The 70600-nt window shown below is 40.4% G+C and overlaps 5 protein-coding genes and 1 long non-coding RNA gene across 8 annotated transcripts; 3 read left to right on the top strand and 3 right to left on the bottom strand.

Annotated features, from left to right (window-relative positions):
• Window positions 1-226: 226 nt before the first annotated feature.
• Window positions 227-10420, bottom strand: msrb3 (methionine sulfoxide reductase B3). Of its 3 annotated transcripts, none has more exons than XM_008401545.3 (7): window positions 10184-10420; window positions 8691-8805; window positions 2181-2289; window positions 1841-1918; window positions 1630-1658; window positions 1245-1342; window positions 227-465 (listed from the first exon to the last, which is right to left on the bottom strand). In XM_008401545.3, the coding sequence occupies exons 2-7, from the start codon at window positions 8791-8793 to the stop codon at window positions 304-306; spliced, it is 579 nt and encodes a 192-aa protein (XP_008399767.1). In that variant the 5' UTR covers window positions 8794-8805; window positions 10184-10420; the 3' UTR covers window positions 227-303. The 3 variants fall into 3 exon arrangements, with proteins under 3 accessions (XP_008399767.1, XP_008399769.1, XP_008399770.1); XM_008401547.3 differs by lacking the exon at window positions 10184-10420 and adding an exon at window positions 7324-7476; XM_008401548.3 differs by lacking the exons at window positions 8691-8805; window positions 10184-10420 and adding an exon at window positions 6400-7275.
• Window positions 10421-15803: 5383 nt separating this feature from the next.
• Window positions 15804-27073, bottom strand: lemd3 (LEM domain containing 3). The gene is made up of 13 exons (XM_008401549.3): window positions 25731-27073; window positions 23452-23492; window positions 22566-22635; window positions 22202-22275; window positions 21984-22063; window positions 20756-20901; window positions 18609-18710; window positions 18435-18537; window positions 18202-18365; window positions 17645-17726; window positions 17376-17481; window positions 17203-17281; window positions 15804-17138 (listed from the first exon to the last, which is right to left on the bottom strand). The coding sequence occupies exons 1-13, from the start codon at window positions 27022-27024 to the stop codon at window positions 16978-16980; spliced, it is 2502 nt and encodes an 833-aa protein (XP_008399771.2). The 5' UTR covers window positions 27025-27073; the 3' UTR covers window positions 15804-16977.
• Window positions 27074-29265: 2192 nt separating this feature from the next.
• On the bottom strand, window positions 29266-41612 carry rint1 (RAD50 interactor 1). The gene is made up of 15 exons (XM_008401550.3): window positions 41349-41612; window positions 41144-41269; window positions 40240-40355; window positions 39697-39870; window positions 39482-39619; window positions 38295-38475; window positions 37567-37677; window positions 36809-37034; window positions 36348-36485; window positions 34898-34992; window positions 34596-34700; window positions 34170-34390; window positions 33829-34009; window positions 32012-32130; window positions 29266-29630 (listed from the first exon to the last, which is right to left on the bottom strand). Exons 1-15 carry the CDS (start codon window positions 41577-41579, stop codon window positions 29426-29428), a joined length of 2367 nt encoding a protein of 788 aa, XP_008399772.2. The 5' UTR covers window positions 41580-41612; the 3' UTR covers window positions 29266-29425.
• A 3455-nt stretch (window positions 41613-45067) lies between these two features.
• prl2 (prolactin 2) lies at window positions 45068-51300 on the top strand. Its single transcript, XM_008401551.2, has 4 exons — window positions 45068-45253; window positions 46735-46842; window positions 47067-47246; window positions 50128-51300. Exons 1-4 carry the CDS (start codon window positions 45122-45124, stop codon window positions 50320-50322), a joined length of 615 nt encoding a protein of 204 aa, XP_008399773.2. The 5' UTR covers window positions 45068-45121; the 3' UTR covers window positions 50323-51300.
• A 7182-nt stretch (window positions 51301-58482) lies between these two features.
• hspa14 (heat shock protein 14) lies at window positions 58483-65752 on the top strand. Its single transcript, XM_008401552.3, has 14 exons — window positions 58483-58642; window positions 60135-60215; window positions 60361-60443; window positions 61002-61050; window positions 61447-61552; window positions 61621-61711; window positions 61896-62000; window positions 62322-62483; window positions 63476-63631; window positions 63712-63814; window positions 64285-64500; window positions 65102-65266; window positions 65448-65515; window positions 65590-65752. The coding sequence occupies exons 1-14, from the start codon at window positions 58574-58576 to the stop codon at window positions 65672-65674; spliced, it is 1539 nt and encodes a 512-aa protein (XP_008399774.2). The 5' UTR covers window positions 58483-58573; the 3' UTR covers window positions 65675-65752.
• Window positions 65753-67368: 1616 nt separating this feature from the next.
• Window positions 67369-69905, top strand: LOC145550235 (uncharacterized). Its single transcript, XR_014086150.1, has 2 exons — window positions 67369-67807; window positions 69144-69905. It is a non-coding gene; the product is annotated as an uncharacterized LOC145550235 (long non-coding RNA).
• Window positions 69906-70600: the final 695 nt, after the last annotated feature.

Below are 70600 nucleotides of genomic sequence, written 5' to 3' on the forward strand. Positions count from 1 at the left end.
GTAAGCACACCAGAGCACTAAAGGATCTTCATTAAAGCATGAAAGGGATTGACTGGTGGCTGCAATTGGTTACTATGGAAACCACGGCCATGTTGTAGAAATCAGCAGATGACTTATTCCTCTAGTGCTCTGGTATAGTACCATTACCTCAGATTACAGTTTCAAAGACGGTCAAAATCTGTCAGTTTAGCTACATTCATTAACTTTTCTGGTGTTTCGCTCTGTCTGCACATCAAAAACAAAGAAGCATCTTTTTAATGAGCTGTACGACTTTCCCTAATCGTTTGCCTGCCAGCTGTGCCCCTACAGGTCAGCCTTCCCGCTAGTGGCAGCGCCGCAGGAGGTCGAGGCTCTGCCCTCATCCGGGCCTGCGGCCTGAAACGCCAGGGAAGCAGAGTTGATGCAGTAACGCTTGCCTGTAGGTTTTGGACCGTCATCAAACAGGTGACCAAGATGAGCTCCACACTGAAACACAGGAACATTCAGCACCTCTGAGCAACCTGTGTGAAACCTCCAGCAGTTTTTGTCTGAAGAAAACATCTGCTGTGAATCAGTACTATATAAACACAACAAACCGAAGAGAAAATTATTTATTTTCAACCAAGAAGTTGTTTTCTGGTGGGACAAAAAAAAAGTTAATTATTACAAAAAATGCTGGAATGCTGGATGAGTCTGTGAGGTTGGAATGCCTCCTTACCATCACCCACATATTTAGTTCAATCCATAGTTCTCTAGTCAGATTCCAGTTAGGATTTACTTTGACTGAGCCACTCCAAAACATTGATATTATTTCCATCGCAAAGAAATTGTTGTGTGCTAAATTAAAAGATTAATTAAAATAGTACTTGTACATAAATCTACCAGGGGTATGAATACTTTTGGACATAACTGTGCATAACTATTGGACAGTCTTCTCATTATAATTGTGATGGTATATATATAGAAGTACTGCAAATTGAGAAATATTGTATTTGATAAGCTATTTTTTTTGTTTATTAATAATAAGTATATATGTTACAACTGTAACATACTGAAGCACTTTCAACCAGAAATTAGAGTAGTCATTGGTATTTATGTTGATGGACAAAATATTTACACAAGAGCGTAGATCTACACACACAGCTTCATCACACACACTCTGCCCCACAAACATGATTTTGAACTGATTTACTTCACGAAGTAAACCAGTTTACTGCAAGAATTTTAAGGAAACTTGATAAATGAAGTGGTGTGTTTCAGCTCACCTGGCTGCAGGTAGTCTCTACTCTGTGTAAGCCGTAGGAGAAATCATCAGCCAGAGAGACGGACTCCTCCTTCAACAAGTCAAAGAAGGACGGCCAGCCTACACAGAGTTTTGTTTAAGAATACAAGAGGAATGTCGGGATAAAAACCTCCACCTCCTTCCACATCACATTTCACACTTCTGTCTTCATCAACGTATGGATTATTAATACCACACATTTAGAATAATGAGTCACATATGACACCTGAGGCTTCAGAACAAGGTTCGATTTGAGCTTCAGTTTGTTTTATATGAATCAGATTCAGTTATTGAGCAGTAAAATAAATAACTGCAGATGGAAATGAGGGAGTTCAGACAGACAGAAATCTGACAGAAGTTCTACTCACCTGATCCCGAGTCAAATTTAGAATCTGAGCTGTAAAAGGAAACAAAATAGCTCATATAAAGCAATGGTATCGTCTTGTCTTACGATCTTTTCTTACAAAAATAATCCTCCAATTTAACTGATTTTTTTATAACTGTACTGTGAGCTTTAATACATCAGTTGGGCAAGCACAGACACATGGGCAGTCAGCTGTGGTGTACAGAGCTCCTCACCTGAAGAGAGGGGCCCCACAGACAACACAGTGATAGGTTCCCTCCTCTTTATGGTATGCAAACTCCCCAGTAAAGGCACTGTGGGAAAGGAAGTATTAATAAATAATAACAGCACAAAATGATTCAGCAGTTAGTAATGTGGTACCATGCACTGTAGGATTATTATCAGTCTAATATAATCAGATTCTACTTCAACCCTGTGCTTCACCCAATTGCAAAATATCTTTGGAATAAAATTCAAGCATGCAGTGAAACCTGAGATCTATTCCAAGACAATTATAACATTTTAAAAAAGACTAATTTGTGATATGGCAGAGAATCAAAGCTCTATCTTCCCGACCTCTCGGTTCCTCTCTCCTGAGTGACATGGAACTGCTTTGGGGTGAGGCGCTTCCTCAGTTCCTCCTGAGGGAAACTCACTGGCCAGGTCTTCTTACTCCTACAGGCTCCTGTGAATGAAGACAGGAAAAAGGTTCACTCCAGATTTCTTCTGAAGCCACAGAAAAAGAATCAATATGCGATTTGCTTATCTAACTATATATAAAGTATTACACACTGAATCGTATCCACTGATCAGCTGCAAACTGAAAACCTTCTGCTGAGAACACCTGCTGGGACGCTGGCAGCAGATATTTATGAGATGAGTTTGTTGTTCACAGTCTTCAACTTTTCCACATTTATCACTTTAGAACTACAAACTTAAAACATATTTTATTTAGAACTTAGGCGATATACTACAAAAAGTAGTATATCCATATGAAGTGGAAGAAAAATGATACTTTGGAATCCCAAATTTTTTACCATTAAAAATCTTAAAAGTGTGATTTGTGTGTGTGATGAGTGTGCGTGATTTCAGTCCCCTTAATGCTAATATCTCAATATAAAACTAAGTGCAACTAATTGTCTTTAGAATGCAGCAGTGTGTCAAAATGTAAAACCTCAGCAGGATGAGGAACGGGTACACCCACACACACACACACACACACACACACACACACACACACACACACACACTAGAGGTGTGCAGATCGATCGGCCACCGATCATAATCGGCCGATTTCCGTGAAAAAGTGTATGATCGGTGATCGCCGATCACGGTCTCTTGTTGCCGATCACACAAACCGATCACCTGCAACTCATTTTGCAGCCTGCCTGTGCAGCTGGTCTCCTCTTTCCTTCACTCTGCGCAAACGCGCAGCAACAAATCCTAAGCGATGTCGTGTGGAACTATATCGCACTGAGTGAATGGGGAAGTTTGCATGTTGCGGCGGAAAATTGAAGCACGTGGGGTGAAGCAGGTCAAAATGCATCAACACGACGAATCTAATATGGCATAAAAACAATGCCATACTTGACGGAGTTTGGCTACATCAAGGCTCACTGCAGTAAAAAAGACATACGGAGGATCAGATAGCAGGTAAAGCAGCGCACAGCTACAAACACTCACCCGGATTAGCATGACGGTCAGAAAGCTAAACAAATAACCCGCAAAATTATCTTAAGTCTTTAAATTAAGTCTTCGAGCTGCGATATAAGACGCTGGTTCTGCTCTCGCTGTTGAACCGCTGCTATGCGCTACAGGTAGTAATATTTCACAGACGGAGCGCCGCTTCTGTTCCACCTGGTAGTGACTCTCACACCGAACCTCTGTTTAAAGCTGCAGCATCTAACCTAAAAAAATGCATTTTACATACGTATTAAAACTTTCACTGTCCTAACATGAGACAGATAATCTCTGAAAAAGTAATCAATCTCCTCCCTGCTCTGCATAATTACTCCGCTCAGTCAGAAACAGCCACTAAGAACTAGCAGCAATCAGCTAGCCGCCATGCTACCAGGAAGTTTTCATTCAGTAACTCAGGATTGTTTATTGTAATGGAACCTGTATTTGCCTTTGAATGTTAAGTTTTATACTTGAATTTTTTGGCAATGTTGAGAGGTTTTATTTTGACTTTTTGCATTATTTAGCCTCTTCAGAGCCTTCATATGTTTTCAGTCTGTTAAAGATAGTATTACCGACAGCAATACAATTTGCACAATGCCCGTTTTGTTTAGTTTTTTTTCCTGGAAAAAGTTATTAAAAACAAGTTTTTGTCTATATTAAGGTGAATTCATGGTTCCTTTTTCCACATAATGTAACCGGTAGTGTTTATGATTTTTAAAAAAATTATAATTATGTGATCGGTATCGGTGATCGGCCGTGATCGGTCCTCATGGGTGATCGGAATCGGCAGGAAAAAACCTGATCGGCACATCTCTAACACACACGCGGTATGGTGTGGTGGTGTGTGTTTCTGTCGGTCTGCAGCAGATTGCAGGCTAACTATGTTTGGATCAAGAATTTCATGTTATTTCTGACATAGTTGCATTAGGATAAAACTATGTTGTTCATTGGTTTTCAGATGTGGCTGATCAGTAAATAAAAAATTGCCATAATGGTACAATTGGTCTTGCACTCCAGATTTTTATCACTTCCTTCAACCTGAACATGGACATTTTTTATAAAAATTGCAGTGCTGTGAACATCCTATGAAAAAAACTAAACAGAAAGGGAAAAAAATGTGCAGCTAGACAATTATTTAAGACGGTGACTTTTTGCATGCAAGCTGCAGCAAAGCCAGGCAGTTCATTATGCAACTGAAAGTTTGGTCTAGTTAAAGGTTGACCTCAACAGTAAATACTGAATTTAAAAGTAAATGAAGACCACATTCTCTGTAGCCACTATTGAAGTGTAATGTTTGGATCCTAGAGCAGACAAGTCAAAAGCAACATCACAAGGTTTAAGAGGACCGCAGGGTAATAAAAGCAACACAGTTTCACAAACAAAATCGATATTTTATTTAACGGGGTGTGCATAAGACTGACGTGACACTGTCATAAACATGACAGGTTCTATGAGTCTTTATGAATGTCTATAACTGTTGTCATGAAGTGTCATTAGGTAAATAATGACACTTTTAATGCAAAGTTTCTTTAAAAGTTGCCTTGAAAGTCCATTAAAAGGCCCAACTTAGCATTAATTTGTAAATAATGACATTTTAATGCAAAGTTGGCACTTTTAATGGACTTTCAAGGTACCTTTTAAAGAAACTTTGCATTAAAAGTGTCATTATTTACCTAATGATACTTCATGACAACATTCATAAGGACTCGATGTTCATGGCAGGTGTTATTTCATGTTTATGACAGTGTTATGTCAGTCTTATGCACACCCCGTCAATAAAGTGTTACCACAAAATCTGCTGTCCATACAAACTGTATGGCTTTACATCATGGATCAGCGTCCAAAATGTTAAATTACATGGTTTATGCAAGAAGTAGTATCTACAATGATGACAATTATACTGCCTTTTGTTCCTGTTTAAAACGGTGTGCTCTAAATGCGACTTACATTCTGCTTCAAGAACTCCCCTCCCCTGGGCCCTCCAGGGCCCTACACAGCACTCAAGCTAGAGCCAGGATACCCAACCCTCAACTCCAAGACCTCCAATGTGAGAGGTTTGAACTGTTCCCTCTGGACAATGTCAAGAAGATGCTAAATCTGCCTCATGTAGTTCCTCTGAATGCACAGGAATCCAGCAGACCTACTCAGTGTTCCTACAGAGTCACACATTCACAGATTTTTCTGCAGAACCCAACTCCAAATTATCTGTGGAAAATCTGCCTGTTCTAAAGAAAATGCTTTATCCAATATTCAGACAAGGTTCATAATTACATCAGTCTTCAAAACTTTTAACAATTTCTCTCTCCATTTGACTTCCCAAAAGATAATGAAAAGTGGGATTCCCTGTAGTTGAAGTACTGCCAATGTTACACAGATGCTAGTATCCAGAACCAGGTGACTCTCTCCGTCCTTTGGGCCCCAACACCAAGCTGAACTACCTCCAAGATGTGACCAACCCCGACTCTTCAGCACAGGGTTGGTCAGGCAGGTGGAGAACATCCTCAAAGCAGTCTTTGTTTCATCATGCAACAAGATCAGGCTGTAAGCTTGTAGAGGTGAAGTGATATTAAAAAGAAGTTTCAAAAAATTCTAAAAACAAAATATCTTATGTGCTGGTACAATCACAAGCGCTATTTGAATGCAAAACGAACATATAATACGATATGTACAAAGTATTTAAATCACGTGAATAAAACCTCTGATATAGATATTTGTGTTACTTTTTCATACTAAGAACAACTAAAACCTCCAATAGGCCAATACTGGATTTTACCCAAACTTTAACTGTCTCGACATGCATCTCTGTCGGAGAAAATACGGAGAAAATACACTGGTTTTATTTTATATTTGTATTATATATGGTTGTCTTTCCTGCAGACTGCATGATGGGCTGCAGGTCCTGCTGCAGTTTGAAGCATGCTGCTTCCTGAGGCTTCTGACTCTCTTTCTGTAGAGCTATGGTCAAGGCCAGAGACTGAAGTACAGCCTGGACTTTCTTCTGCAATTCTCCAGTGTATTTAGCTTTCGACTCCACCAGCAAACCTCACAAATTCTCAAGTCAACCAAGACTCATTCTGCCAATCTTGCAAAAAAATATAGTCTCCAAGGAACAAACCTGACTCAGATAAAACCCTTTCCTTGTTGCTCAGTTTTTCCATGTTTCCTCTGGTGTATTGATGATTCATCCTTGGTAGAGCTCTCCAAGTCTCTGAGGTTGGAAGCCGTCCTTGCCATCGCCCTAATCTTTATTCTTGGATCAGATTCAAGTTGGCCATTTTAAAGGTCTCTGCCTGTACATGCACTCTTCATCAAATTGTAGAATTAGTTAGACAAATATGGAAGATGTTTTACATAGTGAACTCTTAGTCTAGGTGCTGATTAGTGCCGGGTTAGTGTCAGAAACAGTTCAGCATGTGTCAGGGTTGATAGTTTTATGACAATTAGTTAAACATTTTGTCTGAACATTTGGAAGATGCTAGTTTGTGATCAGTTACAGTCAGAACTTGGATCAATATACCCGGTCACTTCTGATTTTAGAGGCTCTTCTTGTGTAGACATTCGTCACTTTCAATTTGTCAGGAGGCCAAAAGACATCAGTTACCGTCTAAATATTTACTGTTACCTCAAATTAAGGCTGAAACTAGACTTTGTCCAAACAATAAATTATAATTGAACTGCTTCCATTACAATTTAACCAAAAACTGCTGAGTGAAATTGCCTTGCGTTCTTATTCAGCTTTTTAGATTCTTAAATTGTTTGATTTTCTTTAATCAGGATCTTTTAATGTTGAAGGATTCAGGACAAAAAAAAAATCCAAATCTAGCAATTAACCTTATCGGTTCATTTAGACTTGGTTTGGTCAACAAACAGGTAAGATCTCTGTTTTCTGAAACGACCAATAAAGAAAAAAGCTAGAAATGGTTAGTTCAGATCAGTCTGATTAGAAAACAAACCAAAACACAGCACACCACTCCAGCAATGTGTTAATGTGTTAATGCAAGGCAGAGCCAGTCAGACACACGGCACGCAGTCAGTGGACCTGAGGGGAGACTGCAGGACCTCAGAGACACAGGCTGACTCTTGGTTATTAGATGCAGCAGATTGAAGCCCGACATGGTTGCTGGAGAAAAGGCAGAGCCCACACAGCACTAGAATCAACCTGCCCTCAGCAGGGCCACAACCCAGGTTTGGACTGGATGAGGGACACAATGACAAGGGAAAACAGGATCATGAACAGCATTAGAAACCAAATCCAGGCTTCCGGATCACAGAAATCCACAGTGTTGATGAAGGTCTGATGAGGATTGGTTAAAAACGACACAGAAAATGTTACAATCACTTATTTGTTCATGGTTTACAATGAAGATTGATTCTGTTTCCAGGCTTTGTTGATCTTACCTTCTTACTTCCAGCTATGGTTTGGTCATTCAGTGGAGTCGTACACAACAACTGGCAGCAGCAGTTTTTGTGCTGACAACGCATTACTGTGCAGACTTATCAGATCCAAGTTCAAAAAGAACTTTTTTAAAGTTTTCTCTAAGAAATCTTCTCGTCATAAAGTGAAAATCCTTGGAGTCCAATAAAATTGTGTTTACATGCTGACAAACACTGATCAGTAGATTCAATCTGCTTTGGTTGTGAATTGGCTCAATATGAATAAGCTGAATTGAATATTGGTTAAAGAAAGTCCTAATCGATAGTTATAATAGCTGTATGTATTATAACTCTTACTTCTGGGAACCGCAATTAAATACTTAATTTTTTGTCAATAGAACTAAATATTGGATTGTAGTTAAATTTGATATTTAAATTCTGTCAACTGTAACTGCACATTTGTGTGTTTTTTTGGGTTTTTTTATGATGATCTAATCCTTGTAGCTGTTAATCAAAACTTTTTTTAAATAATACCAATTCACAAAATGGAATATAATTGTATGTGTTGGGAAAAATCAGAGCAGAAAGCTGGTTACCTTTTGGGTCCTCTAAGGTAAAGTATTTACTTCATCTCCTTATTTTGATGTTTTACTGTAATGTGGTGCAGTACGACCCTCTGCTGAGCTCTGCCTGGGAAAATGATATTTCAGATTGGTGCCAAAATAAAAAAATAAAGTTCGGAAAGAGGAAAATGTAGATATTTACTGAAACTTTTTTTTGTAATCTGTAAACTATAACTATAGGCCTGGTTACAGGCAAAGCAAATGTGGAATCACTTCACTGGTTCCTAATTTAGAAATATTTAGATTCTCCAGGTCTACTACTGATTCTCAGCACCAGCTGGTCAGAACTTCTATTAGGAAAACTATTTCGTGTTTTAATATTGTCATATTAGACTGTTATGTAAAAGTATTACAGTCAACATTGTTGTAAACAAAGTGCATATTTTAACACTTAAATCTATTACTTTACCTAGAACAGCTGCAGGTAGAGCAGAGGGGTAGGCTTTGTTGCTGCCTTGTCCAAGGGTACGAAGAAAGGCCAAGAGGAGCCCACGTCTAAGGAAGACAGCCATAAACCTGTGACGCTACAGACAGAGAGACACTGATCACTTCTGAGACTGTTGCAGAGCAGATTTCTTTTCCCTTCACTGTGTTCATATAAATATATATATATAATATAAATAAAACAATAGCAATAATAACCTAAGCGATCTGGATAAAATATGAGGAGTGGACCAAAACCCCTCCTGCAATTTCTGCATACCTGGTCAAAGATTACAGGAAATATCTGACCTGAAATTATAAACAAAAGTTCTCATTTTCTATTGTATGAAATACTTATTTCATACAAACAAACACCAATTAATAATTAGAAAATCAAATCAATGTTATTTTTCTGGATTTTACTTTTAGGTCCCATCTCTCACAGTTGAGGTGAACCTAAGCTGAAGCTTACAGACAACTCTACTCTTTGTTAGAAGGGAAACTTAGAAAAATCAGTAGGATAAGATGCTTTTTCATTACATCTAAAACAATAATTTAGCCCAATTTTTTAACACTTTGAAGGGAAAAAAATTCAATGACTGTTAAAATTGTCATGTAGGATAAAGCTATGCTATTAGCCAGTTACATTTTTGTGCAAAAATGACTTTTCAGGTTTACTGAGTTTATTTGAATTCTTATCTTATTCCTCTGCAATAGAAGGGTTTTTATTGTTTTCAGCATCACTTTTGGCTAATGGGCAGCAAACTGTGCTTCTCCAGGTTCAGACGGGGCTTAATGTCCATTTGTCTTGGCCTCTAAAGTCACAGCTGTCTTATAAACAGTCATGTTTATTTTGCAACAACCTGCTTGCATTTTTGTATCATCATGCCAGTCTTTAAGCCTCGAGCAGCTACTTGCTGTTTCACAAAACTGCTATATACTCTTTATAAATAAAGGTTTGGGGGGGGGGAGTCGTGTATAATTCGTGTATAAACACTTAGCTTGTAGCCAAGCTACGTGTTTGTACATGTAGCTTGGCTACACGTTATGGCTAACGGTTACGTACTTTAACACCGCAGCCATATTGGAAGGACGGGTCTACTGGAATTGCTGTGTAGTCATACTGGAGACATTTCATTTGTGCTCATGACGATGTCATTTATTGTCTGACAAGTAAAACGGGTCCCTAAAAGTAACGCCTACTAAACAAAAAGCCCTTCTCAGATGAACTGGACTCAAAAGATAATCTGGGCAACCAACAGATCCTGAACACCTGGACAGCCAGGTCCCTGCCTGTATTCAAGTTCCAGATTTCAAAATTTTAAATTATTGTAGCGTTATCACCAATTAAATTGATAACAAAAATGTAAAATACTGATGAAATAGACATTTACAACAAATCTTAATCGTTTAATAAAACGCACCGGTTTGTTGTTTTACAAAGCTAGTTTTCGGCATAAAACAAGATAAAAATCATACCAGAGAAGAGCAGAAGCAGCACGATGTTAGCTGGTAAACGTCCTGTATCTGCCGCTGATGAGCCTTGTTTAAAGCGGTACATCAGGTGGAGTTCAGATGAACAGACAGTTTCTGGCCAACAGGCTGAGTCTGAGTGAGCCGAATGTCAAGGCACCAACACATTACCTTATATGGGCACAAACATGTGTAGCTTCCGTTTTGGTAGAGAGGCATATCTTCACCAAGTACATGTGCTCAAGTGGATTTGTGCACATTTTACATGAGGTGTACTACATGCAGTAGCAACAACAAAAATAGCAGAAATATTAATTTACAGGCACGTTTAAACTCCATGTACATACTGCCACCTACCGTACAAAAGTGAAAAACTCTTCTTCATGTCCTCTGAAAGAACACAGTCCTGGTTGCTCTGTTTTTCATCTCAGCTTGGCAAGTAGAGTTCGTCTTGGGGGACATTCATAAAGATTTTCTTACACGCATGTGTACAAAAAATCTGAATCATATTTGCCAGGTTTCGGCACAACATAAAATTTACAAATGCAGTTTTTGAGTTGTTTTTTTTCACATCTCACGTTGTGTAAAATTTTAATAAAATATTGCTATTTTTTAACTCCCTCATCCCTAATTCTATAGAACTAGAAACTGACTCAGAGCTTGTGTTAAGATGTGTTTCTCTCCTAGATTATCCCGTCATAGAAACTATTACTGCATTATCTTTTTACTTCCTTTGAACACAAAAAGTACTTCTGGATCAGTGTTTTTGCTTCTTCTTTGTGTGTGTGTGTGTGTGTGTGTGTGCGTGTGTGTGTGTGTGTGTGTGTGTGCGTGCGTGCGTGCGTGCGTGTGCGTGTGTGTGTGTGTGTGTGTGTGTGTGTGTGAGTGCGTGTGCGCGCGCGTGGGCGTTTGTGTACGTGTGAGATCAGGCTGACAAAGCAGCCTGATCTGCTTTGTCAGAAACTCCAGAAGACACAAGTGGAGGTCTCAACATTTGTCTGGATCTATGACTATCTGACAGACCACAGTTTGAGAGACTGAAGGACTGTGTCTAACCAGGTGGTCAACCAGAATGGTGCCACAGGGCCCTATACTCTCACCATTCTTTTCAATCTGTACACTTCAGACTTCCAGCACAAGTCCGACTTCTGTCATCTACAGAAATACTCTGATGACTCTGGAGTTGTTGGGTGAAACCCAAATGGACAAGAAGCTGAGTACAGAGACCTGGTGGACCGCTTTGTGTCGTGGTGGGAGGAATAATCTCATCTTGTATGTGAACAAAACAAAGGAGATGGTTGTAGAGTTCAGAAGAAACTGTGTTAAATCAAATCCTGTTTCCATCATGGGAGAAGAAGAGGAGGTGGTTGAGGAATATAAATACCTTGATGTTCATCTGGACATCAGACTAGCCTGGAGAAGCAACAGTGAAGCAAATAAGAGACAGAGCAGACTGGACTTGTTGAGGAAGTCAAGATCCTTCAAGGTTTGCAGCAAGATGCTGCAGATATTCTGCAGCATCTTGCGAATGTTCCCTTCACACATGCGCCGTTCGAGCAATAATGTCAACAGAGTCACACCTGTGACACATCGGATGATCAATCAGAGGCTATATAGCATGACGTCATCCGAGGCCCTGTTCCTACAGAATCGTCTCGCAAAATGCAAGGATTCTGAGTAACAGAGAATCTCTGGCGGTCATCCGGGATTCATAGAACCGTAGTTCCATACGTAACTTTCGTTCTATTTCATCCCTACTGACCGCCAGAGGGCGGTGCTGAAAGCACTGAATGACTAATACCAGCAATGTCACAAGGAATCCTGAGCACAAACCTCACTGAGGAGGCCCAGAAGACCCTTGTAAAAGAACCTGGTTAGAGGATGAGACAAGGCCACATTCACATTGTAAAATCTAGTGAACGTGCTCGGAGAAGCCCATGATGCAGCAGCAGATAGGTTCCAGTGGAAGTCCTCTCAAGGCTGCCCAGGAAGTGGAAACACTTCTGGGAGAGAGTGCCTTCACGCAGACTGGTCGGCGCCCTGCAGCGTAGATGTGACAGATGACATCCACAATAGGAGAGACGCTGTTTAGACAGAGGACAACATAATCTAGGGTCCCCATAACGCAAGAACAGGTCTGAGCATCTTATAGCAGCAGTGGCTGCAATATATGCTGCCAATGGCCTCACTGGGCACAGCAACTCAGAACTATCACCAGAGACGTAGGTTGAAAATGCGCCAATCTCAATGGTTGCTTACAAGGAGAATGAGAAAACACTGTAGGGACAAACTCCGGGTTTGGCCACAAGGTATCATCAGAACCATCTGAACTCCATCGGAGACATGATGGGCTGATAGAAGTCATGCAGCCCTCTTAGCTGAGACAATAGCCGACAAAAAGGCAGTCTTGCACGGCAACCACTTGAGGTCCACCTAAATCAAAGGCTCAAATGGAGGGTGGCATAGTGCACTGAGGACCAAGGACAGTGCACTATGCCACTAGTTCTGCAAGACAGGGGCTTGCAGAACTAGTGGCAGGTGCAGTCTACGAACACTACACACACACAAAAAAAAGAGAAACCAGATTATGGGTCCCCACTGTACAGCCATCAAGGTCAGCATAACTAGATGATATAGCCACTACATATACCTTAAGTGTCGAAGGAGAGCGGCCCTTATCAAGAAGAGACCGAAAAGACTCCAAAATAGTGTGTACCACACTGGCGACTGGATCATCAATACGGGCAGAACACCAAAGGGAAAAGAGACGCCATCTGTTTCCATATTGCTGACGAGTTGAGGTGCCTGACGGAACCTGAATACCCAGTCAGCTGCTATTCAAGCCTCCCAGTGGCCACACCCACAGCTGGAGGCGTTGAGGATCAGAATGCCATATCCAACCCCCCAACTGAGACAGTAAATTCCTCCTGGTCGGAAGACACAAAGAGACCTCTTGACTCAGATTCCATAGAAGTGGGAAGCATGGCCGTGCCGGCCAATCCTTTGGCCCTCCTCGAGAACTCTTTGAATAGTCGGCCAAATCAGGGAAAGGGGTGGAAAGGCATATAGGAGGACCCTGGGTCAATGATAGGCCAAGGTGTCCTGGACACTGGTCCAGGCCACAGGTGCACTGGCACTTGTGGCCCCTGTAAGGGAAAACCATAGAGGACAAAGGGATGACTCCTCTGTGGCAAACAGGTCGACCTCTGCCTCATCGAAAAGGTCCCAGATCAGGCGGACTATGTCGCTATGGAGGGACCACTCTCCCAGAGCTGCAAAGGGCGCAGTGGCAGCAGACCAAGGGTACAACCCCAGTAACCATGTCAGTTTGGTCAGCAGCTGCAGGAAGGCAATGCAAGGAAGCTGCCTGTCCAGCCTGAATTGACTCAGCTGGAGAATGTCATCCACCCTCTGGACAAATGGGTTGTCCAGAGGGTAGAATCCAGAAGCAACCCAAGAAAAGTGGTTGCCTGCGATGGAACCAGACAGCTCTTCAAGTTCATCTTGAGGCCCCACCGGGGCACATAAGCGAGCAGGCGACTCATATCGCGAGATGCATGTTCCCGAGACGGGGCGCAGAGAAGCCGATTGTCGAGGTATGGCAGAACCTACATGTTGTGGCACTGCAGAAGAGAGAGGGCTGCCTACACACACCGAGTGAACACCCTCGGGGAAAGAGAGAGGCCAAATGGGAACGCACTGAACTGTCAGTGGCGACCCCGATAGGCAAACCTGAAAAAGCGGCGATGTTCCACTGTGATAGGTACATGAAAGTATGCATCTGTTCGGTCGATTGATGCAAGCCATTCTCCCTTAGTCACAGCCTGAAGAACCTTTGCTGTCGTGAGGATGAAAAAGGCAGGACCTTTAATACTGTTGAGTCCCCTGATATCCAAAATGGGATGAAATCCGCCTGTCCTTGTCAGCACGAGGAAATTAATATTATCCTCTGGGTTGCCGCAGAGGATCCACTGCCTCGATTGCACCCCCAGCCAGGAGGACCTTGTTCCAGGACTTGAGCTATCCCCGGGTCGGTGATGATGGTCAACCTGACCCAATGTGAGATGTGAGACCACCACCGGAACTGTAGCCAGTAACCATGGGTCAGAGTGGCAACCACCCACGGATCCACAGTGAAAGCAACCCTGTAAATAAGCTGCTGATGAGAAAAAAAAAATCTGATGGCTGGTCTGGTGGCCTCACTTCCTCTGCCCACAGCCTCTGGGGTCCTGGGGGTCCGGCGGCCAAGGTCTGTGGCCCGAGTGTGTCTGGTCGGTTGGCGGACCGGCTCACGAAAGTCCCTGCTGGGTACATCATGAGGGTAAGACCCACCAGGTCGAGCAGAAACCCAAGGCAGCGGCTGAATGCTGGGACCAGCTGATGGACACCTCAGATTACGAGGAGAGGACCTACCCCTGCTGAGGCCTGAAAGCTGTAGTCTAGTCCGCCATGCAGAAAGGGCAACCATGAAGTGCGGCAAGGAATTGCCAAGGAGGCCGGCATGTGCTCCGGCATTACGAGTTACAGAGGAAGCCATCTGTAATACAACATTGAGCCTGCGGGCACCGAACATCACGCAGGGCTTCATCCGGACACAATGAGCGAGGCAACTGTAGGTTTGACCGCAGTTGCCTCGCTCTGCCGGGCAACTGCAGAGCGAGTTGCACTAAACACTGGCATATTTAGTGTTCGTTCTAAACACTAAACATGCCAGTGTTTAGAACGAACACTGGCATGTGATCCAAGCCCGTCTTGACCGGCTCCTGTCTGTTGTTGAGTCACAGTAATACAGATAGCTACAAGAGATCTTTCTTGTCAACAGCCATCACAATTCACAATAACTGAAAAATTACATTTTGTTCGTTTGTAATCAATAAAGTATTTTTTTTTTATTTTAATAGAATTTGAGTTTTGAATTAGTACAGTAATGTCTAATAACCAAAGCCAATAATTTTTTGTTTGGTATTTTTTCACCAGTGGCATCTTCTAGGTTGACTGTGGAGATTCCTCGTCTTCTGTATGGACCGGCTGAGGCTTAGAGTCCCACAGGTGTTTTACATCTAGTCAAAGGCCTCCACCTGTCCTCTAGTGGCATCTCAGAATTTAGGGTCCCCTTGAAACAAGTCTCAGCTTTGACTGTTTTCTTCCCAGGTGTGTCCTTTCATTTTCCATTTGCTTTGGATTTCAACCCAACAATATATTTTTTATAAATATTAGCATCCCATGGAAGAAATGCGTCCATTGTCTTATGCGACAATTTTGTGTTTAAGAACCAAAACTAGAAATGATGGCTCTTTAAAAATGACAATGTCCTATATTATATAAAAAAATTCTGTTTTTTTCCCCCTAGAATATGACACTTGTGGTTGGGGTTAGGCAAAAATGGCTCTTTGGCTTGTGAAGATACAGATCTGTGACAAGACCCATTGGATCAATAAATAAGAACTTGATAATCAAGAGACATAACCTGATTTAATTCTGATTACGTAGAACTTATCTGCAGCCATAAATGGCCAGAATAATATGGGATGCAGTAAAGAAACAACATACATATAAGAATTCCTTTCCATAGTGTCCACTCCTTTGTGAGCGTTCAGATGGTCCAGAGTAAAGCTCTAAATGCTCCTTTATTTCTCAAAGTGTTCACTTTATTTTGTCTTAAACATCCTGACAAGCCTTACAAAGCAAGTGTCAATTATTAATGAAAAACATACAACAGGTCTAGTGACATTAAAATAGTACATAACCCTCATTAAAAATGAAAATAAATAGAACCTTTTGGTTTAATATCAAAGGAAACTTCTACAAAACGGCAACTTCCAAGTTTCCAAACTAAGAACTATGTCTGCCTCATTTCTCCTCTAAACAATTTCAATATTTTCTATATCCGGTACATTCTCTAAAGCAGTGCCAGTTCAAAAAAAGCACAATTTAAGGCACAGTTGGATCATTTGCAGCAAACCGTCGCTGCAGCAAGCAAATGTAAAATATGAAAACTTTATGCACAATTTTACACAGCAAGAACTGAGTCCGATACTGTATTATCTGCATTAAAAACAAGTATCAGCTCATGTCATGTTTTAGGAATATAAAGGTGCAGCAGAAACAGGAGACTGGAAGCTTCCAATGCTTCAGATGCTTGCAGTGTGTGGGATACGTGGAGTTCAGGATCCTTCCATCAGAGTGCTGACATCATGGTTAAAGACGAGTCACACCGACTCTGGTGGAGCAGGAAGTTTAATCTAATCTAATCTAATCTAATCCTGTACTGTGAGTGTGGGTGAGGGGAGGAGTCAGGTGGTGCACTCTGCCCCTTTGGGCAGTCAGATGGAGCTAAAGAAATGATGGAGTTTTTCCCAACACGCTGGAATGCTGCTGTTGCATAATCTCAGGGTTTTCCTGCAGATGCACTCAGTCTGCTGACAGAAGCATCAGGATGTGTGCTCAGATCATCAGCCTCTCTCTCTCACAAAGATACACATACAGAGACACACACACACACTACGATGGAAAACTTGTGCTTCAGAAGGATTCCCATCTTCCAGTTGCCAGCATGGAGGCGGTGATAAACAGAAGTGAACAGTGACAGTGTTGCACTGAAAGCTTACATACATGACTCCACTGTGGCAATGAGCGATGGAAAAGAACAAAGATAACAATAAATACTCACTTTGCTTTGTTTTCAATTCTATGACACTTGAAATATAAAGTTGATGTTTTTAAAAACTCTGCACCACTGAACAGCTTGTGCTGCCGCCTCGCTGCGGGGCCACAGTTCTATGATACAAGGAGGGGCCCTCTCAGGAGAAGCCTGAGGAGTTGGGGCCCCCATGCTGCAGTGGGCAGGGAGCCGGGGTCTGGTGGAGGCTGTACGCCTTCAGGGGCGCACTGCAGCCCTGGGCCTGCGGGAAGCGCTGGTGGTACCGGTCCAGACGCAGATACTTGACTGTCACCAGCTTACCTGCACACAAACATCACTCTATAACACAGAGCCACACACACATAACTTAATGCATGTAACTCACCATCAAACCAGGAGCCATGCAGGGCTTTGAAGGCTTTTCCTGAGTGCTCTGCAGAAAGACACTTGACATAGACGCAGCCCTGCGGAAACACACAGTCAGAGCAGGAGAACCACAGAACCAACCCGCTTCAGAACCACAGAACCAACCCGACTCAATGACACCACACAGCTCACCTCTTTAGAGTTCTTATCAACAGAAATATGAACGATGCCGTCATTGTCACTGCATTTCTCCAGGATGGCTTCCTGGATGGCCAAGTCCCAGCTGTCACCAACCTCCCTGCGCGCGCGCACACGCACACACACACACACACACACACACACACACACACACACACACACACACACACACACACACACACACACACACACACACACACTGAAAATCTGCACACAGGTTGGAGATGGAGAGCCTTCGGTAGTTCAATCATGGAGGTACTTACATGTCTGGATCAAACATGTTTCTGATCTTCAGACATGGAGTCAGACTGTTGGGCGGTGAATTCCTCCGATCTAGAGGGAATGCTGGAAAAAAACACAAACATGAGACCAGCATTCATTTCCTGGCTGTAAACCAGCCGCCATGCAGCGGTCTGCCGCACATCTGCTGCAGCTCTAAGACTTTGACAGAATCATTCTGGCAGCTGCCTGTCTCTGCATGCTCTCCACCTCTACAGGAAGTGACAACATGAGGGAAGGCAAACCCTGAGGAGGATGACAGGTTGATTCAAAATAACCATTTGTCCCAAGAGGGAAATGAATTGCTGTTGTAACTGAGATAATCCAAGTCAGGGTTTTATCCAGAAAACTTGCTAAGCCTGTTGGTCAGGCCGCCGAGTTTTTGTATTAAAAAATGTTGACAGGAAATGTAAAATATTACCAGGTAATTATGTTACTGGAAGACATTGTTGACAATGCTTAAACACACAACTAGAATCTTAAAAGCAACAAACAAAAAAAATACAATAAAATAAATAAATAAATAGCAGCAGCATGGTACCTTTCCCCTGCCACATCTTGGATTTGTCAGAGCTGAGGGGCGGCTGGATCCACCTCCACACCATGAAGTCTGCTCCCTTGATCTGCTGTGTCTCTGTCCGGATCCTGGACTCGTTAGCTGAGAGGAACTTCACGGCTCGCTCCCAAACCTTCTTCATCTTTCTCCTGAGGAGTAACTCGGTTAACCTGGTCTCTGGAGGCTGACAGACGCTTCCTGCTGCTGTTGGAACTCACCTATCCTGGGGTTGAACCAGGGAGTCTCTGACATGGGGGATGGGCAGGTAAGGCTCTAGGTCCCGGTTCTCTTGGCATGCCTCACCGTGGGTCCTTAACACATCTGGACCACAACAGTTTACACTGATTTCTGGTTTTTGCTTCAAGTTGTGATGTGACGTGTGCTGATCTTACCGATGATCCTCTCCACCATGTCGTACATCTGCCTCGTCTCCTCCTCCTCTCTCCTCCAGCGATACTTCACGTAGCAGATCACACTGCACACTAAGCCTACAACTGCAGACATGACGCTTTCATGTTAAGTTCACTCAGCAATACACCTGATACAAATAAGAATGTATTAAATACAGGGTGGGGGTTAGCCCAGATCCTGGTGGGAGTGGACTGTGGAAGCAGGGAATCTGTGAAGTAGAGCTGGACGATATAAGCGTTTCGTATCAGTCTATCGATAATTATTGATTTGTTTTGTTTTATATATGGAGCCAAGAGACACAGCCGAGTGTGGCGATGAGGGAGGGGTTAGTGGGCTGTGATCAGATTCACTACTGTCAGCTTATCCACTTTGTTGCTGTATTTATAAAATCTCTCAGGCCCCCTTTTTTCTTTTAAATAAGAGATACTGACAAATCAAGAGTCTTTTTCTGTGTTGTTGGAGACTTTTATTGTGACATCACTGTGCAGCTTGGCACAACCTGTCTGTCCTGAGCTAGCAGCGAGAGCAGCCATTAGCCTCCATTAGCTTCCTTCTTCAGTCTGACAGTCATCAGTTCAAAGAAAATTTGCACCTAAATAGCTTATTTAGAAGGTCCATCAGTAACAAAAGTTGATTTGGGAGTGAGTTTCACTTTAAGAATACTTAAATTAGACATTCACATTTATGCTCTTATTTTGTAGAGGGTTATTTTGAGGAACAGTACTGTTTCCTCTCCTCATATTCTCCCCCCAATAACTAAAATAAGAAACAAACAAAATAAAACAGACAGTACAGAACTGGTGGTACAGGTTAGATACTTACTGTTCAGTACAGAACAGTAAGTAGAGCTCACTTAAAAATAAGTAGAGTTTCTGAGGGCTGTATAGAACCTATAAATTAAAATGTCAAAATTAAATGGGTGCTTGAAGGTTGTAGTCTTTCAACACAAGCCTTATTTAAGTCATTTAAAAAAGTTTGATGAAAAAAGGTTTGTCATATCCTCCTATAATATTCTTATATAACAATCCTAAAACATATAGTCCTCATGTTCTTCGGATGCGGTCCAGCAAATGACGTTTATTCTGTACCCAGAATGCATCACTGTAGAATGACAGCATGTAGTTCTACAATAAACAGTAAAAAATCTCCTGATGTCCAGTGTGCTTTCTGACCAAAACCCTACTGTGATTAATAAGTATGAATCAGCAACAGTTAGCTAAATGTGTCATCATTAGAGATGTGCCGATCAGGTTTTTTCCTGCCGATACCGATACCGATCACCGATACCGATCACATAATAATAATAATTATTTTTTATCATAAACACTACCGGTTACATTATGTGGAAAAAGGAACCATGAATTCACCTTAATTTAGACAAAAACTTGTTTTTAATAACTTTTTCCAAGAAGAAAACTAAACAAAACAAAACAGGCATTGTGCAAATTGTACTGCTATTGATACCATCTTTAACAGACTGAAAACATATGAAGGCTCTGAAGAGGCTAAATAATGCAAAGAGCCAAAATAAAACTTCTCAACATTGCCAAAAAGTTCAAGTATAAAACTTAACAATCAAAGGCAAATACAGGTTCCATTACAATGAACAATCCAGAGTTCCTGAATGAAAACTTCCTGATAGCATAGCGGCTAGCTGATTACTGCTAGTTCTGAGTGGCTGTTTCTGACTGAACGGAGTAATTATGCAGAGCAGGGAGGAGTCAGTTGCGCGATATGTCAGCTGTTTGGGATTCCCCTCTGCTCTTACGTCACCGCGCTTTCTGATTGGCTACCTGTCACATTCAGCAGGTCGTATTCTCGTTCCCAGACAGAAAAAAACCCCACAGGTTGCAATAAAAACTCCAAGACAACCCAAATTGGGTATTTTCAGGATTTAGCGGGAACACCAACACCGTTTTAGCACGAGCTTCCACTAAATATCATGTTGATATTAGTGGAACTAATATTTATGATTAGCACTTCAGGGTTATCATAGCTAGCTTATCGGTTAGCGGTACAGACCGCTGCTCCTATTGCTCCAGAGCTACATGTTTCAGATCTGATGTTACTTTTATAGCTTTGACCTTCCCTGCCCCTCCCAGAACTCCATGCGTTTGGGTCCACTCACCAACGGCAACGACCAGGACTTTGTTCATGACTGTGAGCAAAGCTCGACGAAAGCGGCAGGTGAACGGCATTCTGGGATGCGTGGATTCCAACCAAGAGATCTCAGACACATCCGTCACTAGGTCGTCAGCTAGCTCCCCGCTCAACCTGGAAACACACAAGTTCACACCAAAAATACTTTATCTGTTGTGGTTACAGTATGAAATGATTGCCTGTGCAGCTATTGTTTCCATGGTTTCCAGAGCTTCTTTTACAGATACAGGACATGTGTCACTTATAAGAGATTAAAGAACAGACCAGCTACACCTGACTGATGCATGTTGTACAGTAACAATCTCTCCTAGCAAAATTCTTTATACCCCTGGCAGATTTAGATTAAAGCTTATTCTCATTCAACTAATAAGTTGGTTTCTAATATGTAATGAGACCGGCATCTCTCAAAAGATAAAATAGTAATTTGTATGGCATTACCATCAGTTAAAATGATTAATCCTGGACTGGATTATTCTTGATTGAATCTCAGGTTGTGATCACTACCACGTTCATTTCAGTGTAGCAGAGCTGCTGTTAACAGAAGTCCATTATCATTAGCAAAGGATGACAGTCTCCGTACGTCAGTACATTTTTCCAGAGAAAATATGATCGCCAACATGATGGATGAGGAACATGATGATGAAAAAACAAACAAGGCTTATTCTTATTCTTTATGTGAATAAGCTCAACATTTAGGTTCCTTATTTTGAAATAGACAAAGGAGATGTTCATATCTGTCATGCTGGAGCTGATACGTCTGCCTTTGTTTACATTTCACTTGGTGGCATAAAATAAAGACCAGACTCTCTGACTTATGGAAAATTTTGGATTATAATAGTCAATTAAATATTCGGTCCTTAACAGAAGAAGGGAGATGTTCCTTAAAAGCCCACCGCTAATAAGAATTAATTTTATTTATAATGTTCTTTATACCAAATTGAGATCTCAAAGGGCACATTCACACACCGATGGTGGTAAACTACTGGATTATAGTCATGGCTGCCCTGGGCAGTCTGTCAGAAGCCAGGCTGCAAACAATGAGTGCTGAGCAGGTATCGTAACGCCATTACCCCCTTATATATTCTTTTAATACAACTTTAAACATCAACATACATTTATACCAACAAGCAGTCCATGATGGATAAAGATGAGTTTCTATAGCAACAGTCATGTGAACATTTTCTCCCCATCCTCACCTTATACCGACATCCTGGCCAGCTCGAATGATCCACTCTAGAGAGACGTCAATGAAGTCTTTAAAGTCTCCATCCTGAGCCTTAAAAACACACACATTTAAAACCAAGACGATTGAGTCCATCCCAGGTCGAACTCTGATGGTTTCCAAATGTAAGCTTCTGATGCTCAACCAGGGCAAAATCTGACCCCAAGTCAGCGTCTGATTCATGTCACCTACCAGTAAATAATGTGTGACCTGCTCTCTGGACAGACTCCTGCTAGCATACTGCTGCTCTCCACAGTCATGATGACCTGTGAAGCAATGCCAGAGTTACATCACTGAGTAACTGCTTACAGTAGAGTACATTCTTTACAAGGAGTTCATATAGTAACAGCTGATTCTTATAGGAGGCAGCATGAGTCATGGTTAATAAATCCTAAACTGGAACTGAAAACTTTGTTCTGAACAGAACTCAGGATTCATGGGACATTACTGTTGTGGAGTCAAAGTGTTGGGACAGATTTTAAAAGCACTGGCTGTCTGTGTGTTATGGAGCATGTGTTCATATGAAGCTCAAACTGAACAATCAGTCCATATCTACCAGCAACGATGGCCAGGTGATCATGGAGGCTGAGCAGCAGCTTTAGGATCACGTCTTTTTCTGTCTTACTCTGAGAAAAACAAACAAACAAAAAAAAACAACACTTGGTTACCATAGCAGCATACCATACAGAACTTTGTAACATTAGCTCTGTACCGACATGCCTATGACACAAACTGATCCTGAACATCAGCAGTGTTAAGATTTGGAGCCAGAGGTTAAAAGAGCTCTTGGCTAGGTCAGCTGGAGGTGGCGGTGGTCTGACCAATCAGACGATTTTACACTTAGACACGTAAAAACAATGCAATAGCAAAGCCTGCTTGAGCACAATGTTTGGTAGGATTCAATAAATCGGCCATGATTTCCTTAAGTTTGTCAGATCAGCAATCAATATTTGTATGAGAAACTGATCTGTGCTGGAAAAGGACTGAAAACCAGCCCTGCCATGACGGAAACCCCCCTTGCTCTCCCCAGGTCACGCCTCAACATGCTGTTAACATCAGTCTATGAGGCAAACTGAGCTACTACAGTTGCTGAGTTTACTAAGGCAAACTCAACAACTTTGTCGCCATATTTAGCAACTTTTCAGAAAACAAAGTCAGTCATGTTTTTTGAAGATCAGTAATCAGCCAGAAAATTACAATCAGTGCAAACTTAGATGTGACGTTTTGTTGTGCATTCATAGTTTGTACATTAATATATTTGACCTATCGGATGGACTAACTGCCATTCACACATCTAATGTACATTTTTTGTGGTAGGTCATATTTAATAAGTTAAAAACAACACAAAAAAACAATCAAATATTAAAAAGTTAATCTTTACTTTTTAACATTGTGAATGTCTGAAGATGAATGTATGTCATAAAGGAACAAATTATACTTACATATGAGGAGTCAAAGTTGCTGCCAAACGGGTGACTCTTAACTACAGCAAAGAGACAAACAAGGATTAATGAAGATAAAAAGATTAAATCAAAAGTTAACCAGAACTTTTTAAAATGTGTTCAGAATAAAAGCAACTCTTGTAAATGTTTATGGAAACTTTTTACGCGACAAGAAACGTTTGATCACTAAGCAGGTGAGCCCAGATCCAGTCCAGCCTCCAGCTGCTCCCTCTGAGAGCCATCGAATCCTCCTTCACATCATCAAAAACTGATCAAAAGTCATTTGAAGATCAAATAAACACAAAAGGCAGTTTAAAGACGATTCCTTTGTTAGGAGAATGCATCTATCCAAACCACCCTGGACCTGAAGGAAGACAGAATGACTCTCCTTGTTAAGACATAATTTCAGTTTCATCTCACCAGAGTAGCGGTTCTCAATGTGGGCGGTGCCGCCCCCCAGGGGGCGTTCAGAGGACGGCAGGGGGCGCTGGCGGACATTTTTTCAAAAGGGGGGCGCTGGGATTCCTTTGGGGGGCGTTTGGTCGAAGGTAAACTTTACACTTTAAATGCACAACAATGCCAGTTTAGACTTTGAGCAACTTGCTGAAACTGTATTGTGTAACATTAAATCATGCTTGGCTGCAACTGTATCGATGGCAGCTCTTCTTCTATTCAGTGTTAGCTTCTGGCGCAGCTTCGCTCCTGCTACTGGTAGCTTCACTGCATCAGTTCAGCGTTACACTGGCTGATGACGTTGCTGTGATTCACTTTGTCTGGTATTTTTTTACATATGTTTTGGCAGTTCTGTGATCATGTCAAAGCAGCAACTTATATTAAAAAGTGTTTTATTTCCATTTGTAGGCTGCCCGCTTCCATGGAAGGACAACAGAAAATCGCTCTTATAAACATGTAATTACTAAAATCACGATACCGTGACTTTGTATCCCTCTGACAAATGGACCCATTTAAATAAAGAAATCCCTCCTTGGGTGATACCACGATAGAGAGCGTTGATTTTATAGCGTTAACACCGGTGCTGTAAGTGGTCCGGTATGAAACGGTTGTGATAGAACAACGGTACCACAGCACTTTCAAATTTCAATAATCAGAATGCCAAAATTGTTTCCGATGTTTTTAAAGGTTTATGTCAGTCTGACATTTCCCCATCGATACGCTTCTGACCGCTGCAGGGGGTTTAAAAAACAAACAAAACAAAAAAACGACGCGCACATTGCGCAAAACTCTGAAACAGGAGAAGTGGGACATAAAACGGAGCAACGAACTAGATGTGAATTATGGCATAAAAACAGAGAATCTGACGCTGAAAAATGAAAAATCAACACATGATGTGAAACATGACGATTAGGCAATTATTTTTGATAAATACAGAAGCAAGCATAAAAATCAAAACATCTACAATAGTAGATAGTAACTTTAATAATAAAATAATAGTCCGTGCAAAGTAACCTACAAATTCTTTGGTGGGGGGCGGTGAGGGTACTGGATAAAGGCTAGGGGGGCGCTGGCCCACAAAAGGTTGAGAAACACTGAGCTAGAGCCTGAAGCATCAATTCAACAGAACTTGAGAGACATGACCAACACCATCAACAAAGAGTCAACATTCAGATTTTACATTATGTCGAGATTCAAGAGCTTTCTACTCCAGATGAAGTATTGCCGATGAAAACTTTACAGAACGTCACTTTAAACGATGCTCATAAACCTGACAGAGAGGCAGAAGAAGGAGAATCATTGGAAGAAGAACTGAAGATTCATCCAGCGAAGCAGCAGCAAGCAGTTATTCAGATCTTTGTTAGCTGTAAGCTATAAATCAGTCACACAATACAATACCAAACAGTGGACATATATTATATACAAGTTTCACTTTTGGAACTGAAAAAATACAGAAAAAGAAATTACTTTTAAGTATTCCTGTTGACATATATTTGTGGTATACTTCATAAACTAAACCACTTTTTCATTTTAAATTTACCTTAATCTTTGTGACTGCAAAGTGTTCTTGCCCTGTGATTATGAATCCATATGTCTGTCAACATCAATAAGTTTTATGTATTTATGTAAATGCCCTGCCTCGTGTAATAACTGGATTTTATTGTTGGATCTCACCAGCTGATGGCAAAACAAAAAGCTGCGGTGATTACTAACTGCAGCCAGTAATCCTGGTGTATTTTAAATTCAAATCTCTTTCACTCCAGCTAGTAATGTGTCCCTCTCTACCGGATGGAGATGGGCCAACATGAAACATTTGAGATACTTACTGACACCATCCCCCGCCGGGGATCCCGAGCCCCTCATGCGGATGTACATGAGGCCGAGCAGGAGGAAAAAGAGGCAGGCTGCGGTGAGCAGGAACATGGACAGGTAGTGCGCGCTGAAGCTTCCGGAGGAAGGTTGCTCCTCTCTTTTAAACTGCAGCAGCAGCTCATCCTCTGGGGCAGTTGGCTTCTTCTTCTGGGTTCCCGGGCCGTATGCGTGGTTCGGGACGGGGCTGTGATTAGAGTAGCCCCCCTGAGGGCTCAGGGTCAGGCTGTAGGAACCGCGGTGGCGCGGTCTCAGCGCGACGCTGGCCATGTTGCTGCCGGACGCCCCCTCCTCGCTGTTAATATGGTTGTTTTCTCCGGTCTTACTCTGGTGGTCCTCGCCGAGGGACACGTAGATCGGCTTCCTGGGAAGCATGTGGCTCCGTAAGCCTCCCGATGCGTCCAGGTCTCCTTTCTTCCCTCTCTCCTCATACTCCTCTCTGCCGCCTGCCATGGCTCTGTTCCCAAGCGGATTAAGCGCACAGTTTTTCCCTCCGGTCCGGGACCCTCCGCCGTCTACATGCGAAGAAAATGGTCCGCTTGTGTAAATCCGTCGCAGCTCCAAACACCTTCGGTCTCGCTCTGGGCCTCCAGGGCCCCCAGCTTCCTCCTCGTCCGAGTCTGAGTACTCTCCGGCTAGTTTGCTAGTGTTCAGGCGAGCGGCGCTGCGACCATTAACCGGGTGGGAATTCTGCACTTCATCACTAACGTCTTCGTCCCTGGATTCAGGATCATGCATAGATCTTTTACCAGTTTCCCAACCCAGCGAGGCACTTGTCTGTCCGTCTGGGTTCGGGAATGAATTGCTTTTCAGAGCAGTCCCAACGCCATACTGCTTCTTGTTAGCCTCGTTAAGAGGCGTAGCTGCTCTAATCTTCAGCTGTTGTTGTTGTTGAAGGTGTGGGCTTCGGCTGGGTCTTTTCATGTGATCCAGGTTCTTTCTTTTCAGTGGCGTTTCCGCGTCAGATTCGTCAGAGCTGAAGCCGAGAACAGAGGACTTTAGGCCCGGTCTCCTACCGGAGCTCAGGCGCCTGACGTCATGTCTAACTGGCCTTGGTGCCCCAGTGCTGCTGCTGCTGCTCGTCCCGCTGACTCGGCCTTTACCCCGCTGCTGCTGCTGCTGCTCCTCGCGAAACTTCTTCAGTTTCTTTAAATACACCGGACGTGTGTTTTCTGTGACTGGGCCAGGAGTGTAACCGAAGCACTTCAACTGGGAAAAAAGCTCCTCATCTGTTAACTGCGTCGACGCCATCTTTGGAGAGGAAAAAAATGTCTGAAACGTTCTTCTTCGTCCGTTTTCTTATCAATTGCTATCGTCAACACAAAGCTGCATTACTGCCACCTACATTAGAATATATTCTATTTGATTATTGATGAGTTACTTATGATACTACTACTACGACTAATAATAATAATAATAATAATAATAATAATAATAATAATAATAATAATAAATCAGCCAAAAGAGCCACCAGAAAGAAAACAAATGTTCATCGTTCTCATGAAAATTTTTTATTTTGTGGGGAAGTACAGTGCCCAAAATTATTCACAACCCCTGATTTAGATTTAAAATGACTTTTATTCCATCAAAAATGTTTCCCTACCCTTCCCCTATTTAAAATGAAGCAGGGCTATCTGAAAAGATTGTTCAACAATTTAAAATGAGGATTCATAAAAAAAAAAAAAAATATATATATATATATATTACATTTTAGTAAAATTTGTCATCTCAATAATCAATGGAAAAAAAATACTTATTACAGCAACTAGACCCTTCTTATAATGAGTGAATAGCTTTTTGTCTTTTTTCACTGGTACCATAATTTATTTTGAGATTAAAATAAATCTGTGCCATCCTTCTAATCTTTACCTCGCTCCACATATTCTTGGTCAGACTGAAGTCAGAATTCTGGCTGGGCTACTCTAAAAACATAATATTACTTGTAGTCAGAAGAAAGATGTTGGTAAAATTAAAAAGATTATTTTAATCCTATATCTGCCAGGTTTAGGTGAAGCTTGGGTTTACCTAAAAATGAATGTCTGATTAAGAAAACAATGAAATACACTGAGAAATAAAAGACTAAGTGTATTGCTAGAAGGAACATATCTATATTTTCTACATATTTTAACACAGTTGCAAACAGGAGTTTAAATACATAGAATGAAGACACATAGACCATTTTTCTCAATGTATGAAGTTAAATCAGATCAAACTTTTCTTGTTTATGGTTGGTTAGAATAAACTGACTTATTCATTAAAAGCCATAATAATGGGGAAAATATATATATCAGAGGTATATTTATTTTCAAAATCATAAGTTTACATGTAGAATGATTACTGTTTCTTTAAGCAATATGGGAATACCCAAAAGGCACATCTGAGTTAATTGGAGCCACACGTGCAGCACTTTACTTTCTGGTTCGCAAGTCTATTCAAGAGAAATCAGCAAAGACATCAGGAAGAGAATCATGGAGTTGCACCAGTTTGGTTCATCCTTGGGAACGATTTCCAGATGCTTGAAGGTGATTCATTCATCTGTTCATAGATATGATGGGAATGTCCAAACATCATATGACTTAAGGAGACATGATCTGTGTCCCAGAGATGAACGAGTTTTGGTCCAACATGTGAAGATTGATGCAGAACAAAAACCAAAGATCTTGTGAAGAAGCTGCTTCAGCTTCTTCACCAAACCGGACTGAAAGGAACTCAAAGAAAAATAATCCATTACTCCAAAAGAAACAGTAAAAAGCCAGACTGCAATTTACAAATGTCCAAAGGGACAAAGACCTTCATTTTTGGAGATATGTCCTCTGATCAGATGGGAATGTCCAAACATCATATGACTTAAGGAGACATGAAGTGGAACTGTCTGACCATAATGACCATTGTTACATTTGAAGGAAACATGGGGATGGTTGTTGTCTGGAACACAATCCTAACTGAAGTATGGTGGTGGCAGCATCATGTTGTGGGGCTGCTTTGCTAGGAACTTGTGCACTTCATAAAAGGCATCTTGAGGAAAGAACATTATGTGGAAACATTGAAGTGACATCTGTATACATCAGCTATGAAGTCAAAGCCAGGGTACCAATGGGTCTTCCAGATAGAGAATGACCTTCAGTTGGAGTGGCCCAAGGACAAGAAGGTTGATGTTTTGGCAAGGCCATCACAAAGCCAGAGCAAGATTACCCACAAACCTGACCCATTTTCACCAGTTCTGTCAGGAGGAATGGGTCAGAAATCCTGCATACTAATGGGACAAGCTGGAGGAAGGAACCCCGTAAGGTTTAACCAAGGCAGTTAAAGGCAATACTAGCAAATACTGCACTGTAAATTTCATACAGTTCATCTTGAAAGTATTCACAGCGTTTCAACTTTGTCCTCATTTGTGATGTTACAGCCTTTGTTATATTGGTTTGTGAACCTCCTCTGATGAAGTTTAATAAGTGAAACAACCACCATAATGACAAAAAGACCCAAAGATAAACATTAAATTGGAGGAATCAGAATTTATTAACTCTAATCCTTATGCAAGAAGCAATGTTTTGGATTTAAGAGTGCAAGATGAAAATACATAGGATGAGACTTCAGTCTTTCAGCTCATCTGATCCATGCTCCACATAACAGGAATACAGTCAAACAGTCATTGTTATATTCCTGGAAATGAAGCTTTGAGGTTGAGAAGGATTAACACATCACATGGTGCCAAGCAGAAAATTCCCAACTCATTCAGAGCAGACTCTGGTGAAGGATCTTCAAAGTCTGTTGTCTCCTGCTCGGAGCGTTTAAGGAGATCCTTCAGGAGAATGGCAGAGCCAACCTTTAGACACAAAATAATGCACGCTTCCTTCACACTGCAAAGACACAAAGGAAGACGGGGAAAGAAAACAATTACATATGGTTCCACAAAAACATTTATCAACAAATAAAAACAAAGAAATCGATCTTTACCTTCACAAAGGTCTGAAATCAGTGGCTGATTTTCAGACAATCAGTGGCTGCTCTGCCATGAGACAGGGCTGACTGACAGACTCCTGACAGATCATGTCTGCAGTTAAAATCAGTCACCCCGCTGTTGCTAACTTAGCTGCTATATTTACTAACTTTTCATATAAACAAAAAAATATATCGGCAGGCAGTGGTGGGAAGTAACAAAGATACTGTACTTAAGTACAATTTTCGTGTATCTGTACTTTACTTAAGTAGATTTAATAATGGATACTTTCTACTTTTACTCCACTACATTTTACAGTAAGTATCCATACTTTTTACTTCACTACATTTCTACAAAACTGTCGCGTTACTCGTTACATCCAAGTCGTGTTGCGCTTTTTGACCGTTAAAATGTGAAGTTCAGGGACTTGAGGTGGCGCCGTAAAATCCAAGCACCCATCGCCTCCACCTTTACTCGCACGCTGAGCTCCAAGACATGCGCAGTGGTTTCCTCTGAGTGGGAGATGATGTCTGTCTAATCGTCAGTAATATAATAGCGCTGCATAAATCATCAAATATGGCAACATGTAAAATCAGCAGCGCTTCGCTTTCACAGACGGTGGGGACTTGGTCCAACTTTTAGCGTCACTTGGAAGGAAAGCTTAAAGAAAGGTAAGCTAAGTGGACGTGAGCAAAGCTAGCTGTACTGACTGAGACACTGCGATGAAAAAAATTTGTCACTCATGCGCTGAATTATTGTGTGGAGGTTTTGACTGAGGTGTTGCATATATGGGACAACGCTGTGACCAAAGTCTGCAATATAGTTTTATGACATTCAGTAACGATCCGATTCTTCTGGACGGATCTTTACAAAGGTTGATAAGACTGAAGCCTCACTGCGTGCGTACACACTGCAGTTATTTTATTTCATATATATATTTAATTGGCGAATAAATAAAACAAGAACATAAGAACGCAGAGCATGCTAATTCCTCTTTGTTTTCGTCTCCTGTCATGGTGGCAGACGTTGCAGCAGGAGGGAGGATGAGAACAGTCTCTGTGCTTCTGCTCGGTTACTTCTTGCTTATTGCGCCTTAGACAGTGTTCATAATTGAGCCTTGTTTACCGTTAATTGCTATATTTAATGGTGCAGACAGTTCTGGTTTCTGACATTGGCAATATGGGCAACCGCCCAGGGCATAATTTTTTTTTTAGGAATCGCAGGAGACCTCTGTGGATTGTGACACAGAGATGAAAGCAAAACAGAATGAAGAGTTTGAATTGATACTGGTTAAATTTATTTCAGCCCTAGGTATTTAATATCTAGGTGTTTTTATGGGAACGTGGATCTTTCGGATCAATTTGAGAAGCAATTTTGATAGGTGCACTTAATTTTATTGTGTCACGTAGCGCGGGGTGCCGAGATTTGGTCTCGGGTTTGGTGGTCTGGTCTAGACTACAACTCTGCTACGTGGCTAGTTGGTTCCATGTCCTCCCCTGCCAGTTGGATTTCTTTCAAAATAAAAGCCACAAGTGGCAAAAAAGTGAAAGTTATGTTAGGACAGGAGACAAGATGTTTCCATCCCTGAAATTATGATGCATAGAATCACATATCTAAGTCTAAACTATGTTACAGAGTACACACAGCATGCTTTATCTGTGGCATTGTTCATTAAAATGGCACATTTCTGATGTACTAAAATTAAATACGATTGGTACACTTAATGATATTAGCGATTAGGTAACGCATTCAGCAAGTACTTTTATTTTTAATACTTAAGTATTTTTAAAAGCCAGTACTTTTTTACTTTTACTTAAGTAAAATGTTAATGTGGTACTTTTACTTTTACTTGAGTACAGTTTTGTCTGTGTATTTGTACTTTTACTTAAGTAAATTTTTTGAGTACTTTCTCCTCAACTGTTGGCAGGTCAGAGTTTTTAAAGCTCGGTGATCGGCCAGAAAACTGCAATTGGTGAACCACTAGTATTTTTAGTGGGGCTGTATGATTCCAGGAAATTGTAACATTGACATCAGTTGTGATTAGCCCTCTTTCTTAGCAATAATAATCGACTAAGCAGGCTCTGACAACTGTAGTCCCTCCATCCATGCAGCCCTTTGTGACTGTGATATTTAACACACCGGTATTGTGATGACGACAATTTAATGTATTGTGTAGCTCTAGTGTTTAAATGTCGTCATATCAGGAGGATCTCATGTTGGCCTTCTGCCCTTTTCCATCTCTGGATCCTGGTCAGTGGGACGTTGTGCTGCAGAAAAGCCGAGCCGCTGTCAAACACTTACTGCTTAAAGAAGTTCTCAGGTCTTCTGCAGTAATGGCCGAACAGAGGGAACAAGTTTCTGGTCATGTCAAACTGAAGCTGAGCTGCTCCACCATCACTGAAGTGATTAGACAAAATAACCTGGCAGACAGAAACATTTCATGAAATTATTGGCAGCACCTTATTGAAAAAGATGTCAACAGCTTCCCAACGGTGACAAATTGCTTTGACATCTTTCAGTCTGGTTTCCATGATTACCACAGTTATGAGACTGCCCTCATCAAAGTGTTCAATAACATCCACATAAAGACAGACTGTGGAAGAACCACAATGTTGGTTCTGTTGGACCCATCTTATATTACTGAAGTGAATGCATAGCTGGGTCGGAGTCTCCAGTACTCAACTGGTTCTGATCTTACAGAAAAAACAGGGATTTATTTGTGTAAATAGGTAACTTCTGATTGAAGTCATGTGGGGTACCCCAAGGTTCAATCCTAGGACCCCACTCATTCAATGTCTATATGTTCTACAGTCCTTCACTGAGATAATAGACTTTACAATACTGTTAGTTTATGAAGATCTGCTGTTGTTGAATCAACCTTCCAGACCTCCCAGGTCTGCTGGTTCTGCTCTGCATCAAGAACCAGAACCAAAAAAAGAGAAGGAGCATTCAGCTTCTATGGACCACAAATCTGAAATGTGTGGTGCATAGAAGCATCACACATTTTTCTGGAATAAGCTTCCATAAAACTGCAAAAATACTGAAACACTGAGTTCCTTTAAATCAAGGCTACAACCAACCTGTTTAGAGTTGCTTGTAATGTAATATTTCCTGGTTTACCACTTGGTGTATTTATGACTTTGAATTTCTATAATGTAACACACTTTGAACTGCCTTGCTGCTGAATGGACTATAATAAAAAACTTGATTGTTTCTGTGTGTCATACTGCCCCTCACATAAGTGGCTTAAAATACCTGCATTGATAGAAATTATTAAGAATTTTCAAATGTTTTGGGAAAGAAAACCATTCTTCAAGGCCAATGAACATAATCCTGATAAAACTGGACTACCACTCTTGGCTTCAAACATTTTCTGTTATGTAAAGAAGAAGCAACCAGCCTCTTGGTTGAGACAAGAAGTCCCAGCCCAGCAGATAGCATAGAGTTCTGACCCAGACGTACAGCCTGCGGAGAGACAGACGGAACAGGTTGTACAGTTGACCTGGAAACCAGGGCCCACGTCTACTGAGAGCAGACAAGACAACAGCCCTGTGCTCCACCTTGTGTCTCTCTGCTCACCTTTTGAAACTAATAAAGCTAAAGGTCTTGCGGGGTATGGCTCTGCTGGCTTTACAAATCTACACATGGACAAATTGGACTGTTGTTTGCAAACGTTTGTAATTTTCTCACAAGACGATCTGCACAGAGAGGACTTTTACTTTACGCTGTAATTTGTAGTCTCTGTGATCAAACACTGTCTATTGTTTTGTTTTTAATGTAATCTTTACTGAAACAAATCTTTGAACATTTCTGAACAGTTCCAATCACAGACAACAAGAAGCTACCTTCGTTTAGTCCTACAGACAAAGAATCAAAACGTAGTAGAGTTTTCATTATTCATTTTTTAAACCTAAACATGAGGTCTTCTGTGTGCATTATGCCACCAGTACAGTCCAATAAAACCAGTTCACCCTGATGTCCCCCAGGAAATGTCCAAAACAGTGAAATAAAGCAGCTGAGTGTATCGGTGTGAAGCACTGTGGGCATAGTAAAATCTCTTACTATATTAGATCAGCTAACCTATGAATATCACAAAACAGAAACATCAAAGCTCTCACCTCTTGATAGATGAAGTTGTCCAGTTTCTCTGCCAAACCCTGCCAGGCAAGTTGGAACAGAGAAACACTCAGGACCTGATGAAGGTTCAACAGTCTGTCCCTCACGCAAAGCATCATGGGACACGCTGAACTGGACAGGGACATGGCAGACTGGTCTTGAGGAGGTGGAATGGACAACCATCTACGACAGGAGAAACAGCACAATATCCATCTATTCTGATGAACCTTTAATTTGAAAAAACATTCGTAATAAAAACTGAGTCAAATATTGAAAAAAGGTCAATTAACCAGGACAAAAACCATCAGATTTGTGACTGGGTGTGGCACATTAACAGACTCACCTTTCCTGACAGTATGGCTGGGCTTTTTCAGCCGTGTCTCTCATTAGAAAGTGCAGCAGTCTTCCCAACATGTCTCCCTTCAGTCGATCCAGCAGTGACAGCAGACCATCGAACAGAGACCCCTCCAAGGAGGCCAGACGCCCGACTTCTGTCATCTCCAGGCTGCCCAGAACCTCCTGCTGTCCCAGAGAAACTGCAGCCTGCTGCAGCTGGAGGAAAAACTGGAGCACACACACAGGAAGCAGTCACACACTCTGTAGCCTTCAGTTCCCTGTCATTCCTCTGCATCTCTGGCTTCATACTTAGCAAAAGCTTTACTTGTAAAACTCAGGATGATTTTACAGCTCCTGTTCTGCTCAAAAGCTCAGCATTAAGACTTGTACACAACCTTTTGCTAGAACTGCAGTCACCTAAACCCATACACACCACATTGTCCCCCCAGTCTCTCAGAATGGTTGAAATGTAGTTGACTGCATTGAGGATGGCGCAGTACCGGACCCCCAGTGGGCAGCGGGACTCCTCTTTCATCACCTGGGAACAAAAAAAAAAGGACTTTTATTATGGTTGGACATTCTGGTTGTTCCTGATGTCGCAGAGCGAAGTGTCTGATTCCTGATCCATGCTCTCTAAGGCTAGTGAGGTTTTCTTGCTGACTCATGATTTTATGTTTTTCAAAGCGTTATGAAACAAGTTTTTTATGATAAGCTGACATCCAGAGTCATCCTTACCTGAGTTAGTCGTATGCGGAAGTCATCAACCAATTCCTTCTGCAACCCAAAAAACCTGAGCTGTGCTGCAGGACTGGGCAAGGCCCGATACCGTTCTGCAAGTTTGCAACGAAACACAGTTTACAAAAAACTGTGGTAACACTTTATTTGAATGGGTGTGCATAAGACTGACATAACACTGTCATAAACATGACATAACATCTGTCGTGAACATGAACGAGTCCTTATGAATGTCTGACTGTTGTCATAAAGTGTCATTCGGTAAATAATGACACTTTTAATGCAAAGTTGCTTTAAAAGTTGCATTAAAAGTCCATTACAAATCATGCAAATATTATTTACAAAATATTTGCATGATTTTGTAAATAATGACAATTTAATGCAAAGTTGGCACTTTTAATGGACTTTCAATGCAACTTTTAGAGCAACTTTGCATTAAAAGTGTCATTATTTACCTAATGGCACTTTATGCAATATTCATAGACATTCACAAAGACTTCTTTATGTTCATGACAGGTGTTATGTCATGTTTATGACAGTGTCATGTCAGTCTTATTCACACCCCCTCAAATAAAGTGTTACCAAAACGGTTGGAGGAATCTATATTATAATTAAATATGTAGTGCTTTTTTCAAATGAGCTTATTGTGGTTTTCAGTTTTGGCAAAACTTTATCCATTTTCTATCTCTGGGTCAGGAGCGGTTTAAAGACACAGTATTATGTATTTTCCAGGCCCACATGCCATTTTATAACATAATCAAGTAATTATGTTACCTTTGGTTGTTATAAAAATGCTATTTATATCAAATATGACTTACAAGAAATCTCTGTCTTCAGGAAATCATCACAATATGGCTTCTCTATTAACCCTTTAACAACATTTTAACAGCATTGAACTGAGAAGTAGCTGTTATAATGAGCTCAGCTGATGTCCAGTTACACCAAGTGTTTGCTAATTGCTGCTAGCTAGTCTGAAGGAGCTGAGTGGCTAAGTCACTGTGGAGGGCTGCTCTGTGAGGAGGAAGCTCTGAATCTTGGAAACTTTGAAGGCAGTGCTAGGTCCACCAAGGAGTTTAGCACAGCTGAATGGTTGCCATGGAGATTAAAGGATTTCTCAAACATGCATGAATGTTTTTGATGAGGGAATAGCATAACATGATGTATAGCTAAAAAAAAAAAAAAAGGTCAATTTTGTATAATACTGTCCCTTTAACACAGAATGGAACACTTTTTACTCATTTGCTTCAAAATCCTCTTACTCCTGTTGCTTTTCTACCTTATCTATAATCATCAAAATGACCAGAAATTCTTTGTACAGATTATCAGTTATTCTGGATGAGTCTATGTCTGATAACTGACCGGCTTGAAGAGGTTTTGAGTTTACACACACCTGGCCATAACAACACTTCTCAGCTTCTACTTTATGTGTGAAAACAGGATGAGGTCATACCTGTGATGACCTGCAGGAGAGTCATGAATGTCTCTGCACATTCTGGTGCCTTCAGCTCATCCATGTCACTGATGTCTTTGTACTGAGAAGTCCAGGCTCCCTCAGCTGACAGCATAGCATCCATCTTCTCCACAGCCACTGTGAGCAAACGGAGAGAAAAGCACAGGAAGTGACGCAGGCAACGTGGAGGATGCTCCACGTTGCCTGGTGTTCTGGTCTGGGAGCTTTTGTAGCCCACCAACTTCATAACATCATCTCCAAACCACAAAAAGAACAAAGAAATTAAAGTCACTGAATCATGGGCAAAAATGACCAAATAGTTTGAGTTAGAATTTTCCAGCAGATGTCAGAGTTGTTTCCTACACAGACAGGATGCAACATGAGCCCTGAGTGACAAGATACGGCTTTAGACCCAACGAAAGAGGAAGAAACTGATGGACGGCAGTCAGGTAAGAACTCACTCTTCCTCTCCACGGCGAGCCACTTCTGAAGGAAGGCGTCGTCAAGCAGGATGTGGAGCAGAGCGGGCAGCGCTGCCGGGTAGGAATGATGGCTTCTCAGGTCCTTCTCAAACTGCAGCACCTCTTCCACCAGGTGGCAGAAGAGCCCATCATCATACAGCATTCGAGACGCATCACTGGCTACCTTCTCCTGGACTAAACACACCAGGCCTTGACACAGCGCCACCTGCAGGCAGTCAGAGCCAACAGATTGCTTCTCTCGTCACCCATCAGGAGACTTTGTTCCTTTTTTTTCTGAAGTCAGAGGATTTGTAGGTGAAACTTTCTGATGTTAAAACCTAGAGTTATACATTATAATTTTAGACAAAACAAGAACTTGAACTTTAATGTTTTAATTTTAATAGATTAATAACAAGAAGATCATATGTTAAAGTTAAAATAAATATATTTAAACATTTTTGAAACAACTTATTGAGATCAAATATCTACTTTCCAAGAGGGTCCGGCCAAACAGTTTTAGTTCTAACAATCAAGCAGTCCAACCATTAAAAACATGAAATTTAAATTCAGTGAGACCAACAACAGTCTAAAGGTCTGACAGAGGAATAAATAATTACATTTATAATGAGTACCTGCAGTTCCATTCTAAGTTTTCAGAAAAGATTTTTACATGTTTAAGGTAATCACTGCAACTAAGCTAGAACTGATCTCAGTGCCAGATTTGGATCCATTTTATTTCTCTTTCATAACCAACATACCTTAGCACTGATGGTTTGTCCAGACCGGTCAAAGACAGGCTGAATCTTTTCCTCCATGAAGGTGGTGCTGTTCTCCATCCATTTCAGAACCTGAGTGAGGTACCACTCTGGCTAGAACACACACATATAATGAGACTCTTCTAAAGCAGGGAACCAGTCTAGTTAGTGTAGAGCTGAACTCAAACGGCACATTTCTCCGCACAGTGATTCATAAAAGAAGGTACTAAACCAAACAGGAACGTGTTTAAAGGAGGAGTCCTGAAAGACATATTAACATTAAAATTACTTTTATTATATTCTGTCTACTGCATTTTCATTTCCTCAACAGTAAAAACGATTTTTTAATAATTATAAATCTGTAAGTGAAACTCAGCTGCAGCATCAAAAAAAGTCAATTAAACTCCAGTGATATACATAAACTTTCAAAGCACATAAACACTTCTGGGTAGAGATGGAAAGAAAATAACTGACAGGAAGATTAGGACCAATCCCCAGAGAGATTGTCTCACAGTTAGCTTGCAGTCCACAAATAGAAAACAAAGCAACAGCAGAAACATATGAAAACAAGTTGATAGAACTTCTTCTAAACATATAGGTCATTAAGGAGGAAGACTTCAAGTTTATTTTACTTTTCCTTCTGAGAGTAAATGTCACATGAAGGAACCGGGGAGAAGAGTTAGCGTTATAACACGCTCCGCTGTGCGTTGGGTGTTCAGTGCAGGACAAACCTTGTGTATGGAGTTGGTTTGGCGATTTCCATAGAAGTGGTATCTGAACCTCTTGGTGAGCGGCTGCAGCATGATCTGAATGGGCAGGCAGAGGGGCAGTGCTGCAGGGGACAGGGTGGATGAAGAGCCAGGCGGCGCTCCTTGGGTGGAGGCTGAGGCCTTCTGAGATATGAGGTCATCGCTTTGAGGGGCGGTTACAGAAACTAACGGCCTGATGGAAGCTGACTGCAGTCAGTGTTTCTGATTTATGATTAAAACTTAACATTAATAGCTGAATTACTTACTCAATAGCTGAATTACTTACTGTAGCATTTAATAATTTCTGTTAAAGGGGAATCTCAATAGATTAGAATATCACTGAATGTTCATTTACTCATTCAAATCAATTCAAAGAGAGATTTTTACATTCACACAACATTATTTTTGATTAGTACTACCAGCTACTTTAAACTCAAAACTCATAAAATATTCTTATGAAATTACATTTTTACTTAAGAACAATAAAAAATTTAGAATTAAAAAAAATGTTTCGTTATAGTCATATCTATGCATTGACAGATGTACAAGGGGTTATTTAGCCCTCTACACGGACAGTCAGCCATAAACGCCCACTGCTTAAGAAACTGGCTGTTTACAGAGCAGTGGACCAGAATGTATGGGAAGTTGAGTGAAAGAAAAAAGTTAGGTAGAAAAGTGTGGACAATGAAGTTGGACAGCAGCAGCTTTAAGAGGACTGCTATGCCATGAAAAGGTGGATGGCACCCCCTGGAGTCTCAATAATGGAAGTTCTCAGGCTCGGATGAAACTGGCTTTGATGCAGCCAAGTTGACTTATGATTGATATTCCATATGTACCAGAGACCATAACTGGAAACACTTTGCTGCCAACTAGAGACTGGAGTTTCTCTGAGTTAACAACCCAACGTATTTACCGGACCTGTGTGCCATGTTGAGATGAACAATCTCTACTCAGTTCAGGCTCTGCTTCATGGTCAAACTCAAAATCAAAATGTAAGATACAGTCAGATTCAATAAATTACAGTTCTGATGAGGTCAGACTAAAAGTACCTCTGACAATAACAACCTTTAAGCAGGTATTAAACACGCTTTCCCCACATTTCTGCATTCAGTGGTTTTTAATGTAATATTCTAATTGTACTGAGCAGCTCTGTACATGTGAAAGGATACGAGGTCTGCAGAGCCAGTAGCTGCAGCAGCAGTCCCTCCAGCTGGCTGCTCAGCTCCTGGTGGTTAGCAGGCGGAGTCACTGACTGGTTCGGTGTGATGACGGGCCACTGCAGCTGAGCCAACACTTTCTCAAAATCACTATGACAGAAAAAAAGAAGAATCAGACTTCTGAAGCATCTGACTTCCTGAGAGCCTGGGCTTTGAGGCAGAGCTACCTGGTCAGTCGATCCTTGATGATGTTGTGCCAGAAACAAAGAGTTTTCCGGAGAAAGTCACGAAGATGGGAACATTGGGATTGGTTTAGACCACAGTCCAGGGCTGTCATGCTCTCCACTCCCTTTATGGCATCCCACACACTGTTGATCATCAGAGACTGCTGGACTGCAGCACTGTGGACACAGCAGCACACACATACACACCACACACACGCACAAATACAGTGGGATTAGACCACAACAAAACAAACAGCCCTACCAAACCTTGCATGAGATGCACTAAAATGTTTCCTAAACTCAATCAGGAGACAAAGTCACACACAATGTTTTCTCACACATGCACAGTACCATCATATTAATTCTTTTTCTCTAAATTTGTTGACATTTGTTGACTCTTAAGTCTTCTGGGAAAACATTCTGTGGACCGACGAGAACAAAAAAAGGAACTTTTTGGATCTGGTCTAAAAGAGGCTGAGTCTTTGTTTTGAGTTTCTCTCCTTGTATTTAATAACTAATCCGGGCTCTTAACCATGTTTATTGTACCTAAGCTCCTCCATGTGGTGAAGGCACTTCAGGTATTTCATCGATCTCTCTATGAAATCCACATGTTTACATGTCTGGCCCAGATCCTCCATCCACTGCTTGGTCCCCTGTAGGTGCTAGAGAAGAGCAACAAGATCATCATAAATACAAACATCATAAAACACACATATAACATGACTAGGGTTGAAATGATTAATCACGATGAGTCAATTAATTAAACAGTCCTCAATTAATTTAGTACTTGTTTCTATGAGCTCTACTGCGATGGACTGGCAACCTGTTCAGGGTGACCCCACCTCTCACCCGTTCACAGCTGGACATAGGCACCCCAATGGGATAAAGGTGTAAGAAAATGGATGGATGGATAATTTAGTAATTGATTAAAAAAAAAAATCCTACACATTCAGAGTAGAAACTAACCCTGAACTATAAACAATATTTAAACATTTTGCATTTAAAATAAAAATCTTTGTCTGTAAATATGTTTAACTTCACCTGGTTCAAACTCACTAAAGAAAGTATTTTAGTCAGTTAAAATGACTATTTTGTTATTAATTTAAAAAAAAAAGAACTGGGTTATGTGTTTATTTGCATCTTTAATGAATTTCTTATAATGTATAGAAAAAGCTTAAGTGGTTCAATGACAAATCTGTAGAATGAGGCTATTGTTTTATCCAACTAATTGACTAATCGTCAAATAACTGATTGCTGAAATAATGATTAATAAAATAACAGAAAGAAAATGCATGGAGCCAACTGGACAGAGACAGACTGTGGTAAGATCTATAGGGGGAAATGCAGCATTAATCCGTGGGAACTGTTCACATGATGATCTCAGGCTTAAATCTGACCTTTGGACACTTTGACCTAAAACTATCTCTATCGTTGTTTCTATGAGCTCTACCTGCTGCAGCTTGTTGGAGATGAGCTGCTCTCTCTGCAGCAGCTCGTCCAGAGAACATCTGACCTCCACTGCAGCAGAAAGAGCTGCTGCAACTTTAGGAGGAACAGAACTGCAAACAGTCACAACCTGAATAAAAAAAGGAGACATTCACATTGGATTTTATATTGTCATAAACTTGTGTTTACTCAGAGTTGAGCCAACCGACCTGCTCCTCCAAAGCTTCGGTCTCCTCTCGGATCTTTTCCAGCAGCTCACAAACATTCCTGGAGGAATTCAGGATGTCGCTCTGCTCCGTCTCCAGAAACTCCGGTCCGTAGTCCTCCTGCTCCCCCAAATCATCAGGAACTCCTTCATTCCTCTGAGAAACCTTCTCTTTTAACTGATCGCTACTTTTTCTCATTGGGGAGTCTTGTTGCTCCTCTGTAACTGCAGCCATTCTCCCTTTAATTTATCGGGATGACGTTGTGTTTCCGGCGAGTACAAATCGAATGTTAAAGTTACTGCCCCCTGCCTCTTCGGGGTGGTATGAAAGCAGAATGAAGGCCAGTGTTTTGTTTGTTTTTATTGATTTGTATTATGAATTGAAGCACGCTTGAATAATATCCAAAGATGATGTACAAATCCGTTCGGCTAGGATGAATTTCCAGACCAGCGTGAAAAGCAATAAAAAGTACTTGTTTGTAAAACATAAGCAGAGATGAAAGCACATTGGCAATGTCAACGGTATCAGACTCAACCATAGAAAGGAAGAACCCCATAATACACCGAGAGGGAAATACACTGATGTTAAAGGCGGGATACTTTGGAGACAAATTTTTTAAGTATCAAAAATCATCAAAGCACACAATAAAATGTCAAATAGTCTGTTTATTAGAGTAAACAAGTGTTGATCTACCTACTGACACAGATTGCATCTGCTGGAGAAAAATTTTCTGTTAGATTTGAATGACCCAAAATGCCAACCTTCAGCTTCTAGAACACACTGTGGATGAATCAAATGAGTTTTTTTTATTACAAACTAACAACAAACATAAGTCCAAATGCATGGAAGATTTACCCGACGATTATCTATCTACATAATGACTATCTGTCAGGCACTGTCCACCTGTCAGTGACATACAGAAATATAGAGCAAAAATAACAGCATAAACACTTTACTAAATAGTCAAGTAGGCAGACTTTACAGCTCTTCCAGGAAAGTTGTTCATTATGGCAGGAGCACTGACTTTGTGACTAACACCCTCCAACTATGGGGAGTCACATTCTCAGAAATTAACAGCAATATTTAAGTCAAATTTATTTGCAGCACATTTCAGCAACAACGCAGTTCAAAGTGCTTTACATTATACAAACATAATACAGTAACTAATTACGAAACAAGCAGTAAACATTACATTTTGTCAAATACCATCTTCAAAATCATCAAGAATAATCATCAAACAAATGCACATCAAATATATTCATCAGTGTTCCAGTTATTGTTAATCAATTTCAGTGTTTCAGCTGTTTTGCAGTTTTCTGGAAGTTTGTTCCAGTGAGAAATATTTAAGATATTCAATCCTTCACAACAGAAAAATTAAATACATTTCTTTTCACATCTTTACATCTTACCATCTTTATTTCAGACAACTTTGGAAGTTCAAAAAGTTTTAGCAAAAATTACGAAAAATTTCGCAATCTCCAATAATTTACTCTTCTTTACTCCAAACTTCTGAACATTTATAAACTTTTAGTCTAGTATTTGAAACGCCATTTATTTCAGGAAAGATTTTAACCAGAAGATAACTTTCAAATCTCCATTGTTCAAACACATCAATAAGGTTTCTTTAATTTTTTGTCTACCAGGAAAACTTGATTTCTGTAATTATGGATTGAAAGGTCAGATCCAGTGACTGTAGTGTCCTGTGGGCATTCGTGAACGAAACTTTGACCCCTTAACTCTGCAGGTCAGTCTAAAAATGACAACATGAGAAGATCTGCCTGACAACACAGCCTCCCATGGAAGCCTAAGTGTGGTTTGTCTGCACATGTAGCTTGGTCACATGTGTAATCATCATTCAATTATCAGTGAAACATCTCTGATAATGTACTGCTTTCAATCTCCAAAACAAATCAATGCTTTTATGAGATTAAGCTTTTTAGACTGAATCACATAATCGTCTTTAATGAAGTAATGACATCCTTTTAGTACAACAAACCTTCAGCAACAGGATGTAAAAGGAGTGAGACATTATGATGCACACACTGATAGGACAAAATTTTACTTAGTCAACATGCTGAGTCTGTAGGCTATGCAGAAAGAGTATATGGAATAATATAGTAAAGCTTTATTTAGGAAAGAAAGGAAAATTATTCTAAAAAGAACGTAACGAAGGAACTGCTGGGCTGGTTTACTGTTTTGAATTGTGAACAATGCACTACAGTAGTTCGGATTAGTCAAAATCTCAAAAAAAAATTTCCTGGATACTCATCTCACAGTTGCAAACTTCCTCCCTTCTTCCTCCAAATGTACCAACATGGCTGACCTGCTTTTGCTCTGGGGTAGATACAAGCATTTCACTCCAAAACATGTTCCTGTCTGAGACACAGAACCTGAAAGAGTGGCCTGTTGGGACCTGGAAGGAGACTGAAGTAGCTTAGTTGGTGGAGGCAGAGGAAAAACCTTATTGTGTACTTTTTGTGTGCAGAACATCTTCAGTCAGAGGCTTTGTCAGATTCAGTGCAGTACAGACCGCTGCAGATTTTTCCTACCAACAGTCATCACCATCTTCAATAACTCTTTGAAGAATCTAAATAATTGAGTTACAATATTTAATTTCCCTTTGGAATTAATAAAGTATTTTTGACTTTGAATTTGAACTCAATTCACACCTTAGTCCTAAACCTAAACCCTGACCCAAAATTAGCATTTCTCCTTGTGGGGACCAGGCTTCGGTCCCCACAAAGTAATATGTGTCAGGAAAATGATCCCCACAAAGTATTAAGTGCATGGTACACACATACATACATAACCACCAGGTTTATGAATATGTACATGATAGGAGAGCTTACGTACAGATATTCATGAACAGGTCAGAGTAAAGTTCTGTCATCATTTTTACACCAATGACAGAATTAAAGACAATCTAGATTTCTTGTAGCTGTAGAAAAAAAGCCCAGGATAACTACCTCGGGGCTCAGATAAGGTCATTAGGTCAAAGTTCATAAGCATTAAAATAAAAACATAAGTCATACGATATTACCTAGTCATACATCATACCTACTCTCCCATAGTATATGAGTTTGAGGGACAGATATTAAAGGACATATCTTTAATATCTGTCATGAAGGACGAAGAAAGACAGCATGATTACAATGCTTTCAACACCTGGAAATAATAACACAAAAGAAACTGTTCTAGAATGACTCATTGTTCTTAGGGTTGGGCTTACAGTGATCTGACTGATCACTCACATGCCCCTGCTTCCCTTCTCCCCCCATCCTTTCTTAACATTCTCCTCCTTATTTTTGCTTACCAGCCGAATTATCAGTGAGGATTCATATAAAGCTCCTGCTGTCTTGAAACTGAAGCATTTATTTCTGCACCAGAGACGAAAACTCTTCTGCACCTACAGGATGTCTGCACACATCAGACCAGGCAGGTATCATGCATGAAAAGGACTTCTGTCTCTTCACATCCCATCTAATTTCTCAGTCTGTCACTGCATGAGGTTTTGACCTTTTTTGCTGCTTTTTGTAGAATCCATTTTAATATTTTGAAAAAAAGGAGGAACATTTAGGTTTTAATGTGGAAAACATGGAGAAAATGTATCAATTCATTCATTTACTCACTGTCCATATTCTTGACGGTCACTGTGAGTTTTCTCAATATTCCGGTCTTTGTTGTTTTTCCTCATTTTTCTCTTTCTTTGGCATTTCTTAGTCTCCCCCGTGTTGGTGGTGCTAGTCTACCTGGCACTCTGCAGCAGGCTGAGCAGCATGAGAGCAGCATCCAGCTGCACCAACGGCCAGACTGGATGCCACTTCCTCTCCCTGGCCAACTTGTTTGACCGGGTCATTCAGCACTCAGCCAGGATGCATGGCATTTCAAATGACCTACACTCTGAATTTGTAAGACTTTTTCTTATTTCCTGAGGATTTTTAATGATTTGTATCAGAGTCTCTTTGATATACTTGTGTTCTGTCGTTCTGAGTGTATCCGTTGTGTCTAGAGTGCATTTCTACTCGATCTATCAGATGTAACAGTCCTGTTTTATTAGCTATGCCAGTGATTGGTTAGGATTATACAGTTTTGTCTGCTGGTGAACCTTACTTTGCAAATAATTAAAAAAAGGTTTAAATGAAGTTAAGAAGTGATTTTAGGACATACAGTACATTACTCTGTTTTAAGGGGGAACTAAACATGTTATCATGCCTAAAAAGGTTTTGTTAGAGGAGGATCAAATAAATACACTGTATTTTCACCCTCATAATTATTTTTAAAATAATTGTTTTTTTTTATCATGTTAAAAAGTTTAACATTTGTAAATTAATTTGAATAACCTGAGAAAGATAACCTGAGTAAATCCAAAACCTCTTTTTTTAAGCTCTAATTTTATGTTGAGAAAATTAGCTGTCCAAACCAACCTGGTCCTACATGAAAAATGAATTACCTCATTGCTCAATTTACTATTATTAACTACATTTAATGGAAACTAACTTCAGTTTTCCTTGTCACACCCAGACCTTTATTACAGCTGGACCTGTGAAATCAAAAACTGACTGAAACAAAACCTGTCTGACAACATTAAGTGTTCTAAGAGATCTGGAAACATCTCTTGCTTAAATTACTTGCTTAAATCAAAAATCCCTTTTTGATTTAAGCATACCACACTGCTTTTCTGAACTGCAGTGAAACTAGCAATACTGATACACTGAATTTCGACAGTAATAATTAATTATCTTGACTGAATGTATTCTAGTCAAGTCAAAGTTTATTTATATAGCACATTTACAGCAGCCTAAGCTGACCCAAGTGCTTTGCGACAAGCACAACATCACAGGTAGATAAATGACAAAATAGAAAATAAAATTAAGTTTAGTAAAAATAATAAGAGAAATATAAAATTGGCAAAGATACCAAAAGCTAATGGTATTAATAAAAACCAAACAATACTTATGTTTTAGCTGCAGCAATTTTCTTCCTTCCTTTTTATTTTATTCCAGTCATGAGGGCCATTAGGACCAAACATCACTAATTATGTCAGTTCAACAGATTTAGAAAGGCATTGAGAGGAGCAGAATACATTTCTGTGCAATATGTTGCTCTGATACAGCACCACAGCACCATAGACTGTAATATGCAAAATGCTCTCTGTAACCTGTCTTCCATTGCTCTTCTTACGATTATTTAGTGATGCACATGTACACACACACACACACACACACACACACACACACACACACACACACACACACACACACACACACACACACACACACACACACACACAGAAAGCATCACTAATATTAATCACTTGCGTACTCTGTCCACAGATGGCATTTCGAAGAAGCCTGACCTTTGACATTCTCATTCATGTCTACTCCATCAGGAACTCTACTTCCTTCCCAGTAAGAACCAGATTGGCCGGGTCAGTCGCAACTGCCACACGTCTACCATCCTAACTCCAAATGGCAAAGAGAATGCTCAGAGAATAGCGGTGAGTTAACCTTTCTGGAACTTATTTCCTCTTCCTGACATCATCTGTCTACATCATAGTGAAACGTCATGTAACCTTTTGGGTTCCCCTTCAGTTATTACCTTTTACAACACACAACTGTACTAGGTTGTGTGTTGATTTTCAATGCAACGGTTTAAGCAGTTACTGCGTACAGCTGTAACGATGAACAAGCTCTCCTTTCCACATGTCCTGCTGCTCTGCAGAGAGAGGAACTGACCGAGGTGATTCTGAAGCTCCTGGTCGCGTGGCGGGAACCTCTGTGGCATTTTCATCAGAACATGGCTCAGCACCGTGAATTTAACAACTTCAGCTCAAACAAGTCCCTGGAAATGAGCGAAATGGTGCATGAACTACGCAGGGGTGTGCAGAAAGTGGTTGAGAAGGTAAATGCCTGCACACACGTCCTCATAATCTACATCATAAACCAAGATGAATGATTCTGAACCACCTTTATTACAGATTGAGTATTCTAAGTAAGGAGATTATTTATACTCATCAGATTAAAATTTACTTAACATCACTAAAAAAGACCAGGAACCTTTTTAATCAACAGGATATTTTATTTTCTCATTAATCTGTTGTCCCAATGAAATAATTAAGTACAAAGAACAGAAACCACCAAAAAATAGACTAATACTCAACACAAACTGATGGGGGAAAAGGAGGGGAAGGTTTTATGAGCAAATAGTGAACATTTGAAATATTAGCTACAATGACTTAGGTCTCTTGCTACTTTCTTCAGACTTTGTGTACAGTTATAAATTTCAATACCAAACATTAAAGGAAAATGGTTTCTTTCAAAGTTTTGGAGTAACCCAACCTCTCAGAGTTCAACTTCTAAGACAGAACAGAAATAGTGAGTGCATGTTTTGTGAAATGAAATGGTTGGCTCACTGATGAAGGTGACACTCTAGCCTCAGCTTACCTGAAGGGTAAACCTCTTCCCAATTCTCTGGTTCCGATCAGGCAGTCATTGGTAAATTTGAATGTCATTGGTTATGTTTGTTGAACTGAACCCAGTAACAATAAAACAAAGCAGAATGAAAAAAAGAAAACTAAATAAATGTGGCACATCATGCTGCAAACAGAAACATTCACTCAAAAAGATAAACTTCACTGACAAGGTAAAACGTTTTGAACGTTCTGTTTCTGTCTCTTAGAACTCAATTGTAGAGTGGCAGGTGTGTTTAGCAAAGGACTCAGCACCAGATGGTGAGGACCAATCAGAAGCTAACTCTGAGGAATGTGGTGCCACACAAAAAAAAGAAAAAAAATGGATTCTATTCTTTTTCAACCACTTTTTAGACTCTGATAGATACCCAGAATGTAAGCTATCCAAAGCTGCTTATATACTAAAGGTTTCCAGCAGGAAATCACTGTATTAATCACCATATATGGTTTATATTTCATAATTTAATATATTTCTAAAGTTATGTTCTATCAATATTATTTCTTCAAGCTTTAGCACATGGTCATGACATATTAATAGTCAATAAGACAACACAGTAAAACCTTTCAGACCTAAATCACTGAAGCACTGATATTTCAAGACAAAGGAAATTATATCTGTGTATAATATAAATAGTTTTAAAGGAATTTGGTGAAAGTAGTTCTGGTGGGTAAACGGTTGGTAAAAGGCTTTGTATTTCTCATGAGAGCTTTCATAGAGGACACTGCATGGTTTATGTTTTTGTTGTTTTTTGGTTCCTAAAGTAATTTATTTTAGAACAAAATGCCTCAGTGCATGAAACTGTTACTGTTTGATAGTGCTTGAGGTTAACTTGTCTTATCCACCTGATCACCAGAGCTGTAGACTACTTTACCAGTTTCTTTTCCCCAAACCAGGTTTTTTGAAGACAGATGAGTTGAATGTCATATTTTTTTGAAGAAAGTTGTTCAGTATCCCAAATAAATATTAAGATGCTTTTATATATGTGGTTTACTATCAATAAGAGCTAGAGATGTGCCGATCAGGTTTTTTCCTGCCGATTCCGATCACCCATGAGGGCCGAACACCCATGAGGGCCGATCACGGCCAATCACCGATACCGATCACATAATTATTTATTTTTTTATCATAAACACTACCGGTTACATTATGTAGAAAAAGGAACCATGAATTTACCTTAATTTAAACAAAAACTTGTTTTTAATAACTTTTTCCAAGAAGAAAACTAAACTAAACAAAACAGGCATTGTGCAAATTGTACTGTTATCGGTAATACTACCTTTAACAGACTGAAAACATATGAAGGCTCTGAAGAGGCTAAATAATGCAAAAAGTCAAAATAAACCTCTCAACATTGCCAAAAAATTCAAGCATAAAACTTAACATTCAAAGGCAAATACAGGTTCCATTACAATAAACAATCCTGAGTTACTGAATGAAAACTTCCTGATAGCATAGCGGCTAGCTGATTACTGCTAGTTCTGAGTGGCTGTTTCTGACTGAGCGGAGTAATTATGCAGAGCAGGTAGGAGATTGATTACTTTTTCAGAAATTATCTGTCTCATGTTAGGACAGCAAAAGTTTTAATACGTACGTAAAATGTATTTTTTTAGGTTGGACGCTGCAGCTTTAAACAGAGGTTCGGTGTGAGAGTCACTACCAGGTGGAACAGAAGCGGCGCTCCGTCTGTGAAATATTACTACCTGTAGCGCGTAGCAGCAGTTCAACAGCGAGAACAGAACCAGCATCTTACATCGCAGCTCGAAGACTTAAATAATTTTGCGGGTTATTTGTTTAGCTTTTTGACCGTCATGCTAATCCGGGTGAGTGTTTGTAGCTGTGCGCTGCTTTACCTGCTATCTGATCCTCCATATGTCTTTTACTGCAGTGAGCCTCGATGTAGCCAAACTCCGTCAAGTATGGCATTGTTTTTATGCCATATTAGATTCGTCGTGTTGATGCATTTTGACGTGCTTCACCCCACATGCTTCAATTTTCCGCCGCAACATGCAAACTTCCCCATTCACTCAGTGCGATATAGTTCCACACGACATCGCTTACGATTTGTTGCTGCGCGCTTGCGCAGTGTGAAGGAAAGAGGAGACCAGCTGCACAGGCAGGCTGCAAAATGAGATGCAGGTGATCGGTTTGTGTGATCGGCAACAAGAGACCGTGATCGGCGATCACCGATCATTCACTTTTTCACCGAAATCGGCCAATTATGATCGGTGGCCGATCGATCGGCACACCTCTAATAAGAGCATTTTGGTATTGGTTTGAAAGTTGAAGTAATCATGTGTGTTCATGTGCCTCAGATGCAGATGCTGGGAGTAATAAGCAGTTCTCTTGGTAACCTGGGTTCCCCGGAGACTCTGCTGGCGTCTGACAGGGCTGAATGGCGACTCATGAATGACTACGATCTCCTCTATTGCTTTCGCCGTGATTCAAACAAGATCCAGAATTACCTGAAGATCCTGAAGTGTCGAATTGTTCCAGAGCATGGGTGCTAAAAGGAACACTATCGAGGAGGTTGTGTTGGACTTTGTTACATCAGCATTGAAATGGAAATACTCCATAAAGAAACAATGTACATTCTGACTTACTGTACGTTCCTTTTGCCAGCTATAAGGCATGAAGTAGCTACACTTATAATTTGTTCAGTTCTGTCAAGAAGACCTGCAGGTAGTCAGCTTACTGTGTACTTCATTTGATTTCACTTTCAAAACTTCAGAAAAACGATGGGCATAGAGGAAGGGTGCAGTGGCAGCACAAATGTTTACAAATGTCATGTAAAATGAATTATGTATTGAAGTATGGTTGTATTATATGAAAACATTACTAGAAAAAAATATATTATTCTTAGAGATGTGCCGATAAGATTTTTTCCTGCCGATTCCGATCACCCATGAGGGCCAATCACCAGTGGTGGAGAAAGTACTCAAAAAATGTACTTAAGTAAAAGTACAAACACACAGACAAAAATGTACTCAAGTAAAAGTAAAACTACCACATTAACATTTGTACTTAAGTAAAAGTAAAAAAGTCCTGGCTTCTAAAAATACTTAAGTATTAAAAGTAAAAGTACTTGCTGAATGCATTACCTAATCCCTAATACAATATCATAAAGTGAACCAATCGTATTTAATTTTAATACATCAGAAATGTGCCATTTCAATGAACAATGCCACAGATAAAGCATGTTTTTATTGCGTTTACTCTATAACATAGTTTAGACATAGATATGGGATTCTATGCATTATCATTTCAGGGATGAAACATCTTGTCTCCTGTCCTAACATAGCATGAACTTCACTTTTTTTTGCCACTAGTCGCATTTATTTTTAAAGAAATCCAACAGAAAGGGGATGGAAAGAAGGTGGGTAGGAGAGGACATGCAACCAAGGAGGAGGTAGCAGTGTTGTAGTCGAGACCACCTACCCAAGTCCAAGTCAAGACCAGCAACCCGTGCTACGTGACAGAAAAAAATAAAGTTTTACCTATCAAAATTGCTTCTCAAATTGATCTGAAAGATCCACATTCCCATAAAACACCTAGATTTTAAATACCATCCATCCATCCATTTTCTTCCGCTTATCCGGGGTCGGGTCGCGGGGGCAGCAGCTTCAGAAGGGAGGCCCAGACTTCCCTCTCCCCAGCTACTTCTTCCAGCTCCTCCGGAGGAATCTCAAGGCGTTCCCAGGCCAGCCGAGAGACATAGTCCCTCCAGAGTGTCCTGGGTTTCCCCGAGGCCTCCTCCCGGTGGGAAGTGCCCGGAACACCTCACCAGGGAGGCGTCCAGGAGGCATCCTGACCAGATGCCCGAGCCACCTCAACTGGCTCCTCTCGATGTGGAGGAGCAGCGGCTCTACTCTTGAGTCCCTCCCGGATGACCGAGCTTAAATAGATATTAAATACTTAGAGCTGAAATAAATTTAACCAGTAAAGATCCGTCCAGAAGAATCGGATCGTTCCTCAATGTCATATCAATGCAGACTTTGGCACAGCGTTGTTCCATATCTGCGACACCTCAGTCAACATCTCCACACAATAATTAGCGCATGAGTGACAACTTTTTTTTCATCGCAGATGCAACATGTGTCTCTGTACAGCTAGCTTTTCTAGCATCACGCCCTCTTAGCTTACCTTTCTTTAAGCTTTCCTTCGAAGTGACAAAAGTTGGACAAAGTCCCCACCGTCTGTGAAAGCGAAGCGCTGCTGAGTTTACATGTCGCCATATCTATGATTTATGCAGCGCTATTATATAACTGACGATTAGACAGACATCTTCGCCCACTCAGAGGAAACCACTGCCCATGTCTGGAGCTCCGGGTGCGAGTAAAGGTGGAGGCAAATGGTGACAACAGACGCGTAAGTCACGTTATTGCTTGGATTTACGGCGCCACCGAAAGTCCCTGAACTTCACATTTTAACGGACAAAAAGCTCGATGCGACTTGGATGTAACGAGTAACGCGACGGTTTTGTAGAAATGTAGTGAAGTAGAAAGTACAGATACTTACTGTAAAATGTAGTGGAGTAAAAGTAGAAAGTGTCCATTATTAAATCTACTTAAGTAAAGTACAAATACACAAAAAATGTACTTAAATACAGTAATGAAGTACTTGTACTTCGTTACTTCCCACCACTGCCGATTACCGATACCAATCACTGTACCGATCGCATAATTATTATTTTTTTTTAATCATAAGCATTACCGGATATATTACGTGGAAAAAGGAACCATAAATTCACCTTAATTTAGACAAAAACTTGTTTTTAATAACTTTTTCCAAGAAAAAAACAAAACAGGCATTCTGCAAATTGTACTGCTATTAGCAGTACAATTTGCTAATAGCAAATTGTACTGCAATAGCAAATTGTACTGCTATTAGCAGTACAATTGTAGCAGTACAATTTGCTATTGTACTGCAAAGATGGTATTATCACTGCTATTGATAATACAATCTTTAACAGACTGAAAACATATGGAGACTCTGAAGCGGCTAAATAATGCAAAGAGTCAAAAATAAAACCTCTCAACCTTGCCAAAAAATTCAAGTATAAAACTTAACATTCAAAGGCAAATACAGGATCCATTAAAATAAACAATCGTGAGTTACTGCATGAAAACTTCCTGATAGCATGACGGCTAGCTGATTACTACTAGTTCTGAATGGCTGTTTCTGACTGAGCGGAGTAATTATGCAGAACAGAGAAGAGATCGGTTATTTTTTCATAGATTATCTGTCTCATGTTAGGACAGCGAAAGTTTTAATACGTAACATTAATTTTTTTAAGTTATAGTATAGAGGAATTCAAAGGTGCTACACACATGAATTAAGAGACGATACACAAACTCCATTCTCTCCAGCTCGCAGGCAAATAGGAAGACATTTAATGCACATCTGAGGAATCACACATTACATTTTCATCATCTCATTTTCATCGTCTCAGAATCCAAAATGTCTTGTCTCCTGCTTCTGGCTTCGAGCATTTGCACCGTTTCAGTCTGCTTTGTGTATTGGAAACCGTCTGGCCAATGGCGTTCTGAATCTTGCTTCTGGCTCTGTTTTTACACTGAGTGTGTGTTGGAAGTTCCGAGAATTCTGGGCTGACCTTGTGGAAGTTAAATCTGATCCCTCAGAGGGCCATTAGTCAAGTTGTTAGTTCTTATATGTCCAAACAGAGACTCTGGCCGAGTTCCTTGCATGCAAGACACTTGCCAGGAATTTCTCGCACAACACCTTACTGGGTCAGATTGAACTAGCACATTTGACATAATACATTCCTTTTCAGTAAAACATATCTTAATTTGAATCCACATAACTTTCAACTATTAACATAATTATATTCCTCAACAATAGCTGCAGCTTTAAGCAGAGGTTTGGTGTGAGAGTCACTACCAGGTGGAGCAGAAGCGGCTCCGTCTGTCAAATATTACTACCTGTAGCGCGTAGAAGCGGTTCAAGAGCGAGAGCAGAACTAGCGTCTTACATCACAGTTCGAAGACTTAAATAATTTTGCGGGTTATTTGTTTAGCTTTCTGACCGTCATGCTAATCCGGGTGAGTGTTTGTAGCTGTGTGCTGCTTTACCTGCTATCTGATCCTCCATATGTCTTTTTTACTGCAGTGAGCCTCTATGTAGCCAAACTCCGTCAAGTATGGCATTGTTTTTATGCCATATTAGATTTGTCGTGTTGATGCATTTTGACACGTTTCACCCCACGTGCTTCAATTTTCCGCCGTAACACGCAAACTTCCCCATTCACTCAGTGCGTTATAGTTCCACATCCCTTAGGATTTGTTGCTGCGCGTTTGCGCAGTGTGAAGGAAAGAGGAGACCAGCTGCACAGGCAGGTTGCGAAATGAGATGCAGGTGATCGGTTTGTGTGATCGGCAACAAGAGACCGTGATCACGGATCATACACTTTTTCACGGAAATCGGCCGATTATGATCGGTGGCCGATCGATCGGCACACCTCTAATTATTGTCATTTCACCAGAGAAGAAATATGTGCAGTGTTTCCACGTTCCACCAGAGGCTGTTCATATTCACATGGTCAGAAAAGAGCCATTATGAACACAATACCCAGATAGCACAGAATGATTGAAACAACATTGAATCAATGTCAGCCAGAAACATTGAATCAACGTTGAACGCTGACATTGAAACATTGAAAGTGGTCGGTGACTTGTATGTTGAATCAACATTAGGGTTTCAACCATAACTGACATTATATCAATGTTGATTCAACCATCATCTGAACGTGGATCTGCACACATATTTCTGTTGATTTTACATTGAATCAGTTAGGAATCAACATTGATTAAACCTTCATCTGAATGTGGATCTACATGCAAATTTAGGTTGATTTCATATTGAATGAAAGCTAAGGATTTATGTACATTTTTAGGTCCGGTAGGTCTGCATCATAACATATCACTACAAGTTTCTTCACTTGTGTTAATATATTATTGGCAGATCATAGGTAAACTGCGTGCAAAAGTTTAAAAATGACAACATAGGTTTGATATAACCTTTTATTTAAGAGGCACAGATCTTTAAACATATTTGACTCTTTCTTGACTGTCAGAATAACAGTCTATTGTCCACAGAAGAACAGAGTCCATGAGGTTAAGCTTTGTACTGTGTGGACTAAGGAAACGGTACAAGTTGTGGTAACCCCAGTTAGACTCTGGTTGGCGTCACTTTGATTCCTTGTGATGTCTTCCTCTCATTCTGGCGTGTAATGAAGCCACTTCTTGACAGTTTTACTGCAGTCCTCAAGAGTCAGCTTTCGGTCAAACTGCAGAGCAACAGCTGAAAAACACAAAAATAAAAGTGAGGAAGGTGCCGGTTAGAAATATGATAAACATTTGAAAAGTTCTGAAAGACATTGAAAGATTAAACAGTGTACTGGTTGCAGGTCTGAGAACTAATACAAACCATATAGTTCCCCATGTACACTCACTGTTAAGTTAATATTTATCTTAATTGTTCATTAATATTCATCTTAATGTTTACGTATACAACTACATTTGCCTATCAAGCTGCAGTCTAGTGCAGGATTTATGATGCTGCACTCATGTTAAAATGAGGGAATCAATATTTAAAATAAAGGCTGTTTATCAGAAAACCTAAAAATAAAATTCAGGGTTTATTTAACACACCAGAGAGATAAATAGAGCAAAAGGTGATTAATAGTGTAGTGGGAAAAATTTATTATAATTTATCCAGAATAAACTTCCATCAAATAGCTAGTTTAATCTTCAAACAACTACAAATATTTCCAAATAACTTTATTAAATTCATTACAAAATGTCCACATGCTAATAAAAATCCCACACCAGTAATAATAGGCCAGTTGAGTTTAACCAGTTACCAACCCAAGAAACAACAGACAGAATCAGTCAATCAGCAGGTTTAGTTCAGTGTTTCACCTGCCTTACATGTTTTAAGTGTTTCCTTTCTGCCTCACCTGGATTTAATCTGTGGATGATTAACAACCTTCTGCACTTCTTGATGGCTGCAGACGGTCATGCAATCACCTAACTCAGAGACACATCTAAGCACGTCCCTAAGCACATCATAATAAAAAATGAAAAACAAGTGATTACAATCACAACAATTTAAAGCCTACCTGGAGCAGCCGGCCCTTACACTTCCTTGTCCACCACATGCTCTCCCAGACCAAACAACCCGCCCCATTTTAAAAACTCCAATCTCACAAAATCTCGCAGGATTTCATACTAAGGCCTGGAGCAGTGGGCAGGATGAAAATAATACAAAATGAGACATGACCTCAATTATTAAAAATATCTGTTTTGCTCCAAAATAACCAGGATTACTATGGGCACAAAACAATGCCCTTATTTTTCAATAAATAAATTTAAGATCAAAGTAATATTGAAAAACTTACCATAAATCTGCTCAGAGGAGAATTCAATTCAGAAGCTGGTTGCAAACAAACCAGTGGCAAAGTGGCTGTTTGGTTGGGACAAACCACTAGTGTAAAAAGGGGGAGTCGGACTGTACAACTCCTAGTAGAGACTTGTAGATGTTTTTGTGTCAACACATTATGCACAGTCAGTAATAATATTTACAGACAAGTAAGAAAATGTACATAAAGGAATCACAACCCAATGTTCTCAACATGTAGTGCGTTATTTAAACGGTCATTAACCCCCACTTAGTAATAAAATGTTCTGACCCAGAGCTCAAGGATGGATGGGGGGAGGGAAGAAGGGATGAGAGGGGGTAAAGAGGGGAAGGCTAGGAGGAGCAGGTGGGTGTGGGGAGTTTTGGGAGGGAGTAGGGGGAGATGAGAAGGTGATGAGGGGTGCAACAAACTGCACAGATTGCACACATGGAGGCCTTAGTCCAGGGGTGGGCAATCCTGGTCCTCGAGGGCCGGTGTCCTGCAACTCTTAGATGTCTCCCTGGTAGAACACACCTGGATCCAATAGCTGAATCACCTCCTCTATTCAGTCAGGTTCTCCAGAGTCCTGCTAACGACCTTATTATTTGACTCAGGTGTGTTGAAGTAGAGACACATCTAAAAGTTGCAGGAACCCGCCCTCAAGGACTGGAGTTGCCCACCCCCACCCCAGCTGCAGCCGCCGCAGGCTAGATTCCCGGCCTTGGCAACCCTTGCTGCATGTCTTCCCCCTTTTCTCATTACCCGCTTTCTTGTTAATTAACTATCAAATAAAGGCCACTAGAGCCAAAAAAAATCTTTAACAAAATAAAATGTGAAAATTTAAAACCCTCACCTAAAATTTTAATTGTTTCACCCAGAGCCCAAGGAGGAGGGGAGGAGAGTGGAAAGGGGGAGGAGATTGAGGGGTAGATGGGCCCAGGAGAGGGGTGGGTGGTGGGGGGGGGAAAGGGTGTGAAAAACAAATTACATTGATTGAACATTTAGATCACAAGTTCTTCCCCAAACCTTTTTCTCAAGGCAAACTGACCTGCGTGCAGTGGCGCAAAAAGTGGGTATGCAGGGTATGCAACGCATAGGGGCGCAGCACCAGAGGGGGCGCCAAAACCCCGTCTGGAGGGGGCGGCGCGCCGATGATGTTTTCCCGTACTCCTTCACCTCGCGCACATTAGGAGGTAAATGTAGCGAGTTTTACCCTTCACGTATCGTCGCCTCGGGGGGGGGGGGGGGGGTGGGGGGTGCTGAGTGAGCGTCGCTCCTTCACCCTGACGTTCCGTGCCTCGGTCGGGGGTGGGGGGGGGGGGCGCCGATCTATGTTTTTGCATCCACCTGAATAATGTGTAGTTGCGCCACTGCCTGCGTGTTTTCATTTCAGCAAAACCCTGTTAATCAGACATCAATTAAAATTATGTGTGCCGAATTAGGGAAATGCCTAAAACTTGCAGGGCTTGGAGGACCAGTGCTGAAACACACTGGATTCACTTTGACTTTACTTGAAATAATTAAGTTCCCTTGTCTGACACAATGACTCAAGCTAACCAGGGACAGATTCCCTGTTAAGCCACCGTGGCTCTGTGGGTAGAGCAGTTGTCTTGTGATCCTTTGATCGGAAGGTTGACAGTTTAATTCCAGCTCCGTCCTGCCACATGTCAATGTGCCTCCTGGGCACCTAACCCCAACTGATCTGTGCATTAAGTGAATGTGACTCTAGTGTAAAATGCTTTCAGTGGTCAAAATGACTGGAAAAGTGCTATGTAAGTTTATTTACCATTTTTGAAGTAAACTAAATAATTTGAGTAAGACTGACTTAAATCTGTTATCTTAAACATACTTAATAAATTTGTTAAAAGTAAATTAACAAATTGAGTTGGATGATTATAATATATTGAATTGGTTAAACTTAATAAATTAAGTTGGATACATTTAATAAATTCAGTTTAATAAACTTAATTGAATTGCTTGTTACCTACAGAAGCAATTCAATTAAGTTGGTTCAACTATTTTGTTTGTTGATCCACTGTCATTTGTCGACTTCAGCCAAAAATCAACCATTAATCAGACCTTGGCATTTCAGTCATCAGATTTTAACCACAAAACAACTTTGATTCAATGACACAGTTTCAACAGTTTGATGGGATGGTTGTTTGATGGTTGATCCACCGTCATTTTCAACGTTGATTTAACATCGTGTGCTATCTGGGAAGGAATATACAATGATTATGAAAGTAAGTGGCACGTGGGCAGTAATGCTCAACAACACCACAGGAGGCAATAGTGTAAGTTAAACCGCCGGTAAACTCCTAAAGAAGAAGAAGAGGAAGTCCATGTTTTCCAGCATGTCTGCGATTGGGATTCATTTTGGTTATACTTGTGCCTGCGTGGCCGTGTTTAAGGTGAGCGACTCGCAGTCTTTTACCACCTAAAATCTTTCAGAGCTGAGCTCCACGCTGCTTTTCGCGGGGAGGACGAGCAGAGATGTCAGTTCCGGTAATGATGGATGGCGTCGTGGTAAAATTTAGCAGCAGCAGTCTAGAGGTCTTTCAGAGAAGAAAAGAAGTTGGGAGAACCAAGAGGCTAGAAGATCAGAGAGGAGTGAGGGGGTCCAGGTGTGTGGAAGACACAGGTTCAGCTCAGAGGGAAGCTATATAATGTCTACACGCTAACAGTTCCACACGTCGATGAGGTCGCCATGTTGGGAGGGTAATGCTGTCAGTCACTGATCCAGAATCTGTAACGTTATTGTTACCTCTACTTTTTAATAAGGCATTTAGCTTATTATGTTAATGTGTTATAAATTAGGACACAACTTTTTAATTTTGAATCAACATATGTGCTTAAAAAATAAAACCAGGTTCTTAAAAGTTGAACCTGGATAACAAACCTATAATTTGTTATCCTTAACAGCTTCCAGCTAACTATTACTGTTTATATATGTACGGTTATTCTATGATATATATGATGATGTTATATGATCTACACATTAATATTTATACTTTTAACACTACCTGTAATAACATACATATTTATCAGAGTCTGCTTTATTTGCCAAGTTTGTGCACACAGAATAAATTTGACTTCAGTTCTGCTTTGCTCTCAGTGAATGCATTTAACATATATATATATATATATATATATATATATATATATATATATATATATATATGCGTGTGTGTGTGTGTTAGAAATAACGAACGGCTGGTTTTTACAAATCATACTCTGTCGTGTCGGCCTGAAGATAAAAGGCTGAAAAGTTTGTGTCTGGGTTGTGTGGGGTCAGCAGAGATTTAAGCTTTCCTTTACCTGTTCCTGTCCTGGATGGAGGGCTGGTCATTCCTGCCTCTCTGCAGACCTGATCAGTCTCTGCAGTTGGACCTGTTCTGTTTGTGGATGAGCCAAACCACACAGTTCTGGACAAACAAGGGACAGACTGTATAACATCTATGTAGAAGATGACCAGCAGCCATTATATGTGTACATTGTGTCCATAATCATGATCAATGTGCAGCTGGAATATCATCCAGCAATGTGCAGGCCAGGGCTCCTCTTAGTCCCTAGAGCTGATTAACTCTCATATCTTTTCAAATCCTCATCCTCTTTACTGTCGCTGTTTCCTGTCAACGTATTCTACCCTTTTCAAAAACTTGGCTCACTAAGCTCATAAAACCTCATTGTATAAAAGTAATTTTTGTCTTCAGATTACTTCTTGAAATGTACTCAAGCTACACTTCTGACAGGGTCTCCCCAGTGTGTTATAAGCCTGCCGGACCCTGTAAGGACCCCCCTCCATAGGACTGCTGCCAGTTTCCTGAAGGCAGTCATGCCAGTTGTCTTCCTTGTTTCCTGTTTTTATTTTTCTGTTTTCATGAAGTAAAATGTGTGTCTTAGGAGGGACGGGCTGATGTGGTGGCTAACGATGCAGGAGACAGAGTCACTCCAGCTGTGGTGGGCTACAGAGATACTGAGCAGGTGAGTCATTTAGTTCTGCTTTTCATTTAATCAATCTTATTTACTCCTAAAATTATTGGCAACAGAATCCTTTTTGTGTCTTTTCTGGCGTTCTGAAGCCGTGTCATTCTTGCTGATTCTATGTGGACTGTTTGTTCGTTTGCAGATTGTGGGAATAGCAGCAAAGCAAGGTCAGGTCCGAAACGCGACCAACACAGTTGTTAAGGTGAAGCAGGTTCTGGGGAGAAGGTAGGTCACAAGAGGAGCGTTTTGTTGCAGCTTATGTAGCTTCAGTAGAACAATGGCTCTGATCAGACCTGGAGGCCAAAATCTGAATTATTATTATTAAATGTGTAAAGCGATAGCAATCACTTTCTTTGACTTTTGTCTTTTTTTTTTCCACAGACTTACTTTTTTTAATGTATGTATCTAACAAAGGCAGATTTGTTAGACTCATATATATATATAAATCATATACTCATATAACTATATATATAATCATTATTACCGTGGAAACTAAGTGCTTGTTTCCATAATTTAACACAAACATCAACATGCCATAGAAGAAAATGTATCAGTCCTCTGTTTGTACATGTTTTATGTTTTGTCTATTTAAAAACCTAAAACAGAAAACAACCTGCAGTTCTTTAGAAATGACAACAAATTTTCTGTGATGGATATTTATTGAACATTTTGAAGTCGCCTTTTCAGAGACGTAACAAGCTTTATTTAGCTGGACTGAGGGGAAGAACGGCTCCTTGACAGCAGCTCTGGACAATAATAGTTCTTTTCTCTGTCTTGATTTAGATTCGATGATCCTGTGACACAAACACACAAAGCAGAGACCAAATGCCAGGTATGTTGGCATTTGACATTAAGGGAAAGAAGTCTAATTATGTATTTATTTTTTGGTTATTGATGGTTTCCATTATTTAAACGTTTTCATCGTATGCCACTCTTCAACCCACATAAGAGCTAGAGTGACAAAAACATGAAAAGAAACAACAGGCCAGTTTTATCATCAATTGACTTTTGCTATTCTAATGCTACTGTCATGTAAAACATCCCGTCATCAGGCACACATTCACCTGGTTCCTTCTTTTTTTGACTGGTGATATATTTTCTTAATTATCATTATTTTTATTTCTTCTACCACTCTACTTGGAATAGGACTTTGGTTTCTTTCCTAAAATGCACTTTGCTAACAGAGACAAAGTTGGGACTCCATCTGACTTGTGGTTTGTGTGTGCAGGTTATCAACAGAGAGCAGATGCCATATTATGAGATCACCTATGGAGAGCATACACAGCTTGTGGCACCAGAGGATGTTGCAAAGCTCATCTTCAAGAAGATGAAAGGTAGTGTGAATTAAACGCACCCTGTCCGTAGAAACAGCCAATCAGATGACTTCTTTGCTTTTTCCCAGAAACGGCTCAGTCAGCTCTGGGCTCTGATGTCACTGACACCGTTATTACTGTTCCCTTTGAGTTTGCACATACTCAGAAGCGTAGTTTGAGGTAAGAATATTTTATTTTCATTAATTTCCGTTTTATTACTATATTTCACCAAGCTTTATGGTTTTGGGGGACAAATTTATGGTGTCCATGTTTCTTTAATTGACAGCAGTACATTTAACTGCTGCAGTTTAGTAGGCAAAACAATCTGGAAGTTCTCTGAAATATGCTTCAAAACGTTTTGCAGAGAGGCAGCAGAAGCTGCAGGCTTCCATGTTTTGAGGATGATCCATGAACCTGCTGCTGCTCTGCTGGCCTACAACGTGGGACAGGACTACTCCTCTGGGAACAGGTACAGGGTGTAAACGTCTGCAGAACGCCTGGAAAACAACAGAGGAAAAGTCAAGAGGCTGATTAGACATCTATTTTAACAAGCAATTAAGCAGGGGTACCTAATAAAGTGGTCAGTTAGTGTGCCTCCACAGTCGTTCTTAAAAGCTAAATTGCTTCAGGCGTCACTGGCTGCTGCTCAGCCTTTTCATTTGTCTGAGCTGTGCTGAATTGACTTCAGTTCTGATGAGGTTCAGCTTACTGAGTCTGATCTGAATTCTAAATGGATCGTCTTCCTCCTGTGTAGAGTGTGTTGATGTTTGACCTTGTGGTTTTGTCCCAGTCACGTCCTGGTGTATAAGCTTGGGGGGACATCCCTGAGTGTGACGGTGCTGCAGGTGAACGGGGGGATGCTGCGGGTGGTCAGCACCCAGACGGACCACAGCATCGGGGGGGAGAGCTTCACCCAGGCCCTGGCTCAGCACCTGGCCTCCGAGTTCAAACGGTAGCTACCGTCACAAAGAACAACACAAGTCAGGTCCATTAAACACAGAGAAGAAAATTCAGTTAATGGCTTTTATTTTGAAGTTCTTTTAATCAGAATGATGCATATCAAGTGTTAATTTCAACATGAGCAGAAATAAACATTTACTGAAATGAAAACTCAAAATGTTCAGATCAGTGATGCAGGATATTGAATCTTCATAGTGCGAGTTTCACTTTTGGATTCTTATGACCAAAATAATTATCTTCTTGATAATTTGTAAAATACGGGTTTGTATCTTTGTGTTATGCTAGGGGTTGAAGGTTAAATCTTGATGGGTTATTGAGCTAATAATAGAAATATTTCAAACCAATAAGAAAATGGGCATCTCAACATCATCACCATCTGCACTGGAGAGTACAAATGTTCCCATAATTCCAGAGGGCATTTGCATAATGTAGAAAATATTGAGAGTTGCCGTAGAAACCAGGAACCTCTTTTCTCTGGATTGTTTTTCTCAGCCGTCATGGCAGCCAGATGTCTCTAGCCGGGCTGTTGCCTTCCTGTGCAATTCCATACAAATATTCTGGTTTACAGACCAGTTTGGGCTTTCTCCCATTCACTTGGATTCCTTATGGTAGAATTTCTAATCAGCAAACAGAAGGACTGAATGATGATGTTGATTTTCTGCTCCGTTTTAGAATCCTAGTCTGCCTGTAGTTTTAGTGATGGCAGTGAAGGAAGCTGTTCAGTCAGTTACACTTCCAAATATTAAATTAATATTAACAGCCACCTCATGTGGATTAACCCTTCTCTCACAGCGCAGACAATTTCTGGTAAACTGGTGCACTACATACATCACAGGCAAACATTAGCGACTAGGTAAAATGTAAAACTTTAACATAAGTCCAGGCCTCCAGGATGGAATGGTTTCTCAGTAGTCTAGGGTCCAGTAGCAAAGCGTTGAACCAAGCTGGTTTTCACTGGGCTAAGATGTCTGTGTTGTTGTGCAGAACCTTTAAACACGATGTGAGCTGTAACCCACGGGCCCTGCTGAAGCTCATGAACAGTGCAGACATGGCCAAGCACTCTCTGTCCTCCCTGGGATCAGCCAACTGCTTCGTTGATTCCCTGCATGATGGCGTAGACTTTGAGTGCACCGTTTCTAGGTGAGGTGCCAGCGAGGGCGTTTCATCTCGTTATTTGTTTCATTTCGTTACGCTTTGACCTTTTGGTTTGTTTCCCACAGAGCTCGATTTGAGCTGCTCTGCTCCACACTGTTCAACAAAAGCATCCAGCCAATCAGGTCGCTGCTGGACGAGGCGGGACTCTCTGCTGGAGACATCAACAAGGTGAGACGGGTTGACCCAGGCACAGTTTCATACAAAGCACATCAAAAAATAACAGGTCCATGTTGAGAGGAAAAATAAAATGTTCTGATGTACTTCAAATATTATATTAATTTTGACCCAATTAATTAAAAACCCAATTGGGGAAAAATTATCTGGTATGGCTATCAGTTGCTCTCAAGACATTTACTGCTAAACCTGACTAGTACTTAGCTAGGTGTTTGGTCTGTTCATGCTGCGAGGCATTCAAAGTTGCACACAGTTCTTTGATTGTTTGCATGGTTTCATTCTAATAAGTGCTTCTACCACCACTTCTCCTTCCACTAAACTTTCTACTCTGAAAAAGCTGTTTGTTTACCAGCGACTGCCTGCTGAGTATCTGCAATTCTGAATTCTGGCACTTTTATTAGCTGAGAAGCATAAATCATAGATATGAACATAACCCAGCAGTTGGGCGGCCATTTTTGTTTTAGGTGGTTCTCTGTGGTGGATCGTCCAGGATCCCTCGCCTCCAACAAATGATCCGTGAGATGTTCCCGGACGTGGAGCTGCTGAACTCGGCACCTCCGGATGAGGTGATCGCAGTGGGAGCGGCCATGGAGGCGGGGCTTCTGGTTGGCCGGGACGGCCTTGCCCCGGAGGAGGAGTCTGTTGCCGTGGATGTCTCTGCTGCTGACATCCTCCTGAAGGTATCCTCATCTGTTTGAGTAGTCTGCACTGAGCCATCTGAACAGCATGGATGGCTTTCCCTTTGGAATATGACCTTTATATATATTACTATGTACAGGTCCTTCTCAAAAAATGTGGATATTGTGATAAAGTTCATTATTTTCCATAATGTAATGACAAAAATTAAACTGTCATATATTTTAGATTCATTGCACACCAACTGAAATATTTCAGATCTTTTATTGTTTTAATACTGATGATTTTGACATACAGCTCATGAAAACCCAAAATTCCTGTCTCAAAAAATTAGAATATAAAATATATGACAGTTTAATTTTTATCATTACATTATGGAAAATAATGAACTTTTTTACAATATTTAAATTTTTTGAGAAGGACCTGTATATATGAAGTGGATAAAATATTGTCATATTGTGACAACATTCCGAAACAGAAACAGCTAAGTAGTTACTCATTTTCCCTCTTAAAATAGTGGAATCTATGGAATTAGCTTTTTTCTCGTTTGAGATGTAAAATAAAGATATAAAACAAAAGACATCCTCTTTCACTCAGTTCTATAAAATGAGGATTAGGATGAAAATGTTCTGCTTTGTGCTGCAGGAAGTGGATGATTCAGGAGCCGAGACGTTTAGTGTTCTCCTTCCTGTGGGAACTCCCCTTCCTGCTCGCAGACACCACACCTTCTCCGCCGAGGGCAGACTGTCCTCCCTCTGCCTGGAGGTTTATCAGAGGGTCGCCACAAAGCAACCCCAAAAACTATCCAAGGTAATCAGAATTGTAGTTTTGTATTCAGGTGAGTTTTAGTACTTTGTAGTTTGATATTGTTGACTGAAAAAGTTTGCCACGCAACTGCACATTTTCACTGAAGGTAAAGAAAAATTGTGCAAATTCACAAAAATATTATGCACCATCTAACTACTTGCACATGTTTGTGTTTAATATCCAGATTATTTTAAGAGACCTGCAGCCCAGTGAAGAGAACCACAGCATTGATGCTGTGGTCACCATGAAAAGGTGTGTGTCCTCTGAAGCATCAGTGTGTTCAGTTCAGTTCACAGTTGTGGAGAATTCTTGTCTGTGTGTTCCAGGGACGGTTCTGTTCATGTGTCATGTGCAGCGCAGAGCAGTGGGAAATCTGAGGCCGTCACCATAGCAGCAGCAGCAGCATCATGAATTCACTTCATCGCCTTCCACTACGTGTTGCAGTGCTCCTCCTGTTTTCTACAACTTAATAAACTAATGAAACCATAAGCAGCTGCACAGTGCTTTCATATCACAGAATAATGCAGATCGCAAAAATGGCCACAAGGTGTCGCACTTTGAAAGTTCTTAGCAGATTTGAGAGTTGGGCAGTGTGAGCAGGATATGATGCTGGAACACATTCAGATAAAAATGAAAGTAAAGTTCTGGGGGCTCATGCATAAAAGACTGCGCAGTTTTGACACTAAAACTTGGAGTACGGAAAAATTTAGAAAAGTCCGACAAAAAAAATCAAACACATAAAGCCGTGCGCAGGCACGTGACCGCGCATCTTTCCTTTATAAATCCTAATTTGCGGGAAATAGAGCGCAGCTGCTGGTACGCCCTGTCGCCACCCACAAATACGTATGTAAATTTGTATAAATACCCGGAAGTCTGCCACCACGTGAAGAAATAACCATGGCAACGTCCTTGTTTGAAGCAGTTCAAGTATTTATAATAATAATTCTATATTTTATTTAAAAGGTGCTTTGAGGGCACATAATGTCACCTCACAAAAATAAAAATACATTTTAAAGACAAAAACAAATCCAAAGTAAAAAATAAAAGATCGTGCCTGTCTGAACAGTAGCGCGTTCAGCCGGGATTTAAAGACAAAGAGTCCTTCGAGTGGGGAAAGTGGACGTTTAGAATCAGAATCAGAAGAATTTTATTGTCATTGTCAGAAAGGCAACGAAATTGCAGTTCCAGTACAACCATCCATTACACAACACGAGAGGGAGTGAGAGGGGGGGATAGTTGGCTGAGGCCTCGCAGCCCGACAGGCGCCGCCTTGCAGAGGAAATAAGAAAATCATCAGCTAAGGAGTATGGAGAGCCATTTCAGCCAAAATTAAATAAATAAACAAATGGGTGAAATAAATAAAAAGTGAGTAAAATAAAATCAAAAAATGAAGAAAATGAGTGAAATAATTTTTTTTTTAAATAATTTAGTTTTTTCATTAACCCAATTTTTCATTGATTTTTCAAATGATCAATTTCCCTTTTTTCATTTATCTATTTTTCATTTACCCATTTTTCATTAAGCTATTTTTCATTTAACCATTTTTAATTTAGCTTTTTCATTAACCCAATTTTTCATTTATTTTTCATATCAATTTCTCTTTTTCATTTATCTATTTTTCATTTATCCATTTACCAATTTTTCATTTAACCTCTTTTCAATTTCCCTTTTTCATTAACCCAATTTTTCATTTATTTTTCAGATTGTCCATTTCACGTTTTCATTTATCTATTATTAATTTATCTAATTTTCATTTGTCCATTTTTCATTTATCTCTTTGTCTATTTACCCATTTTTCATTAATCTATTGTTTAACTTAACCATCTTTCAATTTCCTTTTTCCATTAACCCGATTTTGTATTTCCCATTTTCATTAATCAATTTCTCATACATCCCTTTTTTATTTACCCATTTTCTCATTTTCTTTTATCTATTTTTCACTTAACATTTGTTTGAAAAAAATTAAATTTTCCCACTTTCCAATTACCCTTAATCATTTAGTATTTTCTTATTTTCCTATTTATCACATTCTATTTCCCCGCAAAACTTAGAAAAAAAATAAATGCAAATGAGGAGAGGCACGTCATCAGGCTACAACTTCACACCCATACTTTGCTTCAAGAAAGATGGCGACCTACTAACGGGTTATCAATAAGCTGAAGCGCATTAACTTCATTGGAAAATAGTGTTATTACTGAGTTTATTTTTCGTGTGGCCGCTCAGACAGAACGTGTTTCAGTTGGCGGCTCTCATGGACTCAGAGCTTCACCGTCGGGAGTTTTTATAGTTTGGACGAAGCGGCCGCTGAAGTTGGCTTACGATTGAAGGTTCGGGACACCTTCGTAGCTACCAGCTGTGATCCAACTATAAGGAGCAACTTTACTGTACATCGTAAGTGAACTGCAATATCCAGAGGCAGCTCTATGGAGCATCGAGCTGAAAGAATGAGAGTGGCAAGCCTTGGAGATCTGCATCGGAGGCCATCTTTCAGACCTGCACCGCTGCTGTCCGTCCAGGATCCTCCGGTTGCCCAGACGTTGCACGGTAAGCTACCGCTGATGTTTGTTTTCCAACTACAGTCATATTTAATCAATAGGGCTCAATTACGATCGCGGAAGGTTTTGAGTTGATCTCGGCAGTAGGTGGCAAACTGAACGCCTCCAGGATGTTGAGACCAGCACGTCCTCTGATCCAATACATCATATTAAGGATAAAATCAACAAAACGTCTTCAAATTAATGGCCTAAGAAATTAATAATCTCAGTAATTATTGTTCAAACAAGGTGTGTGCATTTCGGTACCATTACAAAAATAAAAAGGGACTCAAAGACCCTGATGAGCGGAGCAGAAGTTTAAATTGACTAATCAGCCACCTCTGTGTTCATGAGAGGAGATGCTTGTTAACCGAGAATTAAATATGAAGCCTGAAAACCTAATATCTTAACGGGCTGAATCCGTTGTGTTTTTAACTAATCTCTGCTGGGTTTGTGGGGCGCAGGCGGTTGCCACGGCGATTAAATGACATTAAAAAGGTAGGAATGGTTTAGAGTCGATCGCCGTTATTTTACCTTTGTAAACAGACAACCTGAATACAGTGACCTTTAGTGAGGGTAGAGAATGGAGAAGGGATAAAAGCTGAACTCGTGCTACAATCTTTGCCTCTCTTGGTTACATCCCTGAAGTGTGCCAAGTGTGGCCCACATGCATACATGTCATGCATATTAAATAAATATGACTATTAATGCAAGTAGTTCTTTGTGGATGTATAACTTGTCCACCTTAGTTTCTGTTTTTGGTCAACATATGTGCCTCAACATTTGGTTACTGTTCCTTAGAGGTGGACAGAGGACCCACAATTTGTACTCCAGGAATAACAGTAGCACTTCAACATGTTTTTACTCAAACTAAAAAGTAGCTGAATAAGAAATTAAACAAGAGTAAAGAAGCATTTGGTAAAAAAGTGTATACAAGTACTGAGTAACTGATCAAGTTATCAATTATTTCATATCTTAAAAAAATTACACAATGTTACACAATTAGAGGGCCCAAAATATAAAGTTCAGTGGAAATTTTGGTATTTAAGACAAAATTAAAAATTTGTTTAAATAATAGTGATGCTTCATAATAAAATGACTTGAGTAAAAGTAAAAAGTTCAGCATAGTAAGAGTATTCCTAAAAGTTCATTTGAGTTTCAAAAAGTTACTCAACTATATTTGTAATATTTGTAAATGTAATTAGTCACTCCTAAACTCTGCTCTTCTGAGGGAATAGGAGAAGGAACTGTTAAGGAAATAAATTAATCTTGATATTAAACATTGTTTCAATTAACAAGTGAATCATAAATAACACCCAGAACATATTCTGTTATGTTTATTCAAGGGCGAAGGAACAGAATGACTGGAGATTCTGGTTGAAAGGGACCAGGGCTGACACGGCGAACAGTGAGGAGAACCGTCTGCACTATGAGCAGCGCCAGAACTCCTGATGGGTCTCCTTCAGGAAGAAGCAGAGAGACGGCCGACCTCTACAGAGAAGAGTTCACCCAAACATCAGAGGAAAAATGAATGCTGGTGCTCAAACAGAGCAGCCTCTTTTCTTAAACCCAACAACACACAGGGTGTTGTGGCCCTGATTAAAAACCTGCTAACTTCAATTTAACTGAAACACAGAACATCCAGAAATGTGATGAACTTCAGCTATAGAGTGGAAATGACACAGTGACATGAAAACATTTGTCTATACAGGACATTAACATTTTAAAGTGTTTGTTCCAGAGAACCTGATACAAACGATAGCATTAGTTCATCCATTAATCAGACATTTATTGAGAGCAGGTGTGACAGAAGGAAACACCTGAAACATGCAGGTCAGACGACCTGAGGACTGATTGGTTAAACTATTTCACTGACACTTCAGATTGCAGATTTCTAATTGAAGGCGTCCGTAAATGAACACAATCATTAATTAATAAACCAAGCTGTGTAAAATAACTGTTAGGGTTGCTATTAAGAAGCCAATATGTCATGTTTGTTCATTTCTATGTTGTTGTACATTCAAGGTACTCCACTCACCGTTTAGCTTCATGTTGAAGAATCTTCAGTGTAATGAAACCAAAAAATAAAACTGGTCCAAAACTTTCAATCTGTATTCTATTTTTGTAGCTTTGTTCTATTAAGATCGATTCGTTTATTTTAAGCTACAAACGAACCATTTTATTATCTCTGGGACGTGAAAACATAAGATTTGATTAAATTAGAACTTCACAGATTAGAAGGAACACAGCTTTCATAATAATCAAACAAATTTTGTTTATTCATAAGAGTAAAATACAGACCGTTCTTGCATATTAATGCTTTAAGAACAGCCACATTTTTTAAAATGAATGTGTCACCATTGCATTTTGCTGGGTGTTCCTGCTCCAGAAAGGTGAAGGTTTCTGGTCATCCTGAAACTGTGAGCCCTCTGGGAGTCTGAAGGGAAACACTGAGACCAGAGGCCTGCAGGATGGTCTGCATCTGAAAACATACATGACGGAAACATTAATGAATGTGCTGCGCCAAAAAGCTCTACTTTTGACCTGGTGGTGATCACCTGCTGACCTCAAGTTTGATTACAAACTAGAGGGCAGCAGGTGTCAGTCAGTTATGGTAGATCTGAACTTTAGTTTGATGACCTAAATATGAGAAGCTTCAGACTGACAGAAGTTGGGTTAAAGCCACATCTTGTGAAGTTGGGATATTTTTCCTCCAACAGGATCCAGAGGAATCGCAACAAACCAGAAGTTGGACTAGAATTTATTTCAATGTCATTTGTGAATGCCAGCTTCTCATTTTCAA

Source organism: Poecilia reticulata, chromosome 23, assembly GCF_904066995.2.
Source record: "Poecilia reticulata chromosome 23, P_reticulata-male-v2, whole genome shotgun sequence".
Lineage (NCBI taxonomy): Eukaryota > Metazoa > Chordata > Actinopteri > Cyprinodontiformes > Poeciliidae > Poecilia > Poecilia reticulata.

Coding starts and splice junctions, on each gene's coding strand:
- hspa14 (XM_008401552.3), top strand. CDS start 58,574: ATGTTTTCCAGCATGTCTGCGATTGGGATTCATTTTGGTTATACTTGT. Junction 60,444..61,001: donor AAGCAGGTTCTGGGGAGAAG/GTAGGTCACAAG, acceptor GTCTTGATTTAG/ATTCGATGATCCTGTGACAC. Junction 62,484..63,475: donor CTGGCCTCCGAGTTCAAACG/GTAGCTACCGTC, acceptor GTTGTTGTGCAG/AACCTTTAAACACGATGTGA.
- prl2 (XM_008401551.2), top strand. CDS start 45,122: ATGAGAGCAGCATCCAGCTGCACCAACGGCCAGACTGGATGCCACTTC. Junction 45,254..46,734: donor ATGACCTACACTCTGAATTT/GTAAGACTTTTT, acceptor CTACTCCATCAG/GAACTCTACTTCCTTCCCAG. Junction 47,247..50,127: donor TGCAGAAAGTGGTTGAGAAG/GTAAATGCCTGC, acceptor CATGTGCCTCAG/ATGCAGATGCTGGGAGTAAT.
- msrb3 (XM_008401545.3), bottom strand. CDS start 8,793: ATGGCTGTCTTCCTTAGACGTGGGCTCCTCTTGGCCTTTCTTCGTACC. Junction 1,919..2,180: donor CAGGAGAGAGGAACCGAGAG/GTCGGGAAGATA, acceptor CCTTTCCCACAG/TGCCTTTACTGGGGAGTTTG. Junction 1,659..1,840: donor TGTGGGGCCCCTCTCTTCAG/GTGAGGAGCTCT, acceptor TTCCTTTTACAG/CTCAGATTCTAAATTTGACT.
- lemd3 (XM_008401549.3), bottom strand. CDS start 27,024: ATGGCGTCGACGCAGTTAACAGATGAGGAGCTTTTTTCCCAGTTGAAG. Junction 17,282..17,375: donor TTGATAAGAACTCTAAAGAG/GTGAGCTGTGTG, acceptor GTGTTTCCGCAG/GGCTGCGTCTATGTCAAGTG. Junction 17,139..17,202: donor GCATGGCTCCTGGTTTGATG/GTGAGTTACATG, acceptor GTTTGTGTGCAG/GTAAGCTGGTGACAGTCAAG.
- rint1 (XM_008401550.3), bottom strand. CDS start 41,579: ATGGCTGCAGTTACAGAGGAGCAACAAGACTCCCCAATGAGAAAAAGT. Junction 36,486..36,808: donor GCTCGCCGTGGAGAGGAAGA/GTGAGTTCTTAC, acceptor GTTTGCTCACAG/TGGCTGTGGAGAAGATGGAT. Junction 34,010..34,169: donor CAGCCATACTGTCAGGAAAG/GTGAGTCTGTTA, acceptor CTCCTGTCGTAG/ATGGTTGTCCATTCCACCTC.